Source organism: Bufo bufo, chromosome 1 (genome assembly GCF_905171765.1).
Source record: "Bufo bufo chromosome 1, aBufBuf1.1, whole genome shotgun sequence".
Taxonomy (NCBI): Eukaryota; Metazoa; Chordata; class Amphibia; order Anura; family Bufonidae; genus Bufo; species Bufo bufo.
Genome location: NC_053389.1, coordinates 605,075,123 through 605,147,211, shown reverse-complemented (window position 1 = coordinate 605,147,211; position 72,089 = coordinate 605,075,123). Strand labels below are relative to the sequence as shown.

General features: G+C 43.9%; 1 protein-coding gene and 1 long non-coding RNA gene across 2 annotated transcripts; both read right to left on the bottom strand.

Moving 5' to 3' along the window:
* Positions 1-27,335: 27,335 nt before the first annotated feature.
* On the bottom strand, positions 27,336-48,995 carry LOC120986139 (TRPM8 channel-associated factor homolog). The gene is made up of 6 exons (XM_040414514.1): positions 48,976-48,995; positions 46,945-47,080; positions 45,842-46,055; positions 40,984-41,223; positions 34,112-34,446; positions 27,336-27,827 (listed from the first exon to the last, which is right to left on the bottom strand). The coding sequence occupies exons 1-6, from the start codon at positions 48,993-48,995 to the stop codon at positions 27,582-27,584; spliced, it is 1,191 nt and encodes a 396-aa protein (XP_040270448.1). The 3' UTR covers positions 27,336-27,581.
* A 1,898-nt stretch (positions 48,996-50,893) lies between these two features.
* On the bottom strand, positions 50,894-56,004 carry LOC120985573. Its single transcript, XR_005775555.1, has 3 exons — positions 55,993-56,004; positions 52,253-52,255; positions 50,894-51,429 (listed from the first exon to the last, which is right to left on the bottom strand). It is a non-coding gene; the product is annotated as an uncharacterized LOC120985573 (long non-coding RNA).
* Positions 56,005-72,089: the final 16,085 nt, after the last annotated feature.

Below are 72,089 nucleotides of genomic sequence, written 5' to 3'. Positions count from 1 at the left end.
AGACCCCCAATGTTAATAATACCCCAATAAGACCTCAAATTAGACCCCCAATCAGATCTCAGCTCAGACCCCAATGTAAATGACCCCCAATCAGACCTCAGATGAGAGCCCCATGCCTCTCATCACCCCCATGCCTCTCATTAGCCCCCATAATCATCCCTTATGCCTCTCAGCCCCCATTATCAGCCCTTATGCCTCTCATCGGCCCCCATTATCATCCCTTATGCCTCTCATCAGCCCCCATTAATCCTCTCAGCCCCCATTATCAGCCCCTTATGCCTCTCATCGGCCCCCATTATCAGCCCTTGTGCCTCTCATCAGCCCCCATTATTCCTCTCAGCCCCCATTATGCCGCTCTCCGCCCCATTATGCCTCAGCCCCCATTATGCCTCGCAGCCCCTTTATGCCTCTCAACCAGCCCCCATTATGCCTCTCAGCCCCCATTATGCCTCTCAGGCCCCCATTATGCCTCAGCCCCCATTTTGCCTCTCAACCAGCCCCCATTATGCCTCTCAGGCCCCCCATTATGCTTCAGCCCCCATTTTGCCTCTCAACCAGCCCCCATTATGCCTCCCAGCCAGCCCCCATTATGCCTCTCAGCCCCTATTATGCCTCTCAGCCCCCATTATGCGCCTCTCAGCCCCCATTATGCCTCTCAGGCCCCCCATTATGCCTCAGCCCCCATTATACCTCTCAGCCAGCCCCCATTATGCCTCTCAGCCCCCATTATGCCTCTCAGCCCCCATTATGCCTCTTTCAGCCCCCATTATGCCTCTCAGGCCCCCCATTATGCCTCAGCCCCTATTATGCCTCTCAACCAGCCCCGATTATGCCTCTCAGCCAGCCCTCATTATGCCTCTCAGCCAGCCCCCATTATGCCTCTCAGCCCCCAATTTTGCCTCTCAGGCCCCCATTATGCCTCTCATCCAGCCCCCATTATGCCTCAGCCCCCATTATGCCTCTCAACCAGCCCCCATTATGCCTCTCAGCCAGCCCCCATTATGCCTCTCAGCCCCCATTATGCCTCTCAGGCCCCCATTATGCCTCTCATCCAGCCCCCATTATGCCTCAGCCCCCATTATGCCTCTCAACCAGCCCCCATTATTCCTCTCAGCCAGCCCCCATTATGCCTCTCAGCCAGCCCCCATTATGCCTCTCAGCCAGCCCCCATTATGCCTCTCAGCCCCCATTATGCCTCTCAGCCCCCATTATGCTTCTCATTCCCTATTATGCCTCTCAGCCAGCCCCCATTATGCCTCTCAGCCCCCATTATGCCTCTCAGCCCCCATTATGCCTCTCAGGCCCCCCCATTATGCCTCAGCCCCTATTATGCCTCTCAACCAGCCCCCATTATGCCTCTCAGCCAGCCCCCATTATGCCTCTCAGCCAGCCCCCATTATGCCTCTCAGCCAGCCCCCATTATGCCTCTCAGCCAGCCCCTATTATGCGCCTCTCAGCCCCCATTATGCCTCCCAGGCCACCCATTATGACTCTCAGCCCAATTATGCCTCTCAGCCCCCATTATGCCTCTCAACCAGCCCCCATTATGCCTCTCAGACCCCATTATGCGCCTCTCAGCCCCCATTATGCCTCCCAGGCCACCCATAATGCCTCTCAGCTCCCATTATGCCTCTCATCCCCCATTATGCCTCTCAGCCAGCCACCATTATGCCTCTCAGCCACCATTATGTGCCTCTCAGCCCCCATTATGCCTCTCAGGCCCCCCATTATGCCTCTCAGCCCCATTATGCCTCTCAGCCCCCATTATGCCTCTCAGCCAGCCCCCATTATGCCTCTCAGCCAGCCCCCATTATGCCTCCCAACCAGCCCCCATTATGCCTCTCAGCCAGCCCCCATTATGCCTCTCAGCCCCCATTATGCGCCTCTCAGCCCCCATTATGTCTCCCAGCCAGCCCCCATTATGCCTCAGCCCCCATTATGCCTCTCATCCCCATTATGCCTCTCAGCCAGCCCCCATTATGCCTCTCAGCCACCATTATGCATCTCAGCCCCCATTATGCCTCTCAGCACCCATTATGCACCTCTCAGCACCCATTATGCACCTCTCAGCCCCCATTATGCGCCTCTCAGGACCCCATTATGCCACAGCCCCCATTATGTCTCTCAGCCCCCATTATGCCTCTCAGCACCCATTATGCACCTCTCAGCCCCCATTATGCCTCTCAAGCCCCCCATTATGCCTCTCAGGACCCCATTATGCCTCAGCCCCCATTATGCCTCCTAGCCCCCAGCAGCCTGGCCATTATGCCCCCAGCAAAAATAAATAAAACACTTACCTCTCCTGCTTCTGGACTCCGCCGCTCCTCACCGACACTGCGATCTTCTTCCTCCTGCTGTCGGCTGGCGTGCACAGCATGACGCCACAGAGCGACTCACGCTGTGCGCAGCCCTGCACAGCCGACAGGAAGTGGTGAGTACCGATCCGTCACCGCTTCCCGGTCCTCCTGTACCAATCAGCGCTTCCAAAATGGAAGCGCTGATTAGTATTCACGGTGAGTTCTTCACTATGCGAGCCATGCCGCTCGCATAGTGATGGATAGGATCGGGACACACAAGGAGCCGGCAGAGCAGAGACAGTGGCCAGCGGGGCCTGATGGGGCCCCCTAGTGGCTGTGGGCCCTCGGTCCATGCCCGAGTGCCCGAATGGTCAGTCCGCCCCTGTAGCTGTCTTGAAACACAATTTATAAATGTACATAAATTGAACCACACCCCAAAACTGAAAGCGTGCAAGAAATAACTTATACATTCAGCAGGCGATTGTACATCATTCTCTCTGTGGAAGTCTTTGTTCTCTCCAGAGACCCCTTTTACTTGGTACATATGAGGAGAATTAGACTGCCTGTATCTCAAGTCCACAACTGAATGGACTGTCCGTTCTCAGCTGACCTAATTCGGTTACATAATTTGTAATACACAGTGATCTTTGGTCATGTGGTGGTTGTTACAACCAAAGTCGCCATGTAGCCCCAGCCTCTTCTCCCATTAAAAAGTATTACTGGTGCTTATTAGGTCAATTTAATTAAGGTGTGACAAGGTGATGCTGTCATAGTTGGTCTAGGTTGTCTATGCAGATTTTGGCAACTGGAATCAGGAATGATGACTTTTTGATAAATGTCTATAGATAAGGGTGTTGTTGTTATATAACTTCATTACTCTAAATACCAACCTAATATACATAATATACCTGGCCTGCTACCATTACTTTTGCTTGCTCAGAACCTACAGAGAAATCAAAAGTCTGCTGACACATAAACGATAACCACCATCAGATCCCATTGTTAAGAACACTAAACAAAAATGGGCACATTTGCTAGAATGGTATGCCACTTTTCTGGCTTACAAATGTCATAAATTTTTCTTTCAAGGTGCATTTTCTACAAAAATTTGCAACTTTTTGAGATTTCCCACCACTCACATCACTTTTTAACCACCTCAGCTCCCCTAGCTTAAACACCCTTAAAGGGAACCTGTCATGTGGATATTTGATTATAATCTAACTAATTATATACAATCATTAACTACTAAAAAGTGCCTTAGGATGTATTCACTTACTGGTGTGACAGATGGTTATCTCATAACATACACACAAAGATGCTGCATGCCGCATGCTAATGATCTGATTGGAGTTCAGCGTGATGTCATTGAGTCCAGCGTATATTTAATTCAGAGCTATAGCCACTCCCCTGCCCACCTGCTGCTGGTTCCTATGGAAACAAACTGTCATTCAGCAGCAGGTGGGCGGGGAGAGTCAGGAGCTCATGAATATTCATGACTCATCATTATCAGCTGGAGCTTTTCAATACAAGATGTTGGCAGATTGACTGGGTCATTTAAAGAAAGTGACCCAGCATTTTGCTAAGAGAATCAATCACTTATTTATGTTGCCCTTAGTTAGGACACCATAAAACTGGTGACAGGTTCCCTTTAATGACCAGACCACTTTTTACAATTCTGCACTACACTATTTTCACGGTTTATTGCTCGGTCATACAACTTACCACCCAAATGAATTTTACCTCCTTTTCTTCTCACTAATAGAGCTTTCATTTGGTGGTATTTCATTGCTGCTGACATTTTTACTTTTTTTGTTATTAATCGAAATTGATCAAAATGTTTGCAAAAAAATGACATTTTTCACTTTCAGTTGTAAAATTTTTCAATTAAAACTACATTTCTATATAAATTTTTCTCTAAATTTATTGTTCTACATGTCTTTGATAAAAAAAAATGCAATAAGTGTATATTTATTGGTTTGCGCAAAAGTTATAGCGTTTACAAACTATGGTACAAAAATGTGAATTTCCGCATTTTGAAGCAGCTCTGACTTTCTGAGCACCTGTCATGTTTCCTGAGGTTCTACAATGCCCAGACAGTAAAAACACCCCACAAATGACCCCATTTCGGAAAGTAGACACCCTAAGGTATTCGCTGATGGGCATAGTGAGTTCTTAGAAGTTTTTATTTTTTGTCACAAGTTAGCGGAAAATGATTATATATTTTTTTTTTCTTACAAAGTCTCATATTTCACTAATTTGTGACAAAAAATAAAAACTTCCATGAACTCACTATGCCCATCACGAAATACCTTGGGGTGTCTTCTTTCCAAAATGGGGTCACTTGTAGGGTATTTATACTGCCCTGGCATTTTAGGGGACCTAAAGCGTGAGAAGAAGTCTGGAATCCAAATGCCTAAAAAATGCCCTGTGAAATCCTAAAGGTGCTCTTTAGAATTTGGACCCCTTTGGGCACCTAGGCTGCAAAAAAGTGTCACACATGTGGTATCGCCGTACTCAGAAGAAGTAGGGCAATGTGTTTTGGGGTGTATTTTTACATATACCCATGCTGGGTGAGAGAAATATCTCTCTAAAAGTCAACTTTTCCCATTTTTTTTATACAAAGTTGTCATTTTAGAGAGATATTTCTCTCACCCAGCATGGGTATATGTAAAAAGACACCCCAAAACACATTGCCCAACTTCTCCTGAGTACGGCGATACCACATGTGTGACACTATTTTGCAGCCTAGGTGCGCAAAGGGGCCCAAATTCTAAAGAGCACCTTTAGGATTTCACAGGGCATTTTTTACGCATTTGGATTCCAAATTACTTCTCACGCTTTAGGTCCCCTAAAATGCCAGGGCAGTATAAATACCCCACAAGTGACCCCATTTTGGAAAAAAGACACCCTAAGGTATTCCGTGAGGGGCATGGCGAGTTCCTAGAAAAATACATTTTGGGCACAAGTTAGCGGAAAATGATGATTTTTATTTTTATTTTTTTTCTTACAAAGTCTCGTATTCCACTAACTTGTGACAAAAAATACAATTTTACATGAACTCACCATACTCCTCACGGAATACCTTGGGGTGTCTTCTTTCCAAAATTGGGTCACTTGTGGGGTATTTATACTGCCCTGAAATTTTAGGGGCCCTAAAGCGTGAGAAGGGGACCAAATGCGTAAAAAATGCCCTGTGAAATCGTAAAGATTCTCATTGGAATTTGGGCCCCTTTGCGCACCTAGGCTGCAAAAAAGTGTCACACATGTGGTATCGCCGTACTCAGGAGAAGTAGGGCAATGTGTTTTGGGGTGTATTTTTACATATACCCATGCTGGGTGAGATAAATATCTCTGTAAATTGAAGAAGACACCCCAAGGTATTCCGTGAGGGGCATGGCGAGTTCCTAGAATATATATTTTTTTTGACAAGTTAGCGGAAAATGATTTTATTTAAAAAAAAAAATAAAATTCTCTTACAAAGTCTCATATTCCACTAACTTGTGACAAAAAATAAAATTTTACATGAACTCGCCATGTACCTCACGAAATACCTTGGGGTGTCTTCTTTCCAAAATGGGGTCACATGTGGGGTATTTATACTGCCCTGGCATTTTAGGGGCCCTAAAGCGTGAGAAGAAGTCTGGAATATAAATGTCTAAAAATTTTTACGCATTTGGATTCCGTGAGGGGTATGCTGAGTTCATGTGAGATTTTATTTTTTGTCACAAGTTAGTGGAATATGAGACTTTGTAAGAAAAAAATTAAAAATTAAAAAAACAATTTCCGCTAACTTGTGACAAAAAAATAAAAATCTTCTATGAACTCGCCATGCCCCTCAAAAGTGATCTTTATAGCGCCGCAGCGATTTTACTGTGTTTTTGCAGTGATCAGAAAAAATATATATTCTGTCACTGCGGTGGGGCAGACTGAACGCAAGTGTGCGCACAAGATCAGGACTGATCGGGCGAACACTGCGTTTTTTGTAGAGCCTATAGAACATGTCCTATTCTTGTCCGCAATTGCGGACAAGAAAAGGCATTTTCTATATAGTTCTGGCAATGTGCGGATCCGCAAAATGCGGAAAGCACATTGCCGGTGTCCGTGTTTTGCGGATCCACGGTGTCCGTGTTTTGCGTATCCGTGGATCCGCGGATCCGCAAAACACATACGGACTTCTGAATGGAGCCTTACAGGGGGGTGATCAATGACAGGGGGGTGATCAGGGAGTCTATATGGGGTGATCACCCCCCTGTAAGGCTCCATTCAGACATCCGTATGTGTTTTGCGGATCCGCAGATCAGCAAAACACATACGGACGTCTGAATGGAGCCTTACAGTGGGGTGATCAATGACAGGGGGGTGATCAGGGAGTCTTCATGGGGTGATCAGGGGTTAATAAGGGGTTAATAAGTGACGGGGGGGTGTAGTGTAGTGGTGTTTGGTGCTACTTTACAGAGCTGCCTGTGTCCTCTGGTGGTCGATCCAAGCAAAAGGGACCACCAGAGGACCAGGTAGCAGGTATATTAGACGCTGTTATCAAAACAGCGTCTAATATACCTTTTTGGGGTTAAAAAAATCGCATCTACAGCCTGCCAGCGAACGATTGCCGCTGGCAGGCTGTAGATGTACTCGTTTACCTCCGGTTCCTGTGAACGCGCGCTCCTGTGTGCGCGTGTTCACAGGAAATCACAGGAAGGCGCGTCCAGGAGGAATAACACGGCCGCCGCCAGGACGCAATCCTGCGTACGGCGGTCCTGAGGTGGTTAAAGTTTTAGCAGAGGGTGGCCTGGCACAGTTACCTCCCAACTGTCTGGAATCCCGTAGGACAGTCCCGGATTTCGGTGGTTTGTGATTCCACGATTAGTGTTGAGCGTGAATATTCGAATAACGAATTTTAATCGCAAATATCGGCATTTCGAGAATTCTCAAATATTTAGAATATAGCGCTTTACAGTCAGGTCCATAAATATTGGGACATCGGCACAATTCTAACATTTTTGGCTCTATACACCACCACAATGGATTTGAAATGAAACGAACAAGATGTGCTTTAACTGCAGACTGTCAGCTTTAGGCTACTTTCACACCTGCGTTAGGTGCGGATCCGTCTGGTATCTGCACAGACGGATCCGCACCTATAATGCAAACGCTTGTATCCGTTCAGAACGGATCCGTTTGCATTATTCTTTTAAAAAAAGTCTAAGTCAAAACGGATCCGTCTTGACTTACATTGAAAGTCAATGGGGGACGGATCCGTTTTCAATTGCACAATATTGTGTCAGTGAAAACGGATCTGTCCCCATTGACTTACATTGTAAGTCAGGACGGATCCGTTTGGCTCCGCTTCGCCAGGCGTACGCATCCAGAACGGAATGGAGGCGGAACGGAGCCAAACTGATGCATTCTGAACGGATCCTTATCCATTCAGAATGCATTGGGGCTGAACTGATCCGTTTTGAACCGTTTGTGAGATCCCTGAAACGGATCTCACAAACGGAATTCATAACGCCAGTGTGAAAGTAGCCTTAATTTGAGGGTATTTACATCCAAATCAGGAGAACACAGTTTTTATATGTGCCCCCTTGTTAAGGGACCAAAAGTAATGGGATAATTGGTTTCTCAGCTGTTCCATGCCAGGTGTGTGTTATTCCCTCATTATCCCAATTACAATGAGCAGATAAAAGGTCCAGAGTTCATTACAACTGTGCTATTTGCATTTGGAATCTGTTGCTGTCAACTCTCAAGATGAGATCCAAAGAGCTATCAGTGAAGCAAGCCATCATTGGGCTGAAAAAACAAAACAAACCCATCAGAGATAGCAAAACATTAGGCGTGGCCAAAACAACTGTTTGAAACATTCTTAAAAAGAAGGAACGCACCGCTGAGCTCAGCAACACCAAAAGACCCGGAAGACCACGGAAAACAACTGTGGTGTATGACCGAAGAATTCTTTCCCTGGTGAAGAAAACAGCCTTCACAACAGTTGGCCAGATCAAGAACACTCTCCAGGAGGTAGGTGTATGTGTGTCAAAGTCAACAATCAAGAGAACACTTCACCAGAGTGAATACAGAGGGTTCACCACAAGATGTAAACCATTGGTGAGCCTCAAAAACAGGAAGGCCAGATTAGAGTTTGCCAAGCGACATCTAAAACAGCCTTCACAGTTCTGGTACAACATCCTATGGACAGATGAGACCAAGATCAACTTGTACCAGAGTGAAAGGAAGAGAAGAGTATGGAGAAGGAAAGGAACTACTCATGATCCTAGGCATACCACCTCATCAGTGAAGCATGGTGGTGGTAATGTCATGGCGTGGGCATGTATGGCTGCCAGTTGAACTGGTTCTCTTGTATTTATTGATGATGTGACTACTGACAAAAGCAGCAGGATGAATTCTGAAGTGTTTCGGGCAATATTATCTGCTCATATTCAGCCAAATGCTTCAGAACTTATTGGACGGCGCTTCACAGTGCAGATGGACAATGACCCAAAGCATTTTGCAAAACTAACCAAAGAGTTTTTTAAGGGAAAAAAGTGGAATGTTATGCAATGGCCAAGTCAATCACCTGGCCTGAACCAGATTGAGCATGCATTTCACTTGCTGAAGACAAAACTGAAGGGAAAATGCCCCAAGAACAAGCAGAAACTGAAGAGGCCTGGCAGAGCATCACCAGGGATGAAACCCAGCATCTGGTGATGTCTATGCATCCAGACTTTAGGCTGTAATTGACTGCAAAGGATTTGCAACCAAGTATTAAAAGTGAAAGTTTGATTTATGATTATTATTATGTCCCAGTACTTTTGGTCCGTTCGCCTGATTTGGATGTAAATACCCTCAAATTAAAGCTGACAGTCTGCAGTTAAAGCACATCTTGTAAAATCGAATATTATTATTATTTTAATTTTTTTAACACAGTACAGATCAGGTGATCATCCCTCCATTCTTCTAGCTTGTTGGCCAATGAAAAGGCTTTGTCACAGCTTAGCAACATCCCTAGCAACCAATAGAGAAGTTGCCTACGCCTTACTATATAAGAACCTCCCCAGCAGCTATTTTCTAAAGTTTATTGCAGTTATGAAAGAGACAGCAGTGTCATTCCTGTGCTCTTTGCTTTGTTGTATTGCATTAGACAGTTAACATATATATAATTCAGATAGTTAGTGGGAGATAGTCAGTGTAGGTTAGATTGATCTATTCTATAGTGTAGCTGATAGGTTCCAGTGCAGGGTGTTAGGCAGTGTGATAGGTTCTGCTGTCCATACGTACATGCTACAGACATAGTGCTGTGATGAGCCGGTGACTTCACTGAACACACTGCTGGGCGGAAGCCTCCGCCCGGCAGTGTATTATTGTAAATAAAAGAGTCCTTGCTCTGTGCTATCCAGCGCAGGGCAAGGGAGCGCATTGGAGCATGAACTGCTCCAATGCTAACATCAGTGGGGCTGCCTGGGTGAAATTATGGATATGTCCAGGTTCAGCTCTGAACCCGGACAACCCCTTTAGGCCACTTCTGTGTTGCCTTGGCTGTGTACTTAGGGTCATTGTCTTGTTTGAAGGACCAGTCTGAGGTCCAATTCACTTTGCATAAGGTTTTCATTACGAATATCTCAATACTTTGCTCCATTCAGCTTTCCCTCAACCCTGACCAGGGGCGTAACTACCATAGCAGCAGACCATGCGACTGCTATGGGGCCCAGGGCAAGAGGGGGCCCAGTATTAGTTGTGATCATCCCCTCTTCTACTGTAGGTGAAAACTTGGTCAGGACTCTACCCTCTAAAGGCACAACTTTTTAGCAAATGAGGCAGTGGGAAAATGGCCCAGGTAATTGAAAAGGGTATATGTCCTGTGTGGGGGGCTGGTTTGAACCTTTGGCCCTTACTTCTCTATGTATGCCACTGACCCTGACCACTCGCTCTATACCAGCTACTAAAAACCACTCCCATAGCATGATGCTGTCATCACAATGCTTCCCTGTAGGAATAGTATTGGGCAAGTGATGAGCAATGCCTGGTTTCCTTCAGACATGACACATAGAATTAAGGCTAAAATGTTAAATCTTGTTTCTTACAGTTGGAGAGATTTTTTTACAGTTGTGAAAACTCCAGATGGACTTTCATGTGTGTTTTTTTTTTTTTTACTGAGGAGAAGCTTCTTTCTGGGCACTCTGCCATGAAGCCCAGGTTAGTGAATGGCTACAATGACGGTTGACCTTTGTGAAGATTCTCCTATCTGCACACAGGATCTTTGGAACTTTGGCCAGAATGACTACTGGGTTCTTGGTCACTTCTTCTTTACCGTGGACCTTCTTTCCCGATTACTTAGTTTGGTGGGATGGCCGGCTCTAGTAAGAGTCCCCGTTCTTCCAAACTTCTTCCATTTAAGAATTAAGGAGGCCACTGTGCTCTTGAGAACTTTCAATGCAGCAGAATGTTTTTGTACATTCCAGCATATCTGTGCTTCACACAATCCTGTCTCTACAGGCAGTTCTTATCTCCTCTTGGCTCAGTTTTTGTTCTGATATACATTCTCAGTTGTGAGACCTTATATAGCCAGGAGTGTGTCTTTCCAAATCATGTCCAATCAACTGAATTTACCACCAGTGGACTCCAATCAAGGTGTAGAAACATCTCAAAGATGACCAGGAGCCACCAGAGCTAAATTTCAAGGGTCATAGCAAAGGGTCTGAAATTGAATACTTATGTCCATGCAAATTTTTTGTCTTTCCTTTTTAATACATTTGCAAACATTTCTAAAATTCTGTTTTCACTTTCTCATTATGGGGTACTAAGTGCAGAATTATGCGGGAAATTTTTGTATTTTGTTGTACTTGTACAAAGTGTGGAAATGGTGAAAGGATCTAAAGACTTTCTAAAGTCATTGTAGCCTTCTCAAGCAATTACCTGGAGACCTTTACCCACAGCTGAAGCAGGAAATACAAGAATTGCTCTTTTGCTCGGAGGCAAGTAAAGTCCAGTACTTCTTCATGCATCATCACTTGGAAATAAAATAATGAAACATATTTCACCATAAATACCAAATTTAAATATCCTGCTCTCTGTAATATAATGCGTACAACCTCACAGATATTGTGTAATTGTGTTTTCAATTAAGAGAGAGGAGAAAGTCACGGACAAACACCTCTGGTGGCTTATCTCCTGAGAGAATTAAAGGAAATTCAATGTGCCCAATCCTTTTCTGTCCCAATATCATCTGTTGGGGGTTCTCCCTAAGCATTATATCATCAGCCAACCCCACTGAATCCAACAGATTTCACTTACATTGCACTACACTGTATGGGAGCCTTTACTCGTAATTAAATAATCTCTGTTTATGATGGAACTCATATCTTCATGTGCTGTGCTATTCTTACAGGCTGGGGTATGAAAATAAGATTTGACAGATCTCTTCTATTGACTATTGATAGTATTCCATGTGTGGTCTGACTAGAGATGTACAATAGTAAAGCTAAGTCATTATATGTATCAAACTTTTAGAATTCCCATGATTGTATATTCCTCGGAAGCAGCTGTCTGACACTGCTTGTAAACGTTAGGGTAATCATTAAATTTGTTGTCTTATCCCTCGCATATCCTTATATCTACCCTGCCCAAGCCTTTCACTTCTAAAGATTTCTTTGTAATACAATGCTATCTTTGTCTGTGTTAATTATACTACAAAATCATGCTTAAAGGGCTTCTGTCACCCCCCAAAACTCATTTTTCATTTCTGGGCATATAAAAATCCTTATTGGATGACTATTCCCTATATAGGGCTCTTACCTTGTTCTGTGGCTTTGTTTCATTAAAAATTGAGCTTTTAAAATATGCGAATGACTTCACTACCAGCAAGTAGGGCGTCTACTTGCTGGTAGCCACCGCATCCTCCTTTTAAAAAAACGCCCCCTCCTCCTGTTGATTGACAGGGCCAGCGAGCGCTCTCCTCCTCCGGCTGGCCCTATCAGCATTTCAAATCCCGCGCCTGCGCCTTACGTGTCTTCATTCGGCGCAGGCGCTCTGAGAGAAGGACGCTCGCTTCCTCCGCACTCCCTCAGTGCGCCTGCACCGTTGACGTCTTCTCTTTCAGGTTTAGAGGTAAAGACACGTAAGGCGCGGGATTTGAAATGCTGACAGGGCCAGCCGGAGGAGGAGAGGAGGAGAGCGCTCGCTGGCCCTGTCAATCAACTGGAGGAGGGGGCGTTTTTTTAAAAGGAGGATGCGGCGGCTACCAGCAAGTAGACGCCCTACTTGCTGGTAGTGAAGTCATTTGCGTATTTTTTATAAGCTGAATTTTTTTATGAAACGAAGCCACAGAACAAGGTAAGAGCCCTATATAGGGAATAGTCGTCCAATAAGGATTTTAATATGCCCAAAAATGAAAAATGAGTTTTGGGGGGTGACAGAAGCCCTTTAAATGGGGCTTTGTCTATATTCTACATTTTTCAAACTAACACCTTAATCCTTAGAACCTGAATACTTTGTAACTGCATGTAATTAAACATTTTGTATAGCCAGTGAGCTATTTAATAATGTGTATCTCTATAGCGCCACCTGCTGTTTGTTTTATTTCTTATTTCTCTGTCCACCTAACTGAGATGGTCACACATGCTCTGTTTAAATCTTTAGCTGATACCAGTCATATCTTCTGTTAGTATATGTAGCAGATACAGAAAGCATACACCCCCTGAGCTGCCAGCCTGAAATAAATCTGGCAGAATAATGAATCTCAGGAACGCATTGATTGATTTAGAGACAAAACCATTTGACATATCTAATAATTATTTAGCAGACATACTCTCCAAGTTCAGTGAGATTAGTTAATGTTCAGATTAAGTGGAATTATCACTGTTTTCTGCAGAATGACGAAGGTTAATGACACAATGGAATGCCCATAGACTATAATGGGAAGTAAACTATGAGCTCATTTGCAGGAAAATCTGTGTTATGTACGAAATTAACCTTTACTGCAAGTGTTCCCTGGATAGAGTAGCACATTGTAAATTTAAAACTATCTGGGATTAAAGCACTTTTCTATGGAATAATATGTGAATGACAGAATGGAATGCCCATACAGTATAATGGGAAGTAAAATGTGATTTGGAGTGTGAACGATTCAACATATCAAATAAATCTTTAGCAGACATACTCTCCAAGTTCAGGCCGGAGACAGGACGTCCTGATCCTGGAGGTACGAGGGAGCGGAGAAAGTTGAGTTAAAATGTTTATAATTTTTTTTTTATGCAGGCTGGGGACAGTAGCAAATTTCAAAATTCCACTGGACAACCCCTTTTAAGAGCCTGGTATCATGGACAATAACAATGAGTTTGGATTGTTACAAACAGTTATCCCGAGTGAGGCCCCATTTACACAGCAGGATTTTTGACCGGAATCCGGCGGAAAATTCTGCTAGAAAATTTGGCTGTAGCAGTCTCCCATTGTTTTCAATAGGATTCTGCTGCATCGTGCACATGGCGGAATTTTCATGGTGGAAACATCTGTTGTTGAAATTCTGATTACAGACTCTGCAGAAAGAATTAAAACAGTGCACTTCCAAGCAGTCCTAGCGACGGCTTGTTGTGTCGGCGCCTGCAGCCTGCGGAATGCCTGCCAGGAAATTTTCCAGAGGGATATTCCGCTATGTGAATGGAGCCTTAGAGTGACAAAGACAATGCATGTATCTCTAAAAAGTGTTTAAATGAGTTATCCAGTGGCTGGGGGGGGTTTCAAAAGTGCTTCCCGGGCCCGACATGTCACACTGCTGCTCGGGAAGACGATCGCTGTGGGGACTGGAGCAGGACACCAGAGGAACTGGAGGAGCGCTTAAGGTAAGTAAAGGTTTATTTTGTTATACCCCACACAATGGACATACTTTTCAACCCCCCTCCCTAAACTGCTGGATAACCCCTTTAAGTTGCAGGTATTTAAGCCATAGGAGGGTAGCCGGGTAAAGCGGTCCCACCATTTAGTGGTTCCACAATGGAAACAATCCAGGATATGAATGAGAACTGAAGCAAAATAGTAGGACAAGCAGTAAGGCAATGCAAGCCCCCCCCCCCCCCCTTTCCCCCGAAGGCTTCCTTTTTATCAGAGTCACCCTTTTCTTACTTTAACTTGCATACATGTATAAAAGAGTTGAAAAAATAAACTGATTCATGTCCACTGAACCTTAACTACGGGGGGTCCCCAAACCCGGCAGCCTACTGGAAATGTGATATTACTGGGACCATAGCTTAATTCTTTTCTATGGCAAGGGTAAATAGGGAAAAGAGGGAAATTGCGCTGAGGCGGAGCAGCCGCAGGACCCTTTATCCTGAGCACTGCTGACAGAGGTAGTATGTTAGGAGCTTTGACGGTTTTTGTATCAGGCAAGATGCATGATACCACTGGCTACAGTTGCAACAAAAAACCATACACTTAGTGGGGGTAAATGTCCCGGGGCATGTATTTTGTGCACATGTGGACCATCTACTGCTGTCCTTATGTACAAGAGTTAATATGTAGTTAGCCAATGGCTTCTTGATGACAGTGACATTCATGTTCATTTACAGAAGTGCTTTGTGTTTTTTACTATATGAACCTTTGTTGCATTTGTTTCTCTTTTGCCTCTTGCAGTTGCACTGTTTGTGTTGTGCTACATTAAATGCTATCCATTTTCGAACGTGTTGACTTACAACACTATGATATCGAACTCCAGAAATAGTAGAATAAGCGTTCAATACAGTGTAGATACCACAGTCAAAAGTATTTTTTGCTGCACTGCATCTTCACAAAGGTAAGCTGTCCATTCCTCTTTGGCGAAAGATATTTTGGCTAATTGGTAACATGCAGCAGCAATTGATGAAACCACATCAGCATGTTCTTTTTCTTTTTCTTTCATGGAATCCAAAATAATTACTGTATTTTTCGCCCCATAAGACGCACTTTCCCCCCCCCCCCAAAAGTGGGGGGGAAATGACCCTGCGTGTTATGGGGCGAATGCTGCCATTTTACATTGCAGTCTGCTATGCTGCAGCATCGCAGACTGCGATGTATCAGATGGATGGGGAGGGAGGAGGGGCCGGTGTCATGCAAATGCGGCGGGGCCGGTGCTCACTCACTGCTTTATTGCCTAAACCTTTTATAATAATAACTTTAATTGAAGTTCCGATCCCCAGCCCCATCTGTACTACTTACTAAATGTCCTGTAGCAGGCAGAGCAGGGTGGCCGGCCGTAACTCACTGATGTCACGTGCCTGCGCCGCCTACTTCATTCATAAGGAAGCGGTGCAGGCACGTGACATCGTTTAGGCAATAAAGCAGTGAGTGAGCGGCGGGGCCGGAGTACAGTGACCGCACCGGCCCCACCGCATTTGCATGCCACCGGCACCTCCCACAGGTTTAGCTCCGGTATATTAGGGCATCTGTGGATGCCACTATTATGGGGTGGGGGATCTGTGGATGCCACTATTATGGGGTGGGGGATATGTGGATGGCACTGTTATGGGGTGGGGGATCTGTGGGTGACACATATATAGCAGTTCCATCCACAGATCCACCCCCCATAACAGTGCCATCCACAGATCACCCCCCCATAACAGTGCCATCCACAGATCTCCCCCATAACAGTGCCATCCACAGATCTCCCCCCATAACAGTGCCATCCACAGATCACCCCCCTGAAAACAGTGCCATCCACAGATCACCCCCCCATAACAGTGCCCCCTCAGATCCCCCCATAACAGTGCCATCCACAGATCCCCCATAACAGTGCCATCCACAGATCCCCCCATAACAGTGCCACCAACAGATCCCCCTCATAACAGTGCCATCCACAGATCCCCCATAGTAGTGTCATGCACAGACCACCATTAGTTCAAAACCCACCAAAAGCACACCTTTTGGTTAAAATTTATTTTTTTCTTATTTTCCTCCTCAAAAACCTAGGTGCGTCTTATGGGCCGGTGCGTCTTATAGGGCGAAAAATACGGTACTTCTTTGGTGTTAAAAGGATGACAGAAAGGCACCAGTGTTGTCCGGGGCCCCAGGTATCCGTGTTGAAAGGAAGCAGAAGAATGTCTTTATTTAAGGCAACATGTTTCCCAAGAAAAAAATGTCTGCTGCGCCTCTTGCCATACTCTGATAAATGAAGGTGGAACATGGCAAAACTGTTTCTGTGAGATTTCTTTGACAGACAAAATTGCTTATTACTTCTTCTATAACTTCATCACAAAGCCATTGTCCAGGATCCAATGTTTTTAGAATATTTTTTTCTACTGTATCCAACAATCTGTTATCCAGGTCTTCTGCTGGCACATCCCATGGAAATAATTCATCGTATACATCCGTTTCATGTTCTTCTTTTTTAGGTGTAGAGCGTTTTAGCTGGTTTTCAATTATTATGTCAGAAATATCAAAATCAGTCTTTACTTTGGATTCAGATATCTCATCTTCAGAACATATTGTTGGAAATGTTCTCTATCTAGTGAACAAAAAAGAACTGAATCAGGTGCTGGCTCAACATCATATTCATAATCTCCTTTCCTTGGTTTCTTTCTTTCTGATCTTTTTGATCGCCATTGTTTTTTTTTTGCAGAGCATAGACAATGAGTATGCTTGCCTGTCCACTGCCTCCTTCCATCCAACTGACATTTGAGCTGCTATAACATGATGGCACAGCCCTGTGCTGGGACAGGAACAAACGGCACATTCAGAAAGAAGTTCGACTGCATGCATTCTACCACTAAAGCCCCTTTCACACAGGCGAAATTTTCCGCGCGGGTGCAATGCGTGAGGTGAACGCATTGCACCTGCACTGAATCCGGACCCATTCATTTCTATGGGGCTGTGCACAAGAGCGGTGATTTTCATGTATCACCTGTGCGTTGTGTGAAAATCGCAGCATGCTCTATTTTGTGCGTTTTTCACGCAACGCAGGCCCAATAGAAGTGAACAGGGCTGCGTGAAAATCGCAAGCATTCGCAAGCAAGTGCGGATGCGGTGCGATTTTCATGCATGGTTGCTAGGTGACGATCAGGATGGGGACCCGATCTTTTTTATTTTCCCTTATAACATGGTTAGAAGGGAAAATAATAGCATTCTTAATACAGAATGCTTAGTAAAATGTGGATTGAGGGATTAAAAATAAAAAATATTTACTCACCTCCTCCTCTTGATCGTGTAGTTGTCGATCTCTTCTTAATCATGAGCTGCTGGCTAAAGGACCTGTGGTGACATCACATCACGTGGTCCAATCACATGATCCATCACCATGGTGATGGACCATGTCATTGGACCATGTGATGAGCTCAGTGATGTCACCACAGGTCCTGAAGAAAGAGCAGAGACCGGCAGCTATGGAGGAGGTGAGTTAATTTTTTATTTATTTTTTTAACCCTCAATTGACCTTCTACTAAGCATTCTGTATTCAGAATGCTATTATTTTCCCTTATAACCATGTTGTAAGGGAAAATTATAAAATCTACACTACAACTAACCCAAACCCGAACTTCATTGAAGTTCGGGTCTGGGTACCACATTCAGTTTTTTCTCACGCGCGTGCAAAACGCATTGCACTCGCGCGAAAAAATTAATAAAACTGAACCATGCAACGCAATCGCAGTCAAAACTGACTAAAATTGTGTGCTCACTCTCACGATTTCCCCACCACGCACCCGCATCCTATCTGGCCCCAATCCGTAACTCCCGTGTGAAAGAGGCCTAATACCGCGTACAACAAATGTTGAGGACTGTGGACAGAGGGTAATACCACCTGATTCTATCCAGTATTTTGCTAAAGACCTTTGGCTCATTCGGTGTTGCTTACACTTTTCCAGTCCTTTCACTGGCTCAGGATCTGAACTTTTGATCTTATCCATTATGGTCTCACGTGGATAAAAGGCAAGGAATGTTACATCTGCCACTCCTTCTCAGATGTGAAAACTCTTCTTTCACTTCATAGTTTTCAAGTCCACAGAGTGCTCATTCAAATTCATGCAGGTAATAACATTGCATATAAAATATTGCAAGAACGAGTAGATCAATAGGCAGTTCTTTCCATTCATTTTGTTTTTTTATAACTTTATTGAAACTTTTGCTGATATTGTTGGTTGCATTCCTGTCATTTACAAAGGCAGCAAATTTAGAAGTTAGGAACTCTGCAGAATATTTTGAGATGCACTCTTTAGTCTTTAAATCCTTTAGTCTTTAAATTGTAAAGACTGTCAAACATCAAAAGCGATTCTGCATCAATCAGCTGTGTGATGTTATCCCTTAACACTTTTAAATCATCGTTTTTTCCACCATGTTTCCGTATCCAGGTATCCACATCTCTCAAAATATGGTTTGTGCAGAATAAATGAGGTATGTTTGGAAAATATGTCTGGGGAGGTTCTGCAATACCCCTTTATGGCATGTTTTGAATTTTCTCTCATGTAGAAGAAAAGCAACAGGAAAAATCGGATTACCATATAAAGTGACATTTCTCATTACAAATGTTGATAGATAAAAGTCACCAACATTAAATGTGGTATCATAGGACAAATGCTGTGGCAATGAAGCATCTTGATTTGATATTCAAATAAGCTTCTGAGCTTTACTTAGGGTACTTTCACACTAGCGTTTTTCTTTTCCGGCATAGAGTTCCGTCCTAGGGGCTCTATACCAGAAAAGAACTGATCAGGCATATCCCCATGCATTCTGAATGAAGAGTAATCCGTTCAGGATGCATCAGGATGTCTTCAGTTCAGTCGTTTTGCTACGGTTTTATCTCCAAAAAAAACTGAAGACTTGCCTGAATGCTGGCATTTTTCCCCACAGGAACGTATTAGTGCCGGATCCGGCATTCAAAATACCGGAATGCCGGATCCGTCCTTCAGGCCTGCGCATGCGCAGACCGGTAAAAATGTGAAAAAAGATACAAGACGGATCCGTCTGTCCGCATGACAAGCGGAGAGACGGATCCGTTCTTGCAATGCATTTGTGAGACGGATCCGCATCCGGATCCGTCTCACAAATACTTTCAGTCACAGCCAGATCGGCGGATCCGGTGGGCAGTTCCCGACCACGGAACTGCCCGCTGGATCACACTGCCGCAAGTGGGAAAGTAGCCTTAACATGTCTGTGTGCCCAAAGGTTACCGCTAGATCTCAAAAAATTGTTACCTTTTTTATGTAATCCTCAAGGTGGACTGCCATTTCAAGAAGACTAAATATTTCATCATTGGTGACTATTTTTTCCCCTCTTTTCCTGATAAGTCAAATTCTGCACCTGATTTAAGTTTCTAGGCCGATCAACACTCATGTGCATGTTAGAACCATGGTACGAATATTGGCTTAGCAAATGTTTGTAGGCGCTCATTGACTCTCTGTAGCACAGAATCCTTTATTTCTGTGATGGCACTTTTCATAGTAGAAACAAAAGGCATTTTAGAAATGTTACTGTTCCCATGGCATACTGCACGATGTAATCGTTCGTCACCTAAGTAATGTAGAAGATAAAGCTTTCTTGAATCTTTAGATTCTCATAAGCAGTATACGTGTTTGCGAAAACCATGTAGGGAATATATATTTTTTCCATATGGATCCTTTAAGTAGTAATATCTTTTAAAGGGTTTCTGTCACCCCACAAAACTCATTTTTTTTTTTTGGATAGTTAGATTCCTCATAGCGCGATATAGGAGAATATAATAGTCTTACTTACTTTCATGCGGCCGATTCTTTATAAAACGAAGTTTTATAATATGTAAATCCGGTCTCTACCAGCAAGTAGGGCGTCTACTTGCTGGTAGCTGCTGCAGAAATCCGCCCCCTCGCCGTGTTGATTGACAGGGCCAGCCGGGATCTCCTCCTCCGGCCGGCCCTGTCAGTAATTCAAAAATCGCGCGCCTCTGGTCATTCGGCGCAGGCGCTCTGAGATGAGGAGGCTCGTCTCCTCAGCACTCCCTCAGTGCACCTGCGCCGATGACATCACCGAAAGAGAAGACGTCATCGGCGCAGGCGCACTGAGGGAGTGCTGAGGAGACGAGCCTCCTCATCTCAGAGCGCCTGCGCCGAATGACCAGAGGCGCGCGATTTTTGAAATACTGACAGGGCCGGCCGGAGGAGGAGATCACGGCTGGCCCTGTCAATCAACACGGCGAGGGGGCGGTTTTCTGCTGCGGCTACCAGCAAGTAGACGCCCTACTTGCTGGTAGAGCCCTCATTTACATATTATAAAACTTCGTTTTATAAAGAATCGGCCGCATGAAAGTAAGTAAGACTATTATATTCTCCTATATCGCGCTATAAGGAATCTAACTATCCAAAAAAAAATAATATGAGTTTTGTGGGGTGACAGAAACCCTTTAAGTACCTCTAGAAGATACTTGTGCTTACCATGAAAGTTTGATCCTTTGCATATCCATCTGTACTGATCATATTGGAAGTCATGTTCATGACCAGCAATTGTATCTGGGGGGCAATAGAGAAATACCTCCCCTCCTCTTGGTAGTACAGGTGGCTTTGAAATGAGTGTGCTTTTATCAAATTCTTTTTTACACAGTATTTTGTAGACCTTTTCTAATGATAAATCATTACAGCCACACATATATACCTTGTTGCAGGAAGCCATTGCAGCACCAGTGTCTTTTCACACAGGGAAGGGTTTTTGACTTAACTGTTGATCAGAGTCTGTTAGACCGTTTTTAAGTGCAACCTCTGATAGGGATTTATTGAAAACAGCAGGCATAGTTTCTAAGAGAGGCTGCAAAGCTACATTGCCCATCTCTATCTAGGGCAGTAAGCTGGGCCAAGGAGGAAGTGATGCAAAGGGAGGTGGAGCTTCCTGGGCAGAGCAGAAAAAAAAAAGCAAGCAGAGCTACTAGAGAGGGACAGTGCAAGGTAACCATGAATATGAAAAGAGAGGAACCTGGCAACTGAGAGAGGAAGGAGGACTGAGCCAAGACATGACTCCCTAGATAATTTGAAGAGGTTCCTGCCACCCTGTGTTACATCCCTCCTTAGGGTCCATTCACACGTCCGCAAGTGCGGACTCATTCATTCTCTATGGGGACGGAATGGATGCGGACAGCACACAGTGTGCTGTCTGCATCCGCATTTCCGGAGCACGCCGCCGATCTTACGGTCTGCGGCTCCGGAAAATAATAGAACATGCAATTGCGGACAAGAATAGGCATTTCTATGGGGGTGCCGGCCGGGTGTGTTCCGGATCCACAATGCACTACGGACGTGTGAATGGACCCTAAATGCAGTTGTTTAATGCAGGAAGCCTGAACTAAACCTGGTCTGCAGGGCAGCTGAAGTGTGTGTAACCCTTCATATCCTGGCTGGTTAAAGGGAAACTGACAGAAGCATCACCTGCACTAACCTGAATATACAGGATAATAGTGTCAGTGATGCTGTTTAAAATGCACTTTACCTGAAAAAAATATGTTCAGCCGTTCCTGAGCAATCTGTATTTATCCAACTAGGCGAATATAATGTTTTGAGCAGTGGAGGCGGTCTCCAGTTTTCGCAGCAATGCTTCTCCCTTCTAGAGAACGCCTACATTGTAAAATAAATAAATACATTTGGATAAATACAGATTGCTCAGAACCCACTGAACAGATTTTTTTTAAGGTAAAGTGCATTTTAAACAGCATCACCCACACTATTAACCTTTCTATTCATGTTTGTGCTCAGTCCTCCTTCCTCTCTCAGTTGCTAGGTTCTTGTCTTTGGCCTCTGACATAGATTCTGCACTGGCCAGCCCAAGTGGAGTTGTCCGTTTCCAGGGGCGTAACTAGAAGTGACTGGGCCCCACAGCAAATATTTGTAAGGGCCCCCCCAGCGCGCTTCGCACCTCCCTCCTCCTGTGTAAACCCCACTCCTTTGGCACAGTGTAGCGGTATACTGTATATTGTGTGGCACAGTGTAGAGGTATACTGTATATTGTGTGGCACAGTGTAGAGGTATACTGTATATTGTGTGGCACAGTGTAGCGGTATACTGTATATTGTGGGGCACAGTGTATGCTATATGTGTATAACGTAAACATATTTCATATGAAAACTTACAGTTACTTGGCTTGGCCCTTGGGGATCTCGGACGCCACTTCAACACTTTGGCCCGGGGCTCGGCGGAGCTGATGTTGTGCTTTATCCTAATGAGAAAGATTTCATAATAAGGATTTGGAGAAGGGGCAGAGGGATAGCAGAGCAGGGAGAGGCTGGTGCTGCTGCTACTAGGGGGTCATACCATGGGGGAGTAATAAAACCTACCATAATGCCCCCCCCCCCCAGTAGAAATAATTCTCCTTATAATGTGACAGTGCAAAAATACCCCCTTGTAATGCCCCCAGTTGAGCTAATGTCCCCATAGTGTCCCCATAATGTCCCAGTATAAAATACCCCTATATAGTGCCCCCAGTAAATTCCCCCATAGTGCTCCTCTCCCCCCTTCCTTCTAGTGCCCCCCATAATGTACCAGTATAAAATGCCCTATATATAGTGCCCCAGTAGATGCCCTCAGTGTATGGCCTCTGATAGGCTGCCGGCCTAGTGTCCCCCATAGATGCCCCCCCATCATGTGCCAGTATCAAGTGCCTCTCTCCCCCCCCGACATGTCCCAGTATCATAGTGCCATCTCCCCCTCAATGTGCCAGTATCAAGTGCCTCTCTCCTTCCCACCCCCCATGTGCCAGTATCATAGTGCCAAACCCCCCCATGTGCCAGTATCAAGTGCCTCTCTTTTCCCCCCATGTCCCAGTATCATAGTGCCATCTCCCCCCCAAAAAAAAGTGGCAGTATCAAGTGCCTCTCCCCCCCATGTGCCAGTATCATAGTGCCAAACCCACCCATGTGCCAGTATCAAGTGCCAACCCCCCCACGTGCCAGTATCAAGTGGCACTCCCCCCCATGTGCCAGTATCAAGTGCCTTTCTCTTCCCCCCCATGTCCCAGTATCATAGTGCCATCTCCTCCCCAAAAAAGTGCCAGTATCAAGTGCCTCTCTCCCCATGTGCCAGTATCATAGTGCCAAACCCCCCCTCCCACGTGCCAGTATCAAGTGCCAAACGCCCCCTCCCACTTGCCAGTATCAAGTGCCTCTCTCCCCCCACCCATGTGCCAGTATCAAGTGCCAAACCCCCCTCCCACGTGCCAGTATCAAGTGCCTCTCTCCTCCCCCCCCCTATGTCCCAGTATCATAGTGCCATCTCCCCCCCCCCCAAAAAAAATGTGCCAGTATCAAGTGCCTCTCTCCCCCCCCCCCATGTGCCAGTATCAGGTGCCAACCCCTCTCCCCCCCCCCCCATGTGCCAGTATCAGTTGCCTCTCCCCCCCCATGTGCCAGTATCAGGTGCCAACCCCCCCATGTGCCAGTATCAGGTGCCAACCCCCCTCCCCCATGTGCCAGTATCAAGTGCCTCCCGCTCCCCCCATGGCAGTAACAGCATTCTGAATGCTCTCCATTCAGAATGCATTAGGATCAAACTGATCAGTTTTGTTCCAGTATTGAGCCCCTGTGATGGAACTCAATGCCGGAAAAGAATAACGCTAGTGTGAAAGTATCCTTAGGAGTGATGTTATTTATATGGGACTATGGGCTGGAGGGGGGTGAAGGAGGGGATTTAAGTTATTTACATGGGACTGTATGTTATAGAGAACTGTAAGGAAGAGAAGTAATTTACATGGGACTGGAAGGAGAGGACTAGTGTTATTTACATGGGACTGCATGGTATAGAAGACTGAAGGGAAAGGAGTGAAGTTATTTACATGAGACTGCATGGTATAGAAGACTGTAGGGAAGATAGGTTATTTACATGGGACTGTATCATATAGAAGACTGGTGGAAGACGACTGGTGTTATTTACATGGGACTGCATGGTATAGAAGACTGGAGGGAGAGGACGGGCATTATAATTTATGGGGGCACTACAGAGATGATTATAACTCCGGGGGGTATATCAGGAGGTATTATAATTACAGGGGGCACTGCAGGGAACATTATAAATACTGTGGGCAGTGGTGGAGGGCATCACTACTACTGAGGGCTCTACAGAAGTGCCTTATCGATTATAAGAGGTGCCCTATAGGGAGGCCTTATTAGTACTGAGGGCACTGTAGGGAGCCTTATGACCACTGGGGATACTATTTGGGGGTGGCTTCCGCCTGGCAGTGAGCCCGGTGATGTCACTGGCACTAGTGGACATGCTTTAGCGCTGCCTTAGCCTGTAAAATGGCTAAAGCCACCCATCAGTGCCGGTCTGTGTTGGGCCTGTGTTCATATATGCCTGCATTATTGAGAAAAATAATCAAAATTTGAAGATATGCAAATGATCCTCTAGGAGCAACGGGGCGTTACCATTACCACCTAGAGGCTCTGCAACTGCCACTCCCTGTCTACTTTGACAGGGCCTGGCAGTGAAAATGTCATCCCACCAGGCCATTTTAAAGTGCAGAGGGCAGTTACAGAGAGAGCGGAGCCTCTAGGTGTAATGGTAACGCCCCCGTTTGTATATAATCAGCAATGTAGGCACATAAGAACATGGGACCAACACGGATGCCTTCAGCTGCCAAGCGTAACAGGTCAGTCCTTTAATTGTCTAAGTGTATGAGGGAGTCCTGAGGGATAGCTGAAGGCCTAGGGAGCATTTTACCATCAGCTATGGACTTCATTGGGGGAGAAAGCTGGCACTAAAGTGCCTAGGGCAGCATCAAATCTAAATATGGACCTGGCTCCACAGCAGTAGCAGGATGTAGTGTCACACATCACACTGCTGGTCTGTGTAGGAGGAGGAGCGGTGCGGCCGGGAATCTGCTGTTCTCCTTCTCCTACACAGACCAGCAGAGCAATGTGTGACACTACATCCTGCTACTGCTGTGGAGCGCCAGCGGCTGAACTGTGATCATGAGGAACTAGGTGAGTATATTTTTTTAACATCCTGTGAAGGGGGCACATATCTGACCATTACTACTGTGAGGGGGCACATATCTGGACATAACTACTATGCACTGGCACAAAGGGGGAATAATTACTATGTGAGGGCATTAAGGGGACTGGGTGTGTATAGTTATGCTTTGGGCAGGGTTAGAGGCGTGACCTAGTATGAAAAGAATATATATACAAGATGTAAACATATTCACAAGATTTGCACATATATGTTTATATTTGTATGTGTGGTTGGGGGGGGGGGCAGGTACATGCGTAACCGTTGACTTGAATGGAGCCACGGAACGTGATTTGCGGGCAATAATAGGACATGTTCTATCTTTGAACGGAACGGAAATACGGAAACGGAATGCTTACGGATTACCTTCCTCTGTTTTTGCGGACCAATTGAAGTGAATGGTTCCGCATACAGACCGCAAACGAAACACACAAAAAATGAAACGGAAACGGAAATAAACTACGTTCGTGTGCAAGAGGCCTTAAATAGTGGATCAGTTTTTCCACTGTGATACTCTGCCTAATCTTATTATTACTAATTTTATTGTTTATGCAAGTGGACGTATACCTAATATGACCAGCACTTGTTTTTAATTACACTGACATGAGAAGTTCTGCCCATCTGAGATTTCGGCGAATCATTCAGCCATGCGGACAGCTGTAGGAGAGGGGCGGGGACGTATCAGGTTTACTCTGCACTCCATATGTCAATTTGCCTTTTAACTTTCTCCTGGAGAATGTCCTGACTAGAGCTTGATGAAGCGCAATCTGAGTAAAACGCATCCCCCCGAGGACACCATGTAGTTCTTTTAATCATGTAAAAAAGGTTACGTTTTATTGTAAATTCCAAGGCGCTGGATCCATTTAAAATTTGTTACTGAAGTCTCTAATGACCCCAGATCCGGGGAATTCATACATGCTACCTTTTCCTTTACATTACGGAAGTCTCTGGATTACGTAAATTAAGGGTGAGCTGTGCAAAACCTTTTGGGTGTTTTCTTCATACACATTATAGTTGGCCAAAATGGATGATTTCAGCTATTTTGACCAATGATCATTTGAAGATACAGTAGTTCCTCAAGTTACAATATTAATTGGTTCCAGGACGACTATTGTATGTTGAAACCTTTGGAAGTTGAGTATTCGGTTCCAAACCTCCAAATGTCATCCAATATAATAGAAAGTAAAGATTTAAGAACAAAATGCAGATAAAACAAGTCCTTACATATAACAGTCAGGAATAGCTGATAACTACCAACAGATACAGCTATTTTACCAGAGAAGTCACCTTGATTGGTTGGATCTGATACTGACGCATTGTATGTTGAGTCTATTTTCAACTTATGATGGGTCAGAGAAGACCATTGTATGTTGAAAATATTGTATCCTAATTCCTGAGGCCATTGTATCTTGAGGGATCACTGTATAATTTTGCATGCTGAAAATGTAAACAACCAGGATGGTTGGTCAAAATAACATGTGTATATGGCATGATAGACTAAATTTGGCAACCATTCGCCACTGTGCTGAAGGACCAGGAAAATCTGACTCCTTGACCAGCCAGGTTAGCTTGCAATGTTGCTGGCAGGATCGTTCATAGAAATCATCCCATGGACAACTAATCGCCTGCAATACAGCCAATCAATCTCTCATCTAAGGCAGGCTTCAGCATTCCCAATAGTGAGCTGATTGTGGTTTTCCAACTGCTCCAGAGATCAGCAGTCAGACTCAGCGCTGGGAGGTTTTACATCGTGAAGTCAATAGGTGACCTGGTATTACCTGGTTGCACCAATCACTCCTCTTTTTAAAGCATATCTCTACTATTACTAATAGATGGGTGCTCCATTTGGAGGACTATGCTCAGGGATGTCCACATACCCATGTCCAAAAATGAAAAATGGTTGCTCTCTGTGCACTATGCACTATAAGTATTTTTGTTGTAAATATGTACAATATTTACAACAAAGTAAATAAATAAAAGTAAATAATAAACAGCCATTGCTGAAAAATGACAAATCACAACTGATTATTATCTCCATTGACTATAATATAATCTTAACTGCCCCAAGCTACTGCAAGCCAGAAACATCCTTCACATTTTTTTTAATTATTTTTGCATCATGAGTTTAGTTATAAAAAAAAACTAAAAAAAAGTTGGATCAGGAATCTGAATTATTTATTGAACAATGCATGCATTGCACATGATTATATTCTATTCGTTTTCCATATTCAGATGATAATCTAACAGGCTCTGTTGCAGAATATTATTATGATGTGATTTTTATATTTTCCTTTAACACTTTTGAGCCTATAATGCATTCCTCTTAAGCCACCGAAAGCATATTAATATAGAAGGATCATTTTATATATTTCTTTTATGAAATTTAGCTGACATATTTATTCATTGGATTCTCTTCCCATTCACTTAATACGGATAATTTTTCGGTGGTAGCATCATCAATGGGCCATCCCCAGGCTTTGAAGAATGGAGCCAGGTTCTTATTGACTGCTTGGGAAAACTTCTCTGCCCAAAGATTCATCTTAACATTCTTGACATTACTGACATTGGACATGGTCTGATACTCTGAGAAAACTTGCTTGAAGGGACCCCAGCCAAAGCCCTCTTGTAGCTGAAACAATAAAGAAAAGACAAAGTACATTTAGGAGTACAGTTTTATATCATTCTTTCTAGGCAAGGATGAATATGGATATATCATCAGCATTACTATGTGAAGTGCATAAATGTAAAAGTATTCAGAGGGCTACAATATATTTGTTGGGCATTTACCATTGGACTACTGATAAATAGTACTAAAATGAATAGTGCAATGCTTAAAGCGACCCTCCAGTTCAAGAAAAAAAAATCATATTGACTGGGGAATTGTTACGGATCAGTGAGTGTGGACTCACTGTGCCAACTAACCAGTTTGGCTTTGGACTAAACCTTAAGGGCATTACTCTAGCACTCCCTTGGTATTCACCCTTTAACCCCTGTACAGGAATCTGGCCTTGGATGTAGGGAAGCAACTAGACTCTTACCTCCTGGGATAGTTCTGATGTAGTTGGCAGCTAGCCCACTGGGGTCAGGGACTCTGGTGCAAGCTCAAGAAACGATACAGAAAACACACCAAAAATGTAGGAAACCCACAGGTATACTCACAACTGAGACTTGAATGTAAGTTTCTGAAATCCAGAAGGCTTACTTGGAGAATAGATCGTGGGAGACACAGGATAAACTGGATGGCACAAGGTATAGGAGGGCAACCTAGATGCCACACAGGCAAAAAACAAACAGCGATGGCTGCTTCACGCTAGTGCACTTCCTCAGGTCATCAACGTAATCACGCAGTTACGTCGCTCTTTATGCCGGTTACCAGAATCGTCATAGCAACAAGTGACGCATCTGATGTCGAGCCTGTAACATCCCATGCTTCAAACATAAACATACTTATTAAATAACAATACAATATTCCCTCCAAAAATGCACTCAGATCATTTTTAGCATTGAGGCCCAAAGGACCCATTGCTCCCGAACGTATAATCCAACTGGCTTCCTTACATAACAACGTACGATGTCTATCTCGCCCTTACGGAGGATATAATACCAGCTCTATCCCTGAAAAATTCAGGACATTGGGGTTACCCCCATGTACCGTCCTTATATGTTCTATTAAACAGGGACACCCCTTACCTGAACTAATCGAGTTTATATGCTCCGTAAACCTTTCAGATGGACTCCTAATTATCTTACCTATAAAAAAATCGGCCACGTGGGTGGGCACATTATTAAGTACACCAAGTATTTACACCTAAATGTGATTAGGGTGTTCACTTTATGATGTACCCCTCCACAGTTCAGGTACTTAAACTAGGGGTAATTTTTTTTGCCTGTGTGGCATCTAGGTTGCCCGCCTATGCCTTGTAATTTGCCTCTTATTCTTCTGACGGAATAAAAAGAAGATGCTTTGACTACAACGGTGAGTGCTGCCTTGATATCTTTTTTATGGGCCGTAAGTTACCTTTTTAAGGCTGAGCATCTCCAGTAGTGACAAAGTGCCCGGTACCGGGGCTCATTATCCAATCTGATTGGAGACAGGAAAGATAGCTAACAGTGCCACCCTTTTCTTCTCCATATAGTTATTTATGTTATGTCTTATGACTTTTCTGGACTTTTTGTTTGGGGTAGAGCACGCTAAGCTGACTCCAATAAAGATTGTCTATATTAGAATGGAATCAGAGATGGATTTGGTGCCAGAGAGTACTGGAATGGACCTTATAGAAGGCAAGGAAGGGGCGGACACTTTTTTCACACAGTGCAATCAGAAATATATGTTGCAGACGTTGACCACTAGAGATTTAGAACTGAACATCTCACAACTGGCTGACAAAGAAGTATGTTATTTTTGGACAGTGAACAACTTGAGATTGTATAAAGACAGTAATCGGGTCCCAAGAGGACTTACGTGCTTATAAAGAAATGTCACAATATCAGGATGATAATGATTTTGTAGCTAAGTGGCAACATTTACACTCTGAGTTCTCACCACAGATCCTGGAGTTGGTTTTGAATAGGAAAGAGATTGAGTATGCTAGTATCAAGGTGGAGCTAACAAAAGTCAAAGCAGAGTTGCAAATTAGACTAACAGAGAACCAGCTCCAGGCCTTTGATAAAAACTGGATAGGAAGTTGGTATTAACCCAAGCCGAGGGACAAGCAGGATTATGATTTGGGCAAAGTATTTGAATGGAGTTCAAGGAAACAACAGAGGAAGCGATACTCATGCAAAAATGACTATTGGACCACAGATTTAAGTGCCTCTGATGATTCCAACAATCGTCCAGCTAAGAGATCAGATGTGGGCGAGCGTATGACCCCTTTAGGCGGAATAACAGAAGGGGCCATAGGAAGAGGACAAATGAACAGAAAATATGGTCGCAAACGGAAACAGGTCTCATGAAGACGATAGCACAACCATCCCAAATCGGGTTGAGGAATAGTATTGTGGTTAATTTGACCGGGTTCGAGTTGACACCGGACTGTGTCTTAGTAAGGGACTTAGTTACAGTCTAGTTGAGCAATTCAACCTGTTAATTGTTTAGGTTGATCAATTTAAGGCTGTGCGTAAATGTAATTTGCATAACATGTTTACAAATGTAACCCAAGAAGAGCGAGCGTGGAGAGATGGTGAAATACCCATCACAATTGGTCCTTTGAGTTTTAGTACCTCTGCCAAATTTGATGAGACAGAAGTGTCATGTGTTGAATTCTTGGCAGATCAAAATAGTGATGGGAATGAGGTTGAAAATGTACCTATTCGTGAATTTACTGGTGGTATTAGATCCACATTTTGTCCCCCCATGACTGCTGGGAGTAGCGTTGATGTGTTTTACCATCAGGTTTTGAAAGACGTAAGAGCATTAGTGTATCCAGGGTAGTTTGGGTGAAAGGAAAACTTTGAAATGGTTACTGTCCTGTAAGGACATTGTGGTGAAACCAGCAGACAAGAGGGGCAATGTGGTGTTGATGATGAGGGAGTATTACGTTGCAGAGGCATTAAGGCAATTGGGAGATGTGGACACATATGAGACACTGTCAGTGGACCCCACCATTAGAATTCAGACCCATTTGAGGAGTTTTCTTCCTAAATATGTGGAATGTAATGTTTTGTCCAGGAAAGTAGCGGAGAGACTCTTACCGCTTTATCCATCCAAGCCATCTTGGTATTTTCTACCGAAAATACATAAGTCGCTGGAACGACCTCCAGTCCGACCTGTTGTGGCCGGGATCGGCTCAGTGACTGAACAGTTATCAAAATAAATTGATTGGCTATTGAGGGCACTCCTAGACCGCATACCATCATACCTGAGGGGAACAAACGATTTCCCCCTGGCATTAAAGTCTTTTCGGTGGCAGGAGGGATATCGTTTGATGTCCCTGGATCCCTGGATGTGGAGAGTTTGTATACTCGAATACCGCATGAAATAGGAATTAGGTCAGTGTTGTAAGTGTTAGAGGGAACTAATAAGAGTAAAAAGTACAATGGTTTTGTGAAGGAAGCCTTGGAATTGATTCTGATTTAATAATACCTTTAGATTTAGAAACCAGTGGTATAGACAGAAACATGGTACAGCCATGGGGACATCAGGGCGTTGTACATTTGCTAACATCTATCTTACTAGATTTGAGGACAAATATGTATACTCTTTGAATAACCCTTTTTTGAGTCATATTCAATAGTTTTTACAGTACATTGATGATATATTCATTGTCTGGTCAGGTACTTAATTGCAATTTCAGGGTTTAGTGACGCATCTTAATGAGGTTGTCACGTGCCGGAGGCCCAAAGGCAGACCTCCGGAATGTCTTGCAAACTGGACATAGACAGAAACAGACCAGGGACCAACAGAGTACTTTATTACACATGTAATAAAGGAACATGACAGTGCAGCAGGTTAAGCAATAGTGGTAGAACTACCACAGAACCAAGTGTAAAGGCAGACCAGAGGCAAAACCGAGAGGGCAGAGAACCAGTGAGCCCCGTTCTTCACAGAGCCTCTGTTGGTGGGGATGAACTGGGCTGAGGGCTCACTGGTTTCACCTCCAGGAAGGTCCCGGTACACTTGGCCGCTACCTGCAGAGAACCACGGACAACAGGACTGGAACCCAACCAAACACAGTACATGGATCAGACAACAAGACGAACGGGAACCTGTAATTTTTGAGACTAGTTTGGAGTTTTGATATGTTGCGGTTGTGGTGGAGGGTGATGGATTGGTTACTAAGGGCTATAGAAAGCCCACAGTGACCAATTCTCTACTGCACTACAACAGCTTTCATCCTCAGTTGTAAAGAAGTCAGTCCCATATGTGCAATTTGTTAGACTGAGGAGAATCAATGGTACAGAGGACGATTATAGGTCCTAAGCCTTGGATTTCAGGAATTGTCTACTCTCCGGGGGATACCCGATGGAGAGATTGGATGAGGCTATGACCAAGGCTTCCCGATTTACTCAGAGTGACCTTCTATTTAGAAGAGTCACTTCAGGTAAAAAGGGGAGAAGACAGAGACATTTTGCTTTCTCGTTTAAGTATAGCCCAATGGCGGAGGCCATTCGTAAAGCTATATTTTATAACTGGGACATGTTAATGAAGGATGATAGCCTTAGTGATTTAACTGATAAGAAGGCACTTATTACCTTTACACGCCCGCAATATGGGTCTGCATCCGTTCCGCAATTTTGCGTAACGGGTGCGGACCCATTCATTTTCAATGGGGCCGGAAAAGATGCAGACAGCACACAGTGTGCTGTCCGCATCCGCACTTCCGTTCCGTGGCCCCACAAAAAAATAGAACATGTCCTATTCTTGTCCGCGGTCACGGACAAGAAAAGGCATTTCTATTATAGTGCGGACCGCAAAACACTTGCGGACGTGTGAATGGACCCTTGGAAGAAGTCATGCTCTTAAGGATAAAGTAGTGAGGAGTCGCTTTGTGAAGGAAAAGCCCAACACTTGGTTAAGAGATCTTATGCCTGTAGGGAACCGCAGATGCGGAAGTTGTTCCCTTTGCAAAAATAACCCGCAATTTAAGTACCTGAACTTTGGATGGGTACATCATAAAGTGAACACTCTAATCACATGTAAGAGTAAATACTCGGTGTACCTAATAATGTGCCCATGGGGCCGATTTTATATAGGGTACGATAATTAGGAGTCTACTTGAAAGGTTTAGGGAGGATGTAAACTTGATTTGTTCAGGTAAGAGGGGTCCCCATTTAATAGAACATATAAGGATTATACATGGGAGTAACCCCAATGTCCTGAATTTTTCAGGGATAGAGCTGGTATTATATCCTCCGCAAGGGTGAGATAGACATCGTACGTTGTTATGTAAGGGACTGGGAGCCAGTTGGATTATACGCTCGGTAGCAATGGGTCCTTTGGACCTCAATGCTAAAAATGATCTGAGTGCATTTTTGGAGGGAATATTGTATTGTCTTTTAATAAGTATGTTCATGTTTGATGCATGGGGTGTTACAAGCCAGACATCAGACGCGTCACTTGTTGCTATGACGATTCTGGTAACCAGCATAAAAAGAGCAACGTAACTGCTTGATTATATCATTGGCCTGAGGATGCGCACTAGCGCGAAACGGCTGTCGCTGGGGTGGAGTGGATTGCCGCTATTACTACTGAGGGTGCTCACTCTGATCGGCTGTTGTGTTTTCGAGCACCACTGGAGTGGGACATCACTTCGACTAGCAACGCCCCCCCCCCCCCCCACATGCATGGCACATGCAGGGGCTGCAGCCAGCTGGGCCCCTTCATCTTGGTTGCGTGTGCGTCCTGTGTGGTCGTACAGGTCACACACCCAAATAGCCGGCCCTGCAAGGGAGTTTAGCGATAGAGGCATGAGAGTTCCTAGGCATTCTGCAGGGATTGTTGCCATTGTTATCACTGTCCCCTAACCCCTAATACAACATTTGTCAAAACGCATTCTAGTAGTAATCATATATATATATATATATATATATATATATATATATATATATATGTAACTTAAAGTGCCTTCAAGTGTCCCTTCAAGGTGTGAAAAGTTAGATTGGCTTTTTAGATATATCAGTGTGGACAGAATGAATCTAACATGGTTGAGCATCACAGTGGCTGTTTAGCAATGTTGCCTTGTAGAACTGTCATGCTGAATTAGAAATTAGATTGTAAGCCCTGTTGGGGACAAGGATTTATTTTATGTGATAATTTCTGTACATCACAGCGGAGTACAGAGGAGCTATATAAGCTATATAAGAAACAATAAAAAAAAACAGCAACAGGAAATAAATATATAGTGGTAGGGTAGGCTACACATACCCATGAGGACATCTGAAAAGAAGTTGTGCATTAATAGTGTATAGTACCTGAAGATAAGTCTCAAGCGCTGTCCACACGTTCCACTCATCAAGGTTGGCTCCATTCTTCAGATACTGCTTGATTCTTTTTTCTCTGTCTCCTGGCTTGAGACTAGGATGAGCGTTATCCCTTGGGATCCCCAGTACGGTTTCATGCACATATACTGACCACAGGTTACAGGTGGCTTCTGTGGTGTGAGGAGGGAATTCCCAAACACCTCTCTGCTGGTTGTGGCCAAGCTCATGTGCAGCCCCCCACATGCCTTTCTTCAATGATGTAACACTTACTAAAGAAGGTGCTGTTGGCACATGGCACATTATTGGGTATCCAGAATGCATAAAACCTACAGCAACAGAAAAAGGTTAAGCAATTTAAAGGATGCAAGGTTGAGTTGATAAAAGGATCATTAAAGGAAGAATCTCCATCCTCAAGTAATGTCACTTTCTCGTTTGAGTAAACACTACACCTGAAAGTCTTCTGAAGTTCCCTTCTACGTTGTAAATAGTTCACTGTCGTGGAAATGTTATAACCTTAATGTGCCTGATGGAAAACAATACCACTTCATTAAAGGGAGCCTGTCACTTTGTATGCACAGACCTACAGTATCTGTAGGCAGCATGTTATAGAGCAGGAGGAGCTGAGCAGATTTAGTTTTGTGGGAAAAGATTCAGTATTTGTACTGAAGTACCAGAACCAGAAATTGTACTTTATTCTTTGAAACCTCAGCTCTTTCTATGCTTAGAAGTCATGTGGGTGGTCTCTATGCACGGTCATACAGGGAAGGCTGTCAATCACTGAGTAGGACCACCCACATGACTCCTAAGCATAGAAAGAGGCAGATGTGATTTGAAGAAGGTGCCTGTCTGGCTCCGAAATGCGTTATCATAAACATCCTAATAAACTTACACTTACCATGTGAAAAGTAGCGTGCAGACCTTGTTTCTTCTCTTATGTACTAAGCATAGAAAGAGCAGAGATTTATATAAATACATTTCGAAGTTATTCTGAATCTTTTTCCCTCAAAACTCTATATTCATTTGCTCAGTTCCTCTTGTTCTATAACATAATGCCTGCAGATTGCTCTGCATTTTCATGGCAGGCTTCCCTTTAAATTGTAACCCTTTCCAGCAAAATCCAGTTTGGACCAACTGGCGAAGCCCCATTTTTCAAGTCTGACATGTGCCACTTTATGAGGTAATAACTTTGGAACGCTTTGACATATCTAAGTGATTCTAAGATTTTTTTTCTCATGACACATCGTATTCATGTTAGTGGTGGATTTGAGTTATGTTTTACCTTTATGTTTAAAAAAAAATACAAATTTACAGAAAATTTGGGAAAATTTGCAATTTTCTAAATTTGAATTTCTCAGTTTTTAAGACAAATAGTGAATCCCTGCAAAATAGTTAAGAATTAACATTTCTCATGTGTCTACTTTTTGCTGGCATCATTTTGTAAATGTCATTTTATTTTTTTAGGATATTAGAAGGCTTAGAATATTGGAAGCAATTTTTGACATTTTCAAGAAATTTTTCAAAACCATTTTTGTAAGGACCAAGTCAGTTCTGAAGGGACTTTAAGGGCTTACATAATAGAAACCACCCAAAAATGAAGTGATTTTAGAAACTACAACTCTCATTTTATTAAAAACTGATTTTACAAACTTTGTTAACCCTTTCGCTGTTCCATAGGAATTAAAGCAAAATGGAGGTGAAATTTAAGAATTAAATTGTTTTGTGCAGATTTTCCATTTTAATCCAATTTCCTGTAACCCAGCAAGGGTTGACAGTAAAACCAACCTCAATATTTAGTATCCTAATTCAGTGTCTTACAGAAACACCCCATGTAGTTGAAAATCTCTTCACACAGCAGGGCTCACAAGGAAAGGAGCACAGTATTGTTTTTGGAGGGCAGCTTTTGCTGGAATGGTTTTAGGTTTCATGTCACATTTGAAGAGACCCTGAGGTAACCCTAGAAAGGAAACCCCAAAAAAGTGACCCCCTTTTGGAAACTACACCACTCAAGGAGATGATTGAGGGGTGAAATGAATCCTTTGACCCAACAAGTGTTTCATAGATTTTAGAAACACTTGGCCAGGGGCAGACTGGGAGCTTAAAGTGCTTTTTGAGATATGAGGCTATGGTGATCAGTTCACCCCTAATCAGGAATTTGTGGGATTCCCACAATCTACTGTATGTGAAGAGGTCTCTGGGGTTGTGTTTGTGGCATACTGAGTATGAGTGCTTGGCCTGTGTTCTGGGGACTCGGAGCTCCCCCTTATTGAAACAGATAACTGTCCCTTCTCTGACTCGGAGCTCCCCCTTATTCAAACAAATAACTGTCCCTTCTCTCCCTCTCCATCTTCCCCAACATCCTAAACCAGACCACGCCATAAACTTCTTAGTCCCTGACCCAGAGGTGACAACGATCACTGGCCTCCACGACACTTTATATAAGCATGCCTGTGTAGTGGACAGCTTCAAAGGGGTTTATTACTTTATGATAGGGGCACGCTTCCGGACGGTGGGGGCAAGCTGCTCTCCTTGCCTTGCTGTCATCGGGAATATCCAAAAATCGTACTCCGGTCATAAATACAGCTCAATAGAGATTATTGAGGTATGCCATTTTAACGGTCAGGAGGTGACGGTGCCACACATACCAAAAAACACCCACTTATGTTAAATCCTGGCTCAGAAAATCAGTTCTTCTGATTGGGGTCACGTGGACACCCCGTGTTTGGTACCCCTGTGACCCCAATACTGAGAGCTGAAAAATAAGCCCACAATTATCGGGCAGGCATTCTCCTGTGTAGAGTTATGTGCAGAAATCAATTTTAGACCAGATTTCAGCGTGACTGACCGGTCATAAAAGTCAAAGCCAACCCATATGTCACGCCCTAAAGGTGGATTTACAGACTGCCTGGACCAATTCTTATAAATTGGACAGAGCAGATTGTACTGAGCTCCCCATTTTGAGGCCAATCTGATTGAATGAGGATCCGTGTCTTTCTGTCTTGCCTCCGGACCTGATAGCTGCAAGTCTCTGTGTGAGTAAAGTAGGCATCGGTTTTCTTTCATTCTTTTTATTTTAAAAACTGTTCTGTGTATATTTGTATGCTTCTGTTTTTTACATCTTTCAATTTTTATTAAAACCAATTATTTAACCTAGCACGGGCAATATTTTTTAAGGCAATTAGAGTTCCTAATTTTCAGCTACCTGTTTGCTTTAAAATGCGAATCTTAGAAGTTTATTAGTTGTTAGAAGGAACTGGCAACAATTTGATCTCCCGTGCAATCTGGTAGATTGTAGGAAGCAGAGTCATCAAATTCGATAGTGTGTATAGTGTCAGTACTTGTCCCGATTTACCGCGGGTGCCTGATCCCGGTCTGATCAGGTACTGCGAACTGGGGAATCAGGCAAGATCCTGACAGTGTTCACTTAAAAAAAAAAACTCTTGTAATTATTTCTGTGTCCTGTCACTAATTTATTTTTTATTCAGTAATGTTTTGTTTAGTCTCCAGTGTCAATATTTAGGGTGTTGGACATGAGTATGGAAAATAAGAAAAACTGGGGAGCAATCTGACTGGGTCATAGATTCAATAGTTACTTTAGAGATCAAATGAAGAAAGTTTGACTGAAAAAAATATAATCCAAGTATCAGAATGTTATTCAATGTCCGCTACAAAACTCCTTGGAGTCATTCTTCTAGTTTTTTCTTGGATTTTTTTTCTTGGATTTTCAAAAAAAAAGGGAGAGCCAGCTTGTTCCCAAGGTGTCTGAGGTGTGATACTGTAGCACTCGACCAGTCCAGGATATCCAAAACCGAGACTATCCAAACATTGCCTCCAAATCACAAGGAGATTGGATAACCAATTTTAGAGATATAAATATGCCAAGGGGAACAGCCATCGGAAAGAGATTATTTTTTTTCTTTAGTAGATCTGTGATTGGTTTAAAGAAATCTGTCACAAATTATTTTTTTTGGTGCCCTAAGGGCAACATAACTAGTGACAGATCCCCTTAGCAAAATGCTGGGTAACTTACATTAATTGACCCAGAAATGTTATTATAATCTTGTACTGAACAGTTCCAGTGCATGCCGATGAGTGCTAAATACTCATGAGCCCCTGATTTTCTCCACCCAGCTGCTGCTAATTCAGCTCGAAAAAAAAACTGTCAGTGGCAGGGGGCGGAGAAAGGCAGAAGCTCATGAATATCACGACTCAGCATGTACTGGAGCTGTTAGTACCAAGCAGCATAAAACTGCTGACAGATTCCCTTTAAGGATTCTCTATTTACAGTTCCATGGGTCATGGGTGCTACATCTTGGAAGACTGTAATAACAGCTCCTTCATCTGTAATCTCTTCCATCTCTCTCTCGCTCTTTGGCCAGGATCTGTTCTTTTTGTTGAAAATTTTGGGAGCGACACATAATGTCTCTGGGTGGTTCACTGGGTTTAGGAGTTGTCAGTAGAGCTCTGTGTGCAGAGCTCTGTCTGTGGTAAAGGTAGAGCCCAGTAGTTATTTGCATATTTCTTTAGATGAGGCCTCTGATGCAACTGATTCTAGAACGCATCTGAAGCGTAACTTGTTTCTGCGACCGCAATTATCATAATCCTCAATATAATCATAAAATCTGTTTAAATGGAGTTGACATTTGGTGAGATTGTTAGAGGCTGATTTTGAGAATGTGACAATGTGCAGAACAATCTTGCAGAACATCTTGCTTGATATCAGAAAGTTTGTCTAATACCGGGTGAAGAGTCTTGCTCAATGCTTGAGAGAAAAAGCTAATCTAGTCTGCAGTATTACTAGTATTTGTGTATTAAGATGCTGGGAAGTATTTTTTGGCGACAAAGGTATTATTGATTCAGAGCAGGATTGTGGACACAAATATTTATTAATATCTCCCCAGGTAGAAGTGCCTTTTCCATCTAAAACCGAGATAGTGCTCATTTGTCTACTGATTTTAACCATATAGATGGATCGAATGCAGCTATGCAGATATTCGTGGTCAAAGCTGTAGAGCAAAGTACCCATTACATGTCTCAAGTGATGTGTGTTAACTGCCACAGAGTAGCGTCAGAGACACATAGTATACAGTGCCTTGAAAAAGTACTCATACTTGAACTTTTCCACATTTCTTCTCGTTACACCCACAAACGTAAATTTATTTTATTGGGATTTTTATGTGATAGACCAACACAAAGTAGCAAGTATGCGTGAAGTGAAAAAATTATACATGGTTTTCAAAAGATTTTATAAATAAAAATCTCAAAAGTGTGGTGTGCAGTTTTATTCATCCCACTGTACTCACCTAAATAAAACCCAGTGTGACTAATTGCCTTTAGAAGTCAACTAATTAGTAAATAGAGTCCACCTGTGGGTAATTTATTCTCTTTATAACTACAGCTATCTGTGAAGGCCTCAGAGGTTTGTTAGAAAACATTAGTGATCAAACGGCATTATTAAAACCAAGGAACACACCAGACAGGTCAGGGATAATATTGTGGAGATTTGTAAAGCAGGGTTAGGTTTTCAAAATAATATCCAAAGCTCTTAACATCTCATGGAGCACTGTTCAATCCATCATCTGAAAATGGAAGGAGTAAGGTACAACTGCAAACCTACCAAGACATGCCGTCCACCTAAACTGACAGCCGAGGCAAGGAGAGCACTAATTAGAGAAGCACCCAAGAAGTCCATGGTCTCTCTGGAGTAGCTGCAGAGATCCACAACTTAGGTGGGAGAATCTGTTTACAGGACAACTATTAGACATGTACTCCACAAATCTGGCCTTTATGGAAGAGTGGCAAGAGGAAAGCCATTTTTGAAAGCAAGCCATAAGAAGTCCCATTTGCAGTTTGCCAAAAGCCATGTTGGGGACACATCAAACATGTAGAAGAAGATGCTCTGCTCAGATGAGACCAAAGTTTAACTTTTTGGCCTTAATGTAAAATGCTATGCATGGCCAAAAACTAACACTGCACATCACCCTGAACACATGAGGATCCAGCGGCCCTTGGACATCTACCAGAGGCCTCAACTATTTGTGGGTGTCTGGTACAGCTGAGTCTCTAGGTGTAGATGTACAAAGACTCGGTAGAGTGATAGAGTCCAGTAACCATGATGCTGGTTTAGCTGCCACCTTCAGTAAGTGTTGTAGGCCACAGTGTGACTGTTTCGGTACTGACATGAAACGCAACTGTGAGTGCACGGATCTACACAAATGTGATGCTCATAGATACTAGGCAGGTAGTGGAACAGTATTGGTGGATGAAGTTTGGAAACTGTGGAGCAGTGATAAAAGGAGGATTTGGCTCAGTATTAGCAGCAGCTCTGGACTCATGCGTCTGCTCAGGTATCATGCAGGTATCTAATAGAAAAAAATATTGCAGTCTTGTACAATCTGCATGTCATTATGTGCATGTTAAAGACTGGTTGTCTGGGGTTTTTGCTTGAGGTGAAGCAGTAAATGCATTAAAATAAAGAAAAAGCGTATACTCTGCTACTCTAGTGTTCCCTATCAGTCCTGCAGTGATGATATAATGTACATCATTCGCATGACTGTTACATTGATTGAATGCAGAGGCCGCATAAATGATTTATCTGACGGCACCCCCGAAGAACGTCAAGGAACACCAGAGCGGCGATGCTGGAGCAACAAGGAATTTAATAGTCATTATAGGTAATTACTTTATTTCATACAATTTCCTAAGTTTCTTAAAATCCTGAAGAACCCTTTTAACATATACACAATAACTTAGGGTTAGTGCCGTTTATATCTTGCTAATAATTTTTACTTGGTAAGGTGCAGAAGGTGTTCAAATGTCTTATACCTCATGACCTGGACCTGGATGTGATGAATAGTCCACCTTACCTGCTGAGATCTGAACATCGGCCACAATTCTTTCTGGACGAGGCAGTTTCTTTGGGACAGATGCCAGATCAGCTACTGTTGACATGATGTTATCCCATAAAGACATAAGCGATTCAGGATCCTCTAGTGAGCGGACTGCATCAGTAGGGACAGTCAGGATAATATTCTCTGTAATAAGCTCAGCCCAAGGAGATGTTGAGGTGCGTAATGTATCCAACCACGAAGAAACCTTAGTTTGTCCTGGTGACAAGACACATTTAGGTGACTACACAGTATATGAAACCAGCTATTACATGATATAATGATATAAGAATATTAGGAAAAACTAATTTATATATTGCATGTATGGCATTGCACCAGACAAAAAAAAATGTAGAACAGTCTTGGGTCTGGAATTTTTCCTGTTGCTAAAAGAGCATACAGTACTAAACTACATATTTACGGTAATATATGCAACATATTTAATTTATATTGTATGAACAATACATTTGCAGACTTAATTGATCATTAGGGGTACAGATACGGCAATCTGTCACAAAGACTGGGATCATCGAACGGTGTGTTGTCTTCCTGGTGCTCAAGTTCGACATATCACAGATCGGGATGATAGATTCTGGCAGAGGCAGGCAAAGACCCATGGTCCAAATTGGTCCAAATTGGAACCAATGACAAAGTTAGAGGTAGGTGGAGGGTCTTTAGAAATGATTTTAGGGATTTACAGTTGTGTTCAAAATAATAGCAGTGTGTTTAAAAAAGTGAATAAAGCTCAAAATCCTTCTAATAGCTTTTATTTCCATACACACAAATGCATTGGGAACACTACACATTCTATTCTAATCGAAACATGAAGAAAAATAAATCTAATTTGTGTTGTTCCTCTAAAAAAATTTAAGAAAAGTGACTATTAGACTGTTCAAAAAAATAGCAGTGTTTGTATTCTTCTTTACAAACTCAAACATTCACTATATAAACTGAAAAATGTTTGAAGATTTTGTTTTCATTTGAATCACTTAACTAATATTTAGTTGTACAACCACTGTTTCTGAGAACTGCTGTACATCTGTGTTGCATGGAGTCAACCAACTTCTGGCACCTGTGAACAGGTATTCCAGCCCAGGATGATTGAACTACATTCCACAGTTCTTCTCTATTTCTTGGTTTTGCCTCAGAAACTGCATTTTTGATGTCACCCCACAAGTTTTCTATTGGATTAAGATCCGGGGATTGGGCAGGCCACTCCATAACGTCAATCTTGTTGGTCTGGAACCAAGATGTTGCACATTTACTGGTGTGTTTGGGGTCGTTGTCTTGTTGGAACGCCCATTTCAAGAGAATTTCCTCTTCAGCATAAGGCAGCATGACCTCTTCAAGTATTCTGATGTATTCAAACTGATCCATGATCCCCGGTATGCGATAAATAGGCCCAACACCTTAGTATGAGAAATATCCCTATATCATGATGCTTGCCCCACCATGTGTTACTGTCTTCACAGTGTTCAGTGGCTTGAATTCAGTGTTTGGGGGTCATCTGACAAACTGTCTCCGGCCACTAGACCCAAAAAGAACAATCTTACTTTCATCAGTCCACAAAATGTCTCTTGAGGCCAGTCAATGTGCTTTTTGGCAAATTGTAACCTCTTCAGCACATGTCTTTTTTTCAAGAGTGGGACTTTGCGGGAGCTTCTTGCAGATAGCTTGGCTTCACATATGCGTCTTCTAATTGTAACAGTAGTCTCAGGTAACTTTAGACCTTCTTTGATCTTCCTGGAGCTGATTGTTGGCTGAGTCCTTGCCATTTTGGCTATTCTTCTATCCATTCGAATGGTAGTTTTTTGCTTTCTTCCACGTCTTTCAAGTTTTGGTTGCTATTTTAAAGCATTTGCGATCATTTTAGCTGAGCAGCCTATCATTTTCTGCACTTCTTTATATATTTTCCCCTCTCCAATCAACTTTTAAATCAAGGTACACTGTTCTTCTGAACAATGTCTGGAACGACCCATTTTCCCCAGAATTTCAGGGAGAAATGCACTGTAGCCAGCATGTCCAACATTTGCTGCATAGCTTCCTTAAATAAGGGCAATAATTGCCACCTGTTTTTCAAAGAATAAATTACCTCACTCATTGAACTCCACACTGCTATTATTTTGAACATGCCCCTTTCAATAAGTGATTGAATTACAGAGAATTAGCAGCATGACCTGTTGGGTCTGTTGGGTTTCTATTACTCTACTACACCTGCTAGTAAATTATTTGCCATGTAGAAATATCATTTGTACCAAAAACAGTGATTGATCAGGTTAGTGATGTCTGACTGCTATTATTTTGAACACAACTGTAGATCGCAAGCTCAGGGCAAGGACCTCAAAGATGGTATTTTCGGAAATGCTACTGGTACCACAAGCCACACCAGAAAGGCAGCGGGAAATTAGGAAGGTTAACAAGTGGCTCAAGAACTGGTGTAGGAAGGAAGGCAACACCTCAATGGGGAAGGTGCAGCTGTTTTGGGGAAGAAGATCACTAGAAGGCTGGAGGAGCATCTAAACTAGGGACTCGGGGAGGGTAATTACATTATGGGAGGGGAAAATCGGGAAGATGGGGACCTGAGGCGAGGTAATGGAACTGGAGGTGGAATAGAGGGAGGGATTAGAATAGTTCATACGGAAAGATGTAGGTAAAAAATATACAAAAACCTCTTAACCTCTAAGCCTCACTAATAAAACTGAAATTAGTAATGTCTGAATAGGACTATGAAATAGTGGGAATAACTGAAATGGCTGGATGATGGCTAGGACTGGGCAGTTTAACTTAGGCTTCTTTCACACTAGTGTTACTCGTTCCGGCAGGGGAACAGCCTACTGGATCCGTACTACAGTATACACCCGTGTGTTGCCGGAGGTCCGCCTGGCCCTATTCACTATAATGGGGAGTGGCGTAGATCCGGCCGCAGCATGGCAAATATGCCGAGAGGCAGCTGGACAAATACTGCTGACCCCCATAGTTCTACCACTTTACTGATCACTAGTCAGACCGCATATGGAGTATTGTGTTTAATTCTGGGCTTCTGTGCACAAGACAGACATGGCAGAGCTGGAGAGGGTTCAGAGGAGGGCAACTAAAGTAATAACTGGAATGAGTGAACTGCAGTACCCAGAAATATTGTCAAAATTAGGGTTATTCACTTTAGAAAAAAAGACAACTGAGGAGAGATTTAAAAAGGTTGTCTGGGTTCAGAACTGAACCTGGACATAAGCTCTCCTTGACTAATTTACTATGTCTGAGTGGAGCATCAGAGCATTTCTTGCCCCTCACCCTGCACTGCATCATGCAGAACAAGGGCTTTTTCTTTACTACTGGTGACGTACCGGTCTTCAAATGGGTATGTTTGGCGGAGACTTCTGCCTAGCAGTGAGTCCAGTGACGTGACCGCCACAAATGGGCGCTGCCCTGTAAAATAACCTAGAGCAGCAATAAAGATAACCCATTAGTGCCAGAATCACTGCTAGGTGGAAGACTCCTCCTAGCATACTGAAAAAAAGCCTGGTACGTCACTGGCAGTAGACAAACAGCCCTTGTACTGCATGATGCAACGCAAGGCATGGGGGAGCATCTGAGGTAGAAATACTCTAATGCGCCACTCATACATGGGTAATGATTGATGGGGAGCTTATGTCCATGTTCAGCTCTGAATTCGGACAACCCCTTTAATAATTAATGTATGTATAAACATATCAAATATGTCAAAAAGACATCTGTCCATCCAGTCCAGCCTGTTACCCTGGAAGTTGATCCAGAGGAAGGCAAAAAAAAAACCAGATCAGAAAACTCCATGGATCAACGACCCATCTCTAGTAGCTATAGCCTGTAATATTATTACACTCCAGAATTACATCCAGGACCCTATTCAACTCTTTTAGTGAACTCACCATCACCACCTCCTCAGGCAGAGAGTTCCATAGTCAAACTGCTCTTACCGTAAAGAATCCTCTTCTATGTTTGTGTACAAATCTTTTTTCCTAGAGATGCAGAGGATGTCCCCTCGTCACAGTCTGGGGGAAAAATAGATGATGGGAGAGATCTCTGTACTGACCCCTGATACATTTATACATAGTTATTAGATCTCCCCTCTATTTTTCTAAAGTGAATAACCCTAATTTTGACAATATTTCAGGGTACTGTAGTCCACCCATTCCAGTTATTACTTTAGTTGCCCTCCTCTGAACTCTCTCCAGCTCTGCTATGTTTGCCTTGTTCACAGGAGCCCAGAACTGTACACAGTACTTCATGTGTGGTCTGATGACTAGTGATTTGTAAAGTGGCAGAACTATGTTATTATCATGATGCAACCCATTATCTTATTGGCCTTGGCAGCAGCTGCTTGACACTGGTTTCTACAGCTTAGTTTGCGGTTCACAAAAATTCCTAAGTCCTTTTCCATGTCAGTGTTACCCACTGAAGCCCTTAGAAGGGTCACACAGAGATTGGATTTGAACCGTGTTAAAAAAAAAAAAAGGTCCATGCTTTGAGAAAACTGCAAGTGTTGCCATCCAAGGTGCAGGGATGCAGATGAAGTTGATCACGCTGCGTGCTGTAGTGGGAGCTATACTCGGTTAAAACTACAGCAGAACGTAAGGTTCAAGCAATAACCATCAGTCATCTTGGGCGCAACCGGAGCATATAGACTGACCAGAGGCTTTACAAATGTCGTACATCTGTTCCTCTGATCTATTGTTCAATATACTTTGCCCACCACAGGTAAGACTAACCATTAAGCTTTGTACCTCTTCTGGAGACTGCAATAAGTATTATTGCCTGTGTACCACTAATAGGGAAAGTAACCATAAAGAATGTCTATACCTACCATTTATAAATGTTGGAGCTGGTTCTGCCCCATAGATTGTAACTGGAACATTTCCTAGTTGACTCTTCCCATTTACAATAACGTAAAGAAGTCCTCCCCAGACACAGGATATCACAACCTTCTCGTGAACAACATTCTTTCTATGTACAACCACCGGAGCACGACACAACTGTGATGCTCCGCTCAGGTTATCACACTGACAGCCAACTTGTACCTGGAATAGACATCAGGCAACATTATAAGGCCTCATACACCTGGCAAAACTATATGCACAAAGCATGTGCATCTGTAGAAGTATGATAAGACAGAACACCTTTATGCTGCAGAATTTCTTCTTATGGATTAAACATGATAAAAACCACCATACATCTCCATATAAAAACAGAGGCATACAGAGGTGCAGTATGAGCTCATAGAATTTAACATAACAAGTAAACATTAAAGTAACGGAATGATTACTATTACAGGAAAACTAATTTAAAACTATGTGATTCTTACATGTGACACTTAAAGGGGTTTTCCAATACAGTATTTTTATCCAGAGAATAGGTCATCAGTATCTGACACCCAGGACCCCCGCCAATCAGCTGTTCGAGAAGACAGTGGCACTTCTGTGACTCCCTGACCTTCTCTTTGCTTTTTCTAGGCTAAGTGATGACACGTTCATATGTAACGTGGCCTAGGCACAGTTCAGCCCCATTCAAGTGAATGGGACTGAGCTGCGATACCAAGCACAGCTGCTATACGGTGTAAGCTGCGAGAACTCACAGGAGTGCGACTTTCTTCTCAAAACAGCTGATCAGCGGGTGTCCCGGGTGTCGGACTCCCACAATCAGATGGATAGGTCATCAGTAAAATAATGTTGTTTAGAGATTTTATGGGAACTAGCAGGTAGGTAAGAAATGTAACAATCTCTGCTCTAGAATCCAGGCAATGAGGTAGGAGAGGGCATACCGTAGCATGAGCTCATCTGTTCTGGAGCAGAGACAGAAGGGGACTTTGCTTGAGAGCCAATTAGTGAGATCTGTACAAAGATATCACTTCACCTTTCATAAATGGTAACATTACACTGGAACTGGTTTTACAAAGCAGGTCAGAGTTACCTGGAGGCCCTTCCCTGCAGCTGAGGCTGGAAATACAAGTGTTGCTTTTTTGTTAGGAGGCAAGTATAGCCCTGTACTTCTCCATGAATCACCATCTGGAAGCACAACATAAGTGTTAATACAGTGTACACCAGGGCTGGATTAAACTTGGAGTAAGCCCCTGGGCAAAAAGTCTGGTAGTGGCCCCATAATATAAATCTTTGAATTAGCTGGGGGGAAAGGTGGTGTACCTGAGCTATATGTCTATCTGCTGTTACCACGTTAAGGTCTGGCATACAGTCTGCCGCTGGTCAATCCATCATTCTAGTGTAAACACTGCAATCATCAGTCAATCCATAGTCTAATGTAGACACTGCAGTCAGTCAGTCCATAGCCTGGTGTAAGCTCTGTGGTTAGTCAGTCCAAAGTCTAGTGTAAATGCCTCAGTCAGTCCATAGTCTGGTGTAAGCTCTGTGGTCAGTCAACCCATAGTCTAGTGTAAACGATGCATTGTCAGTCCATAGTCCAGTGTAAACGATGCATTGTCAGTCCATAGTCCAGTGTAAACTATGCCTTGTCAGTCCATAGTCTAGTGTAAACTATGCATTGTCAGTCCATAGTCTAGTGTAAACGATGCATTGTCAGTCCATAGTCTAGTGTAAACGATGCATTGTCAGTCTATAGTCCAGTGTAAACTATGCATTGTCAGTCCAAAGTCTAGTGTAAATGCCTCAGTCAGTCCATAGTGTGGTGTAAGCTCTGTCATCAGTCAGTCCATAGTCCAGTGTAAACGATGCATTGTCAGTCCATAGTCCAGTGTAAACTATGCATTGTCAGTCCATAGTCTAGTGTAAACGATGCTTTGTCAGTCCATAGTCCAGTGTAAACTATGCATTGTCAGTCCATAGTCTAGTGTAAACGATGCCTTGTCAGTCCATAGTCTAGTGTAAACGATGCATTGTCAGTCCATAGTCTAGTGTAAACTATGCATTGTCAGTCCATAGTCTAGTGTAAACGATGCTTTGTCAGTCCATAGTCCAGTGTAAACTATGCATTGTCAGTCCATAGTCTAGTGTAAACGATGCCTTGTCAGTCCATAGTCCAGTGTAAACGATGCATTGTCAGTGCATAGTCTAGTGTAAATGATGCATTGTCAGTCCATAGTCTAGTGCAAACGATGCGCTCTGTCACTGCATAGTATAGTGTTATTGCTGCAGTCAGTTGTCACTCCATAGTCTAGTATAAACGATGCACTCAGTCACTGCATAGTGTAGTGTAAATGCTGCAGTCAGTTGTCACTCCATAGTCTAGTGTAAACGATGCGCTCTGTCACTGCATAGTATAGTGTTATTGCTGCAGTCAGTTGTCACTCCATAGTCTAGTGTAAACGATGTGCTCAGTCACTGCACAGTGTAGTGTAAATGCTGAAGTCAGTTGTCACTCCATGGTCTAGTGTATACACTTTCTGTATTTCATTTATAATAATTATTTTGAAATTAAAAATATATTTTTTTAATCTTTAATGGATTTTACTTTGGAGTGAAAGACTTTCAGCCTGGAGACAGGAGAGAGCTTTCTGCAGGGGGCAGCACTATATGGCAGGGTTCTGTGGGCAACGGGGAGACACTTATTAACAGGATTCTCTCTGGAAGCAGAAATGGGGAACAGAAACTTGTGCAGGAGACAGAGGCAGTGCAGAGGAGTGATGCTACTTGTCAGGGGCCTGTTGGTGAAGGGGAGACATGATGTGGCAATTACTGTGTGAAAGGGCTATTGAGAACACAAAGGGTCCAATCTCTGAGGGAGGGGACATAAGCAACAGAAAGGGGCATCGTGGGAAGCCACAGACTTCCAGGAGCTCTGTGAAGGAGGCACGGAGCAAAGAAAATTCACTCCTGAGGGGTAAGGCGGAACAGTGGGTGCACTGTCAGGGGCTCTTGAGAGGTGTACAGAAACACATTTAAGATTAATCATCTGAATCTGCTGCCTGTGCTAAACACATACAGGCAGCAGCTTCAGGAGAACGCTGCCCCCCCTCCCACAGTCCCTCACCAAACATAGGAGCCCCTCATGCAGCCACTTCTTGTTATAGAGATCCTTTTCTCTCTCCCCCTTCTATAATTGCCTGCTGCCAGCACCTGCCATATTCTCTGGATCATCTCAAACGTTATTTCAGTACTAGTAGGAGGCAGCATGGTTTTGTAATTCTGCCACCGGCTGGCTATAAAATGTCTCTTCTCTAAAACAGGAGAGAGTGTGCATCTTTTTTATCCATACAGCACTAGGTGATGGACGGACTGCGGGTGCAGTACAGCAGCGGCTCACTCTTATTTAGGGGCTAGTTTAGCCGATAGTGCAGAGGTAAGCAACTTTCAGCACTCCAGATGTTGTGAAAGTCCCAGCATGCACATTTGCTCAGCTCTTCTTGCAACTCCCACAGAAGAGAATGGAGCATGCTGGGAGTTGTAATTTCACAAGAGCTGGTGTGCAGGAGGTTGCTGACCTCTGCTGTAGTGTCTTGCTGCTCCTGAAAGGCACTGACATCTGCAGGTTCGGCAGTGTCATCAGTCTAAACCTGCAGATGTGATGGAGGCCCCAACTTCCTGTTTAGTGGTGGAGGCCCCGGGGCTCATGCCTGAGGTGCCCTCCCTTTAATCCGGGGATGGGGTACACTGTGCACTGGCATCAGTTTTAGGGCTAACGATTGTCTGTAGTACCTGTATCTGACTTCACAAATAATAAGATAGCAAGCAATTGTGCTGCAATTTTGAAAATGACTTGCTAAGCTATTGCAGACTTGCCAAGCTTCACAAGTATGTTGAAAACTTACAGCAAGTCTGCTTTGCAAGTCTCCAGATTAACTTGCTTTTGCAAACTTGCTGCAAGTTCTCGTTAAGTTATTTTGCTCTTGCTAGAGACTTGCCAAGCAAATTTGCTGCAAGTTGCAAAAGTGTTAACTGGAACTTTTGCTGCAAGTGCTCTGCAAGTGTACAACTTGCCAGAGAATGTGTGCAGCAAGTTAACAAGACTTACAATTTAACCCTGCCACAAGTTTGTGGCAAGTTATCCTTGCTATCTGGGTGACCTGTATTCTTGAGCCTTAAAGGCTATGTACACCTTTGGGTGCAATCTTTTTATGATTGCATTTTACTCATTTGGGGTTAAAAATCATTTTTTCAATTGGTCTTTATTAAAAATATTGAGCTGTTATATCACAAAGGTTTAACTGTTTTTCTAGCTGCGTGTATCCTACTTTCACTTTGTGCCGGTCATCTAATTACCCTTATCTTTAAATTACTAAGAGGTCATAAACACTTATTTAAGCCACATTCTTATCAGTAAGATAAAAACTGAGCTTTTTGTGTTTATAAGGTCTGAGAGCAGCGATATGGAGCCGTCAGCTGCTTGATGATTGCTGCTCTCGCCCGTGCAGAAGCTAAAGCAGCAAAAGAAAGGTCTTCCTTTGCCGCACAAGAGATGCAACTAAAGCTAAGGCAAGCGTCAATGGAAAAGGAGAGAGTATGCCTGCAAGCATCACTGGAAGAAGAGAGAGCATGCTGCAAGCGTCACTGGAAGAAAAGAGCGTGCGCCATAAAGCGTCAATGGAAAAGGAGAGAGTACTCCTGCAAGTGTCACTGAAAAAACTCGCTGTAGAGAAAGAATTGACAGCTGCAGTAGCCAAAGCAGAGTTTCCTATAAGCCATGGTGTTCCCCGAATCCGAGAAACACAGCCAGACCAGACCTAGATGAACAAGATCCAGGGACAGTGCATCTCAGAATATGTCCATCAGCATCCCAAGAAGATGACTACTATGATCCAGTATATCAGCCAGCTTATACAGAATGCCAAAGATCCTACCTTGAACCGCAGTACCTCGAGCATGACGGTATGCGACAAAGCAATGCTGACCACAAACTAACGCCCTACAGAACAGAAGCTACAACCTTCGTTTCTACTTAAAGGGACACCCTTCCCGTCAGAATGGTATTATACAGTCTTCCCTAAGCCAGAAACCTCTAAAAGGTATGGTGATACACCACACACGCAGAATAACAACAGCACACCGGGTAGTATTGTTGCTAACCAGGCCGCCATGGACTTTGCTAAGTTCTTTGCTCAACGGGAGCTGGTTCACTGATCACCCCAAGAATTACAGGGCATGGCGAGCCTCCTTCCAGAACGCCATGAGGGACTTAGATCTTTCCTGTAGTGAGGAGTTAGATCTCTTCATTAAGTGGCTTGGAAGCGAGTCTGCTGAACACGCCAAAAGAATCAGAGACATTAACATAAACTATCCGGGCAAAGGCCTAAATATGGTGTGGGAAGACTTGATGAGTGTTATGGGTCAATAGAAGCTATAGAAAATGCTTTATATAAGAGAATTGATAATTTTACCAGAATAGTGGGTAGTGATTACCAGAATCTCAGGGAACTCAGCGACTTGTTGATAGAGGTACAGGTTGCTCAAGCAAAAGGAGATCTGCAAGGGCTAGCATTCCTAGACACTACAGGAGAAGTGGATCACACATGGTTCCCGTTACAAACAGGTTTATAATCTACCATTCCCCCCCTTTGTGGTGTTTGTAGACTTTGTCGCTCAAACAGGCAAGGATCAGAAATGATCCCAGTTTTGACTTTATCATGTCCCACTACCCCTGGTGTCAAACATCATAAAATACCAGTGGCAGTCCACAAAACTAACGTTGCCTCCACAGGTTCATCTTACAGGCAGTTTAAGTCTTCTGAAGAAGTGAAACAAACCCAAAGATCTTACCAAAGAATGCCCCCTGCACAAGAAACCACATCCTCTACTAAAATGCAGAGCCTTCAGGGAGAAGTCTTTAGAGGACCGCAAGGAATTCCTCAAAGAAAACAACATCTGCTTCAGGTGCTGCACCACAACATCTCACTTCGCCAGGAACTGTAAGGTCAGTGTGACATGCACAGAATGCGGTAGCACAGAACACAACATGGCTTTACACCTGGGGACCACCCACTCAGGTATCACCCCGAGCAGAGGAGCATGACGGAAGCAGATAGACACTGACATAGGCACCGCAGTAGTCACTTCTCACTGTAAAGGACTCGCAGGAGGGAAGTCCTGCTCAAAAATTTGCCTTGTCAGAGTTTATCCAATCGGCCACCGAGATAAGGCAATCAAAGTATATGCAATCTATGCAACAGGTATTTAGCTAAATCCACCTTCTTTGACAACCTCAACATCTTAGGGTCCGGTTCTCCCTACTCCTTAAGGACATATGCAGGTACCGTTGAGACGGCGGGGAGGAAGGCAACTGGGGACAAGGTAGAGTCCATAGATGGTCAGACCTGCTTGTCCCTGCCAATCATGCTGGAGTGCAATCACATACCTGACAACCGGTCTGAGATACCTACACCAGAGGTAGCAGCATACCACCCCCACCTGAGGTGTATAGCTCACCTGATACAGAACTGGACCCAGAAGCCCCGATAGTCTTATTCCTTGGAAGAGACATACTACGAGTTCATAAGGCTAGAGGACAGAATAACGGTCCCCAAAACGCTCCATACGCCCAGAGACTTGACCTAGGATGGGTCATCATAGGAGACGTCTGCCTAGGAGGAGCCCACAAGCCGACCTCAGTCCATAGTATGCTCACCAACACATTTGAAAATGGACACCCCTCCCTATTTCAGCCATGTCAGAGCAGTTTCCTGATAATAGAACTGCCACACAGTGCTCCTGTGCCTTGTCCTTTCGTAGAAACCTCCTATGAAGACCACGCCTGCGATGATGGGCAAGATCACTTAGGGTGCACAGTCTTCACAGGACAAGAGAAGACAACAGGGTTGCAATGTCTATAGAAGACAGGTTGTTCTTGGATATCATGAATCAAGGAATAGTAAAAGACAAGTCAAAAAGCTGGGTCGCACCTTTACCGTTTAAATCCGAAGACAATGCTTAACTAACAACAAAGAACTTGTCTTACAGCCGATTAATCTCCCTCAAACACAACTTCAGAGGACACCAGAGACAAAAGAACATTTCTTTGCCTTCAGGAAAGAATATTCCAGAACAACCATGCAGAAATGGCCACCCGCGCTCCAAGACTCTGAGGAGTGTTGGTACTTACCCATATTCGGCTTGTATCATCCTAAAAAACAGGGCAGATAAGAGTAGTATCAACTCGAGCGCCAGGTGCAAAGGCGTCTCGCTAAACGATGTCATACTGTCTGGTCCAGACCTCAACAACAGACTTCTGGAGGTACTTCTCCGCTTCTGCAGAGATTCCGTAGCATTTATGGCCGACATACAACAGATGTTCCACTGCTTCCTCGTCAAGGAAAAACACAGGAACTACTTGAGGTTCTTCTGGTACTGCAACAATGACCCCAATGAAGACATTGTAGAGTACCGAATGAGAGTGCACATCTTCGGAAACAGTCCTTCCCCTGCAGTCGCTATCTATGGTCTCAGACATTCAGCCCGAGATGGTGAAGCAAAGTATGCTTCGGATGGTCAGGTCCTTTGTGGAAAAAGATTTCTACGTGGACAACTGCTTGAAATCCCACCCACGAACGAGACTGCAATCATCTCTGAAAAGGGCCCAAGAAATGCTCGCTCTATCTAATCTGAGGCTGCACAAAACCGCTCTGATAGCCGTGAGTAATGGAGGCCTTCTCACCTGAAGACCATTCAAATGATCTAAAGGACTTGGATCTTAGCACCAACTCCCTTCCCATGCAGCGTAGACTCGGTTTGCTCTGGGATTTAAAGGCAGATACATTCACATTCCAAATCAGCAAGGAAGAAAAGCCCTTCACAAGTAGAGGAGTTCTGTCCACCATAAACAGCTTATATGATCCTCTGGATTCGTAGCGCCTGTTACCATCCAAGGTAAAATGATGCTAAGAGACATCACCACAGAGACGTCTGATTGGGATGATCCGCTTCCCATGGAGAAAAAAGACCTGGAGGAAGTCTCTTGAAGCTTTGTCCAGCCTTCATGTGGCATGACCGTATGCTTCCATGCAAATCAACTGAAGTCAAGATGCAAGACTACAGAGGCGTATCTAGTGAAAATGGCGCCTATGGCAAGCACTGAAACTAGCGCGCCCCTGGGGGGAGAGAGGAAGTAGGATCACCAGCGGCCCTGTCTGCTTAGCACATACGCACAATCGCACCTGATGATGACTTTAAGGCCTCTTTCACACTGGGGCGTGGGGGCGTCGGTGGTAAGGTGCTGCTATTTTTAACGGCGCTTTACCGTCTTTTTTGCGGCACTGTTCAGCCGCTAGCGGGGCGCTTTTAACTCCCGCTAGCGGCCGAGAAAGGGTTTAAAAAAACGCCTGCAAAGCACCGCTTTGATTCCAATGGGCAGGGGCACTTTAGGAGCCACTCCTACAGCGCCTCAAAGATGCTGCTTGCAAACGCACTGCTCCCAGTGTTTAAAGCCCTCTGGCTTTCTTCACACAGGAGTGAATGGAGCCGCTCTTTCAGGGCGCTTTGCAGGTGCTACAGCGCTACAAAATAGAGCACTCCAATGTGAAAGCCAGAGGGTTTTAACACTGGAGCGGTGCGTTGGCAGGACAATAAAAAAAGTCCTTTTAGCCACATCTTTGAGGCGCTGTAGGAACAGTGTACACACTGATTCGAAAGCGCCACTGCCCATTGAAATCAATGGGCAGCGCCGCCGAACCGCCAGCAATGCACCGCTGCAAGCTGCATTTTGCGGGGCGGTTTTAACCCTTTTTGGGCAGCTAGTGGAAGCTCAAAGTCCTGCGAGCCGCATATTTGAGGCGCCGGGCGCCCTGCTAGCGGCTGAATAGCGCCGCAAAAACTACAGTAAAGCGCCGCTCAAATAGCGACGCTTTACCGCCAATAGCGCAACGCCCCAGTGTGACCAATAGCCTAAGCCTGGCATCATGACAGTCTCAACAGAAGCAAGCAGCCCATCCAATATAGTGCTTGCACAATATGGATTAAATTAATTATAATTATGCATAGCCATAGATATAATAAAGTGATTTGTGCAACAGCAAGGTACAACTTGCACAAATCACTTTATTTAGGATATCTATGCAATAATTCTAATTTATTTATTCATATATTTAGCAGTACTATATTAGGTATTTAGCAAGGTTACATTTATTAGGTTGCCTGCAGTGCTTGGCAGATTGCAGAATGTCAGTACATCATTATACAGTGTGATCATGATGTGTGTGTGTACCGTAGCAGACTAGCAGTGCTGCATGGCTGGGGGGTCCAATCGTCCAACTTCTCACGGTTCTTCTCCTCACTTCACCTCAGTGCAGTCAGTCACCTCACGAGTGACACGCTTGGATAAATGAAGCTACGATACGCAGAGGAGGGTAGGCGGAGCTTGAGGCGGAGCTGGAGGCGGAGCCTCTGCAAGTTAGCGATACACGGACGGACTGGGCGATCCCATTCATAGAAAATCATGGGGCGCCTGTCTTTCTCCTACATGCCAGCCCTCAGTCCAGACTGTCCAGCCAAGGTAAAAGTACTTTCCAAGTTAATTTGCGTTGCCGCCGCCAGCGCTGGGCTAAAGGAGGTGGCTGCAGAATGGGTGGGAATTTTTTTTTCATGATATTTTTTTTTGTCGCCCCCCGCTTGGCGCTATGGCACTAGCCATGGCTGCCATAGCTTGATACGCCACTGAAAGACTATGTATCTTCTGCGACGCTTCAGTCAAGGCGATTGCAGCCGTAGCATACCGAAAGACCAATAGATGTCAAAGAACAATGCCATATAGGGTTTGTCATGAGCCGGACCAAACTGGAGCCACTCCGTGATCACACAATATCCAGACTGGAACTCTGTGCTGCTGTGCTTTCAGTGGAGTTTTACATGGACAGCAAAGTAGTCCTAGGGATATATTTGTAACAAAACCAGACGCTTTTCGTCTATGTCAGCAATCGGGTGCTAAGGACCAGGAGATCCACTTGTCATAAACAAGGTACTACGTGCCACACACATAATCCTGAAGACCAGGCGACTATGGTTTAAGGGTCCTGCATTCCTGTAACGTTCAACATCTTGCAGTACCATGTTTGAATTGGTAGACCCAGATGAGTCATCCATTAATATGAATAAAAACATTTAATAAACACCAGAATACAATACATATAAAAGCTGAAAACAAAACTAACAAAAGCAAAAAATTAAAAATAAAAATGAACAAAAGCAAAAAAATATAAAAAAATAAATCGATAATGAAAACTCTGATTAGGGGGGCTTGGTTGGAGATATACTCTATATAGAGTGCTTGTACTTGAAAGTATATTTCCTAGGAGAATAAAAATGTCCTGAAGACGATGGATACAGTCATGAACTTCAAACGGGCTAATGCTATAGACACCCATGGATGTGCACAAATTAACTCTGAAGCAACCTGCAGTCCAGAAGGACACACAGCAATAGTTAAATCCAAACAAAGTTCGGTAGATGTGGCGCGGTATTGGTAACCCACACGCCGAGGCATCCCACGGCTGTGTGAGGACCGACACTACTGTTACCTGTTCCGAGGTCTTCAGGTGGAATACCGTCCTCACAGTAAGTAATGCGCCCTGCTGTTACGGGCCCAAACGAAAACCACACCAAACAAAGGTAGGAAATGCTGGCTTGTCATGTGATGTGTTGGCAGTGAAGTGCTGGCTGGTCACGTGATATGTCACGTGGTCATGATGGTCCCTTGTATCATTAATAGAATATGGAGGAAATAAAGTGCCAATGGAACAACCATCCAATGGTGTATAAAAATAGCACCACTGAGGAAGGGGGCAGTTGTATACCCCAAAACGCATTTGGCTGTAAGAGACTTTCAGCTCCAGAGACTAAGTCCCGTTCGAAGATGGGACTTAATCGTTTTTCTGCATGAAATTGACCGACCGCACAGCCAAATCTTTGGAACTGTTTTGGGCAGGAAATTGTGCTTGCGGTCGGTCATAAAGGACTTCCACTTAACTTTTGATCCGCTGGAGGGATTTGTGTGATTTTTGGAAGTGGTTATATTTGATGTATGCTGAGTTTAAATATGTAATTTTTATGGAGATGGAATGTATGGTTTTAAAGTTTAGAGTATGTTTAAAAACTGTTTTTACTGTCAGTGATAGTTATGTTAATCCATAATTATATCACAGACAGAAGGGAGGATTTTTGTGTGTTTGGGTGGGGATTCCCTTTGTCCTGAGAGATAATTGGATTACTCCCCGGGTGTCTCCAGGGCAGAGAGGAGGAAACCATGATGCATTGTGGGATGTGTTGTAATATATTGATTGGTTGTATTTCAAAACCTGTGGGCAGTACTATGTTTTTGGTTTGTGAATAAAAGAGGCTGTACGTGAAGTACAGTCAGTTCCTTTTTTAACCCTCAAGGGTGAAGTGTCGTCTCTTCTTGTGGGAGGATTATGGTATGCTGTCCCAGTTTAAACTGCTAGGAGTGAAAACTATTCGTATGGTTCCTATTCAACTGTCTACAGCATTCAGAGGCTTGAGAGGATTTATATGCTGCTTCGGTTTGGTGATTGTGGTGTCTGCCAGAGTGCTTGGAAACCTCCGAAAAACGCTAGGAGCATCGTCAACAGAGGTACCCAGTCAGGGTGCCAGGTGATCCGTTACATTGGTGGCAAGCAGTGGGATGGCGTCCTAGTGTGAGGAGAAGCAGCTCGGAGACAACCGTTCATGGATTTACTAAATGAGGGTAACGCTAGTATCCGTACAGCGCCCCTGGCTACAGCAGGATGGAATCGGCTAGTCTTCGAACAGCGTTCCACTACGAGGAGGAGGATGACCCGGACTGGAGGGATGCAGTTCGGAAAGGGCGTCTGGTATGATGCCCTGGAAAATGCCAGCGGCGGCGGGGCGAGTGTCTGCCCAGTGAGGAACAGCAGTTGCGGATGCAGAGTGGCCCTGCGAAATGCCCCTTCTGGGAGAGAAGCCCCTGAATGAGTGGGTGACAGAACTGGAGAGCCTGGTATGGAAGGAGCTTTGGCTAGATGACGCCTACCAGGCACTCTGGTGGTATGTGATTCGGCACTCCCCCGGGATGGCTGAGCACGACAGACCCGAGGGTGAGAATTATGATGGCCCTGGCCTGTTGTTTGAGGCCTTGCAGAAACTGGAGTTCGGAGATGTGGAGGGTCCCGGTTCTGGGATATCTATGACTACAAGGAGGCTATGCATGATTGGGCTACAGCGAGAGAGGTGGACAAGACCTGGCATCTCTAGTGACAAAGGAGTGGGAGCTGGAGCAGGACTACCAATACTTCTTCAGCTCAATTCGGTCCCAATATACACTCCCAGAGAGCTGGGTGGCAGTCCCAGACCTACAACCCTACAGCTGGGAAGGCCCGACTGAAGTATCCCCTGCTTCAGTACCAGCTACAGAGGTAGGGGTCCTCATAGACTGGTCCTGTGAGGAACCACAACAGGCAGGTAGAGACGGACCGAGGTCTCTCCACCGGGATGCTGGGCAGCTGGCCCAGACCCTCAACAGCAGCCGGAGTTGCCAGGTGTGGACGCAGGTGGTCCTTACTCGCAAATGTTGAGGGACCTCACAGACTGGTCCTGGGAGGACCCACAGATGGCAGGTGGAGATGGGACGGAGGTCTCTCTACCAGTCCTACAGGGATGCTGGACGGTCGGTCCAGATCTCCAGCCATCTCCGCAGGGATACCAGGAGGAGGAGGGGGACAGCACCCCTAACTCCGATGGTGCAGATGGGACCGCGGTCTCTGCACCAGGCCTACCGGGATGCTGGACGGCCGGTTCAGATCCCCCACCAACCCTGCAGGAATGCCAGGAGGAGGAGGTAAGCGATTCCTCCTCTCCACAGCCGATCTGCAACAAGGTCCTGGGGATAGGATTCCCTGACCACATCCCAGCGGAAGAGCTGGCATCTGGGCAGAGCGCAGTCAGCCTCTGCCCTCCTCTATCCTCTTCTCCAGAGGCTGACTTTCCACAGGCTACCCAGTGGAAGCGCTGGCATCTGGGCAGAGCGCAGTCGGGCTCTGCCCTCCCCTATCCTCTTCTCCAGAGCCGGACTTCCCACAGGCTACCCCAGCGGAAGAGCTGGCATCTGGGCAGAGCGCAGTCGGCCTCTGCCCACCAAGTACCCACAGCTCCAAGCTGGAGAACCACAAGGAAGCAAGGAGTAGCAGATGCCCACTCAACAGCTGGGGACATACAGAACAGAGCCAGGCCCCAAGATTCAACAGGTCCAGTATTGGGTTGTGGTTGGACTGCCAGACTAACTCAGGTACTGACCGTGAGGTCAGGTATCTGGTTAGTCTTCCCTGGGAGGGGTAGATGTGTGGCGAAACCAACTTTGCCACTGGGTTTTGGAGAGGCCTGTTTACCAGCCTCTTGCCCTACGACTATGGCCCCGGGACATATTACCCTCTTGTATTTATTGATGATGTGACTACTGACAAAAGCAGCAGGATGAATTCTGAAGTGTTTCGGGCAATATTATCTGCTCATATTCAGCCAAATGCTTCAGAACTTATTGGACGGCGCTTCACAGTGCAGATGGACAATGACCCAAAGCATTTTGCAAAACTAACCAAAGAGTTTTTTAAGGGAAAAAAGTGGAATGTTATGCAATGGCCAAGTCAATCACCTGGCCTGAACCAGATTGAGCATGCATTTCACTTGCTGAAGACAAAACTGAAGGGAAAATGCCCCAAGAACAAGCAGAAACTGAAGAGGCCTGGCAGAGCATCACCAGGGATGAAACCCAGCATCTGGTGATGTCTATGCATCCAGACTTTAGGCTGTAATTGACTGCAAAGGATTTGCAACCAAGTATTAAAAGTGAAAGTTTGATTTATGATTATTATTATGTCCCAGTACTTTTGGTCCGTTCGCCTGATTTGGATGTAAATACCCTCAAATTAAAGCTGACAGTCTGCAGTTAAAGCACATCTTGTAAAATCGAATATTATTATTATTTTAATTTTTTTAACACAGTACAGATCAGGTGATCATCCCTCCATTCTTCTAGCTTGTTGGCCAATGAAAAGGCTTTGTCACAGCTTAGCAACATCCCTAGCAACCAATAGAGAAGTTGCCTACGCCTTACTATATAAGAACCTCCCCAGCAGCTATTTTCTAAAGTTTATTGCAGTTATGAAAGAGACAGCAGTGTCATTCCTGTGCTCTTTGCTTTGTTGTATTGCATTAGACAGTTAACATATATATAATTCAGATAGTTAGTGGGAGATAGTCAGTGTAGGTTAGATTGATCTATTCTATAGTGTAGCTGATAGGTTCCAGTGCAGGGTGTTAGGCAGTGTGATAGGTTCTGCTGTCCATACGTACATGCTACAGACATAGTGCTGTGATGAGCCGGTGACTTCACTGAACACACTGCTGGGCGGAAGCCTCCGCCTGGCAGTGTATTATTGTAAATAAAAGAGTCCTTGCTCTGTGCTATCCAGCGCAGGGCAAGGGAGCGCATTGGAGCATGAACTGCTCCAATGCTAACATCAGTGGGGCTGCCTGGGTGAAATTATGGATATGTCCAGGTTCAGCTCTGAACCCGGACAACCCCTTTAGGCCACTTCTGTGTTGCCTTGGCTGTGTACTTAGGGTCATTGTCTTGTTTGAAGGACCAGTCTGAGGTCCAATTCACTTTGCATAAGGTTTTCATTACGAATACTCAATACTTTGCTCCATTCAGCTTTCCCTCAACCCTGACCAGGGGCGTAACTACCATAGCAGCAGACCATGCGACTGCTATGGGGCCCAGGGCAAGAGGGGGCCCAGTATTAGTTGTGATCATCCCCTCTTCTACTGTAGGTGAAAACTTGGTCAGGACTCTACCCTCTAAAGGCACAACTTTTTAGCAAATGAGGCAGTGGGAAAATGGCCCAGGTAATTGAAAAGGGTATATGTCCTGTGTGGGGGCTGGTTTGAACCTTTGGCCCTTACTTCTCTATGTATGCCACTGACCCTGACCACTCGCTCTATACCAGCTACTAAAAACCACTCCCATAGCATGATGCTGTCATCACAATGCTTCCCTGTAGGAATAGTATTGGGCAAGTGATGAGCAATGCCTGGTTTCCTTCAGACATGACACATAGAATTAAGGCTAAAATGTTAAATCTTGTTTCTTACAGTTGGAGAGATTTTTTTACAGTTGTGAAAACTCCAGATGGACTTTCATGTGTGTTTTTTTTTTTTTTTACTGAGGAGAAGCTTCTTTCTGGGCACTCTGCCATGAAGCCCAGGTTAGTGAATGGCTACAATGACGGTTGACCTTTGTGAAGATTCTCCTATCTGCACACAGGATCTTTGGAACTTTGGCCAGAATGACTACTGGGTTCTTGGTCACTTCTTCTTTACCGTGGACCTTCTTTCCCGATTACTTAGTTTGGTGGGATGGCCGGCTCTAGTAAGAGTCCCCGTTCTTCCAAACTTCTTCCATTTAAGAATTAAGGAGGCCACTGTGCTCTTGAGAACTTTCAATGCAGCAGAATTTTTTGTACATTCCAGCATATCTGTGCTTCACACAATCCTGTCTCTACAGGCAGTTCTTATCTCCTCTTGGCTCAGTTTTTGTTCTGATATACATTCTCAGTTGTGAGACCTTATATAGCCAGGAGTGTGTCTTTCCAAATCATGTCCAATCAACTGAATTTACCACCAGTGGACTCCAATCAAGTGTAGAAACATCTCAAAGATGACCAGGAGCCACCAGAGCTAAATTTCAAGGGTCATAGCAAAGGGTCTGAAATTGAATACTTATGTCCATGCAAATTTTTTGTCTTTCCTTTTTAATACATTTGCAAACATTTCTAAAATTCTGTTTTCACTTTCTCATTATGGGGTACTAAGTGCAGAATTATGCGGGAAATTTTTGTATTTTGTTGTACTTGTACAAAGTGTGGAAATGGTGAAAGGATCTAAAGACTTTCTAAAGTCATTGTAGCCTTCTCAAGCAATTACCTGGAGACCTTTACCCACAGCTGAAGCAGGAAATACAAGAATTGCTCTTTTGCTCGGAGGCAAGTAAAGTCCAGTACTTCTTCATGCATCATCACTTGAAATAAAATAATGAAACATATTTCACCATAAATACCAAATTTAAATATCCTGCTCTCTGTAATATAATGCGTACAACCTCACAGATATTGTGTAATTGTGTTTTCAATTAAGAGAGAGGAGAAAGTCACGGACAAACACCTCTGGTGGCTATCTCCTGAGAGAATTGAAGGAAATTCAATGTGCCCAATCCTTTTCTGTCCCAATATCATCTGTTGGGGGTTCTCCCTAAGCATTATATCATCAGCCAACCCACTGAATCCAACAGATTTCACTTACATTGCACTACACTGTATGGGAGCCTTTACTCGTAATTAAATAATCTCTGTTTATGATGGAACTCATATCTTCATGTGCTGTGCTATTCTTACAGGCTGGGGTATGAAAATCAGATTTGACAGATCTCTTCTATTGACTATTGATAGTATTCCATGTGTGGTCTGACTAGAGATGTACAATAGTAAAGCTAAGTCATTATATGTATCAAACTTTTAGAATTCCCATGATTGTATATTCCTCGGAAGCAGCTGTCTGACACTGCTTGTAAACGTTAGGGTAATCATTAAATTTGTTGTCTTATCCCTCGCATATCCTTATATCTACCCTGCCCAAGCCTTTCACTTCTAAAGATTTCTTTGTAATACAATGCTATCTTTGTCTGTGTTAATTATACTACAAAATCATGCTTAAAGGGCTTCTGTCACCCCCCAAAACTCATTTTTCATTTCTGGGCATATAAAAATCCTTATTGGATGACTATTCCCTATATAGGCTCTTACCTTGTTCTGTGGCTTTGTTTCATTAAAAATTGAGCTTTTAAAATATGCGAATGACTTCACTACCAGCAAGTAGGGCGTCTACTTGCTGGTAGCCACCGCATCCTCCTTTTAAAAAAACGCCCCCTCCTCCTGTTGATTGACAGGGCCAGCGAGCGCTCTCCTCCTCCGGCTGGCCCTGTCAGCATTTCAAATCCCGCGCCTGCGCCTTACGTGTCTTCATTCGGCGCAGGCGCTCTGAGAGAAGGACGCTCGCTTCCTCCGCACTCCCTCAGTGCGCCTGCACCGTTGACGTCTTCTCTTTCAGGTTTAGAGGTAAAGACACGTAAGGCGCGGGATTTGAAATGCTGACAGGGCCAGCCGGAGGAGGAGAGGAGGAGAGCGCTCGCTGGCCCTGTCAATCAACTGGAGGAGGGGCGTTTTTTTAAAAGGAGGATGCGGCGGCTACCAGCAAGTAGACGCCCTACTTGCTGGTAGTGAAGTCATTTGCGTATTTTTTATAAGCTGAATTTTTTTATGAAACGAAGCCACAGAACAAGGTAAGAGCCCTATATAGGGAATAGTCGTCCAATAAGGATTTTAATATGCCCAAAAATGAAAAATGAGTTTTGGGGGGTGACAGAAGCCCTTTAAATGGGGCTTTGTCTATATTCTACATTTTTCAAACTAACACCTTAATCCTTAGAACCTGAATACTTTGTAACTGCATGTAATTAAACATTTTGTATAGCCAGTGAGCTATTTAATAATGTGTATCTCTATAGCGCCACCTGCTGTTTGTTTTATTTCTTATTTCTCTGTCCACCTAACTGAGATGGTCACACATGCTCTGTTTAAATCTTTAGCTGATACCAGTCATATCTTCTGTTAGTATATGTAGCAGATACAGAAAGCATACACCCCCTGAGCTGCCAGCCTGAAATAAATCTGGCAGAATAATGAATCTCAGGAACGCATTGATTGATTTAGAGACAAAACCATTTGACATATCTAATAATTATTTAGCAGACATACTCTCCAAGTTCAGTGAGATTATTTAATGTTCAGATTAAGTGGAATTATCACTGTTTTCTGCAGAATGACGAAGGTTAATGACACAATGGAATGCCCATAGACTATAATGGGAAGTAAACTATGAGCTCATTTGCAGGAAAATCTGTGTTATGTACGAAATTAACCTTTACTGCAAGTGTTCCCTGGATAGAGTAGCACATTGTAAATTTAAAACTATCTGGGATTAAAGCACTTTTCTATGGAATAATATGTGAATGACAGAATGGAATGCCCATACAGTATAATGGGAAGTAAAATGTGATTTGGAGTGTGAACGATTCAACATATCAAATAAATCTTTAGCAGACATACTCTCCAAGTTCAGGCCGGAGACAGGACGTCCTGATCCTGGAGGTACGAGGGAGCGGAGAAAGTTGAGTTAAAATGTTTATAATTTTTTTTTATGCAGGCTGGGGACAGTAGCAAATTTCAAAATTCCACTGGACAACCCCTTTTAAGAGCCTGGTATCATGGACAATAACAATGAGTTTGGATTGTTACAAACAGTTATCCCGAGTGAGGCCCCATTTACACAGCAGGATTTTTGACCGGAATCCGGCGGAAAATTCTGCTAGAAAATTTGGCTGTAGCAGTCTCCCATTGTTTTCAATAGGATTCTGCTGCACCGTGCACATGGCGGAATTTTCATGGTGGAAACATCTGTTGTTGAAATTCTGATTACAGACTCTGCAGAAAGAATTAAAACAGTGCACTTCCAAGCAGTCCTAGCGACGGCTTGTTGTGTCGGCGCCTGCAGCCTGCGGAATGCCTGCCAGGAAATTTTCCAGAGGGATATTCCGCTATGTGAATGGGGCCTTAGAGTGACAAAGACAATGCATGTATCTCTAAAAAGTGTTTAAATGAGTTATCCAGTGGCTGGGGGGGGTTTCAAAAGTGCTTCCCGGGCCCGACATGTCACACTGCTGCTCGGGAAGACGATCGCTGTGGGGACTGGAGCAGGACACCAGAGGAACTGGAGGAGCGCTTAAGGTAAGTAAAGGTTTATTTTGTTATACCCCACACAATGGACATACTTTTCAACCCCCCTCCCTAAACTGCTGGATAACCCCTTTAAGTTGCAGGTATTTAAGCCATAGGAGGGTAGCCGGGTAAAGCGGTCCCACCATTTAGTGGTTCCACAATGGAAACAATCCAGGATATGAATGAGAACTGAAGCAAAATAGTAGGACAAGCAGTAAGGCAATGCAAGCCCCCCCCCCCCCCCCTTTCCCCCGAAGGCTTCCTTTTTATCAGAGTCACCCTTTTCTTACTTTAACTTGCATACATGTATAAAAGAGTTGAAAAAATAAACTGATTCATGTCCACTGAACCTTAACTACGGGGGGTCCCCAAAACCCGGCAGCCTACTGGAAATGTGATATTACTGGACCATAGCTTAATTCTTTTCTATGGCAAGGGTAAATAGGGAAAAGAGGGAAATTGCGCTGAGGCGGAGCAGCCGCAGGACCCTTTATCCTGAGCACTGCTGACAGAGGTAGTATGTTAGGAGCTTTGACGGTTTTTGTATCAGGCAAGATGCATGATACCACTGGCTACAGTTGCAACAAAAAACCATACACTCAGTGGGGGTAAATGTCCCGGGGCATGTATTTTGTGCACATGTGGACCATCTACTGCTGTCCTTATGTACAAGAGTTAATATGTAGTTAGCCAATGGCTTCTTGATGACAGTGACATTCATGTTCATTTACAGAAGTGCTTTGTGTTTTTTACTATATGAACCTTTGTTGCATTTGTTTCTCTTTTGCCTCTTGCAGTTGCACTGTTTGTGTTGTGCTACATTAAATGCTATCCATTTTCGAACGTGTTGACTTACAACACTATGATATCGAACTCCAGAAATAGTAGAATAAGCGTTCAATACAGTGTAGATACCACAGTCAAAAGTATTTTTGCTGCACTGCATCTTCACAAAGGTAAGCTGTCCATTCCTCTTTGGCGAAAGATATTTTGGCTAATTGGTAACATGCAGCAGCAATTGATGAAACCACATCAGCATGTTCTTTTTCTTTTTCTTTCATGGAATCCAAAATAATTACTGTATTTTTCGCCCCATAAGACGCACTTTCCCCCCCCCCAAAAGTGGGGGGAAATGACCCTGCGTGTTATGGGGCGAATGCTGCCATTTTACATTGCAGTCTGCTATGCTGCAGCATCGCAGACTGCGATGTATCAGATGGATGGGGAGGGAGGAGGGGCCGGTGTCATGCAAATGCGGCGGGGCCGGTGCTCACTCACTGCTTTATTGCCTAAACCTTTTATAATAATAACTTTAATTGAAGTTCCGATCCCCAGCCCCATCTGTACTTCTTACTAAATGTCCTGTAGCAGGCAGAGCAGGGTGGCCGCCGTAACTCACTGATGTCACGTGCCTGCGCCGCCTACTTCATTCATAAGGAAGCGGTGCAGGCACGTGACATCGTTTAGGCAATAAAGCAGTGAGTGAGCGGCGGGGCCGGAGTACAGTGACCGCACCGGCCCCACCGCATTTGCATGCCACCGGCACCTCCCACAGGTTTAGCTCCGGTATATTAGGGCATCTGTGGATGCCACTATTATGGGGGGGGATCTGTGGATGCCACTATTATGGGGTGGGGGATATGTGGATGGCACTGTTATGGGGTGGGGGATCTGTGGGTGACACATATATAGCAGTGCCATCCACAGATCCACCCCCCATAACAGTGCCATCCACATATCCCCCACCCCATAATAGTGGCATCCACAGATCCCCCACCCCATAATAGTGGCATCCACAGATGCCCTAATATACCGGAGCTAAACCTGTGGGAGGTGCCGGTGGCATGCAAATGCGGTGGGGCCGGTGCGGTCACTGTACTCCGGCCCCGCCGCTCACTCACTGCTTTATTGCCTAAACGATGTCACGTGCCTGCACCGCTTCCTTATGAATGAAGTAGGCGGCGCAGGCACGTGACATCAGTGAGTTACGGCCGGCCACCCTGCTCTGCCTGCTACAGGACATTTAGTAAGTAGTACAGATGGGGCTGGGATCGGAACTTCAATTAAAGTTATTAGTATAAAAGGTTTAGGCAATAAAGCAGTGAGTGAGCACCGGCCCCGCCGCATTTGCATGACACCGGCCCCTCCTCCCTCCCCATCCATCTGATACATCGCAGTCTGCGATGCTGCAGCATAGCAGACTGCAATGTAAAATGGCAGCATTCGCCCCATAACACGCAGGGTCATTTCCCCCCCACTTTTGGGGGGGGGAAAGTGCGTCTTATGGGCGAAAAATACAGTAATTATTTTGGATTCCATGAAAAAAAAGAAAAAGAACATGCTGATGTGGTTTCATCAATTGCTGCTGCATGTTACCAATTAGCCAAAAATCTTTCGCCAAAGAGGAATGGACAGCTTACCTTTGTGAAGATGCAGTGCAGCAAAAAATACTTTTGACTGTGGTATCTACACTGTATTGAACGCTTATTCTACTATTTCTGGAGTTCGATATCATAGTGTTGTAAGTCAACACGTTCGAAAATGGATAGCATTTAATGTAGCACAACACAAACAGTGCAACTGCAAGAGGCAAAAGAGAAACAAATGCAACAAAGGTTCATATAGTAAAAAACACAAAGCACTTCTGTAAATGAACATGAATGTCACTGTCATCAAGAAGCCATTGGCTAACTACATATTAACTCTTGTACATAAGGACAGCAGTAGATGGTCCACATGTGCACAAAATACATGCCCCGGGACATTTACCCCCACTGAGTGTATGGTTTTTTGTTGCAACTGTAGCCAGTGGTATCATGCATCTTGCCTGATACAAAAACCGTCAAAGCTCCTAACATACTACCTCTGTCAGCAGTGCTCAGGATAAAGGGTCCTGCGGCTGCTCCGCCTCAGCGCAATTTCCCTCTTTTCCCTATTTACCCTTGCCATAGAAAAGAATTAAGCTATGGTCCCAGTAATATCACATTTCCAGTAGGCTGCCGGGTTTGGGGACCCCCCGTATTAAGGTTCAGTGGACATGAATCAGTTTATTTTTTCAACTCTTTTATACATGTATGCAAGTTAAAGTAAGAAAAGGGTGACTCTGATAAAAAGGAAGCCTTCGGGGAAAGGGGGGGGGGGGGCTTGCATTGCCTTACTGCTTGTCCTACTATTTTGCTTCAGTTCTCATTCATATCCTGGATTGTTTCCATTGTGGAACCACTAAATGGTGGGACCGCTTTACCCGGCTACCCTCCTATGGCTTAAATACCTGCAACTTAAAGGGGTTATCCAGCAGTTTAGGGAGGGGGGTTGAAAAGTATGTCCATTGTGTGGGGTATAACAAAATAAACCTTTACTTACCTTAAGCGCTCCTCCAGTTCCTCTGGTGTCCTGCTCCAGTCCCCACAGCGATCGTCTTCCCGAGCAGCAGTGTGACATGTCGGGCCCGGGAAGCACTTTTGAAACCCCCCCAGCCACTGGATAACTCATTTAAACACTTTTTAGAGATACATGCATTGTCTTTGTCACTCTAAGGCCCCATTCACATAGCGGAATATCCCTCTGGAAAATTTCCTGCAGGCATTCCGCAGGCTGCAGGCGCCGACACAACAAGCCGTCGCTAGGACTGCTTGGAAGTGCACTGTTTTAATTCTTTCTGCAGAGTCTGTAATCAGAATTTCAACAACAGATGTTTCCACCATGAAAATTCCGCCATGTGCACGGCAGCAGAATCCTATTGAAAACAATGGGAGACTGCTACAGCCAAATTTTCTAGCAGAATTTTCCGCCGGATTCCGTCAAAAATCCTGCTGTGTAAATGGGGCCTCACTCGGGATAACTGTTTGTAACAATCCAAACTCATTGTTATTGTCCATGATACCAGGCTCTTAAAAGGGTTGTCCAGTGGAATTTTGAAATTTGCTACTGTCCCCAGCCTGCATAAAAAAAAAATTATAAACATTTTAACTCAACTTTCTCCGCTCCCTCGTACCTCCAGGATCAGGACGTCCTGTCTCCGGCCTGAACTTGGAGAGTATGTCTGCTAAAGATTTATTTGATATGTTGAATCGTTCACACTCCAAATCACATTTTACTTCCCATTATACTGTATGGGCATTCCATTCTGTCATTCACATATTATTCCATAGAAAAGTGCTTTAATCCCAGATAGTTTTAAATTTACAATGTGCTACTCTATCCAGGGAACACTTGCAGTAAAGGTTAATTTCGTACATAACACAGATTTTCCTGCAAATGAGCTCATAGTTTACTTCCCATTATAGTCTATGGGCATTCCATTGTGTCATTAACCTTCGTCATTCTGCAGAAAACAGTGATAATTCCACTTAATCTGAACATTAAATAATCTCACTGAACTTGGAGAGTATGTCTGCTAAATAATTATTAGATATGTCAAATGGTTTTGTCTCTAAATCAATCAATGCGTTCCTGAGATTCATTATTCTGCCAGATTTATTTCAGGCTGGCAGCTCAGGGGGTGTATGCTTTCTGTATCTGCTACATATACTAACAGAAGATATGACTGGTATCAGCTAAAGATTTAAACAGAGCATGTGTGACCATCTCAGTTAGGTGGACAGAGAAATAAGAAATAAAACAAACAGCAGGTGGCGCTATAGAGATACACATTATTAAATAGCTCACTGGCTATACAAAATGTTTAATTACATGCAGTTACAAAGTATTCAGGTTCTAAGGATTAAGGTGTTAGTTTGAAAAATGTAGAATATAGACAAAGCCCCATTTAAAGGGCTTCTGTCACCCCCCAAAACTCATTTTTCATTTTGGGGCATATTAAAATCCTTATTGGACGACTATTCCCTATATAGGGCTCTACCTTGTTCTGTGGCTTCGTTTCATAAAAAAATTCAGCTTATAAAAAATACGCAAATGACTTCACTACCAGCAAGTAGGGCGTCTACTTGCTGGTAGCCGCCGCATCCTCCTTTTAAAAAAACGCCCCTCCTCCAGTTGATTGACAGGGCCAGCGAGCGCTCTCCTCCTCTCCTCCTCCGGCTGGCCCTGTCAGCATTTCAAATCCCGCGCCTTACGTGTCTTTACCTCTAAACCTGAAAGAGAAGACGGTCAACGGTGCAGGCGCACTGAGGAGTGCGGAGGAAGCGAGCGTCCTTCTCTCAGAGCGCCTGCGCCGAATGAAGACACGTAAGGCGCAGGCGCGGGATTTGAAATGCTGACAGGGCCAGCCGGAGGAGGAGAGCGCTCGCTGGCCCTGTCAATCAACAGGAGGAGGGGGCGTTTTTTTAAAAGGAGGATGCGGTGGCTACCAGCAAGTAGACGCCCTACTTGCTGGTAGTGAAGTCCATTCGCATATTTTAAAAGCTCAATTTTTAATGAAACAAAGCCACAGAACAAGGTAAGAGCCCTATATAGGGAATAGTCATCCAATAAGGATTTTTTATATGCCCAGAAATGAAAAATGAGTTTTGGGGGGTGACAGAAGCCCTTTAAGCATGATTTTGTAGTATAATTAACACAGACAAAGATAGCATTGTATTACAAAGAAATCTTTAGAAGTGAAAGGCTTGGGCAGGGTAGATATAAGGATATGCGAGGGATAAGACAACAAATTTAATGATTACCCTAACGTTTACAAGCAGTGTCAGACAGCTGCTTCCGAGGAATATACAATCATGGGAATTCTAAAAGTTTGATACATATAATGACTTAGCTTTACTATTGTACATCTCTAGTCAGACCACACATGGAATACTATCAATAGTCAATAGAAGAGATCTGTCAAATCTGATTTTCATACCCCAGCCTGTAAGAATAGCACAGCACATGAAGATATGAGTTCCATCATAAACAGAGATTATTTAATTACGAGTAAAGGCTCCCATACAGTGTAGTGCAATGTAAGTGAAATCTGTTGGATTCAGTGGGGTTGGCTGATGATATAATGCTTAGGGAGAACCCCCAACAGATGATATTGGGACAGAAAAGGATTGGGCACATTGAATTTCCTTCAATTCTCTCAGGAGATAAGCCACCAGAGGTGTTTGTCCGTGACTTTCTCCTCTCTCTTAATTGAAAACACAATTACACAATATCTGTGAGGTTGTACGCATTATATTACAGAGAGCAGGATATTTAAATTTGGTATTTATGGTGAAATATGTTTCATTATTTTATTTCCAAGTGATGATGCATGAAGAAGTACTGGACTTTACTTGCCTCCGAGCAAAAGAGCAATTCTTGTATTTCCTGCTTCAGCTGTGGGTAAAGGTCTCCAGGTAATTGCTTGAGAAGGCTACAATGACTTTAGAAAGTCTTTAGATCCTTTCACCATTTCCACACTTTGTACAAGTACAACAAAATACAAAAATTTCCCGCATAATTCTGCACTTAGTACCCCATAATGAGAAAGTGAAAACAGAATTTTAGAAATGTTTGCAAATGTATTAAAAAGGAAAGACAAAAAATTTGCATGGACATAAGTATTCAATTTCAGACCCTTTGCTATGACCCTTGAAATTTAGCTCTGGTGGCTCCTGGTCATCTTTGAGATGTTTCTACACCTTGATTGGAGTCCACTGGTGGTAAATTCAGTTGATTGGACATGATTTGGAAAGACACACTCCTGGCTATATAAGGTCTCACAACTGAGAATGTATATCAGAACAAAAACTGAGCCAAGAGGAGATAAGAACTGCCTGTAGAGACAGGATTGTGTGAAGCACAGATATGCTGGAATGTACAAAAACATTCTGCTGCATTGAAAGTTCTCAAGAGCACAGTGGCCTCCTTAATTCTTAAATGGAAGAAGTTTGGAAGAACGGGGACTCTTACTAGAGCCGGCCATCCCACCAAACTAAGTAATCGGGAAAGAAGGTCCACGGTAAAGAAGAAGTGACCAAGAACCCAGTAGTCATTCTGGCCAAAGTTCCAAAGATCCTGTGTGCAGATAGGAGAATCTTCACAAAGGTCAACCGTCATTGTAGCCATTCACTAACCTGGGCTTCATGGCAGAGTGCCCAGAAAGAAGCTTCTCCTCAGTAAAAAAAAAAAAAACACACATGAAAGTCCATCTGGAGTTTTCACAACTGTAAAAAAATCTCTCCAACTGTAAGAAACAAGATTTAACATTTTAGCCTTAATTCTATGTGTCATGTCTGAAGGAAACCAGGCATTGCTCATCACTTGCCCAATACTATTCCTACAGGGAAGCATTGTGATGACAGCATCATGCTATGGGAGTGGTTTTTAGTAGCTGGTATAGAGCGAGTGGTCAGGGTCAGTGGCATACATAGAGAAGTAA

Excerpts from the sequence above, each read along its gene's own strand:
- LOC120986139 (XM_040414514.1), bottom strand. The coding sequence starts at position 48,995 with ATGAGGGGCTCCTATGTTTG. Across the intron at positions 47,081-48,975 it reads ATGAGGGGCTCCTATGTTTG|CCCTGGTGTACACTGTATTA; the intron begins GTGAGGGACTGT and ends AGTTTAATCCAG. Across the intron at positions 34,447-40,983 it reads CGATGTTCAGATCTCAGCAG|GTTTTATGCATTCTGGATAC; the intron begins GTAAGGTGGACT and ends CTGTTGCTGTAG.